This window comes from Enoplosus armatus, chromosome 13 (assembly GCF_043641665.1).
Source record: "Enoplosus armatus isolate fEnoArm2 chromosome 13, fEnoArm2.hap1, whole genome shotgun sequence".
Lineage (NCBI taxonomy): Eukaryota > Metazoa > Chordata > Actinopteri > Centrarchiformes > Enoplosidae > Enoplosus > Enoplosus armatus.
In genome coordinates, this window is record NC_092192.1 from 21,941,322 (window position 1) to 22,013,410 (window position 72,089).

Sequence of the window (72,089 nt, forward strand, 5' to 3'; positions counted from 1 at the left end):
ACAAGTACAGTACTGTCTCTTTGCATTGTGTTGTAAATACATTGTGTGGAGCCCGGGAAGAGTAGCCACAGCTGCTGCTGCTGTTGTTGTTGTTCCAGCAGCTAATGGCGACCTAAATAAACAAAAGTAAATGTACTCTGTTTACCCCACTGCTGAATTCAACCTCAGCTCCAGTTTGTGAGAATCATCCAGCTTGAGTGTTTGGTTTTTTGTGTCACCCTTTGTAATGTTCGCGATTAATGTTTGCTAATAGCACAATAGCAACTTTTATTACTGTAACCTGCTACTGCTAGCATCATGTGTCACGTCAGCCTTGGACTTTTACCTGTAAACTACTTCGACGACAAACTTTATATAACGTATAACGTATAATATATATATATGTATATATATATTATATACAGTGGTTCTAATTTGACAGGAGAGCCCAGCGTTTTAAAAAAAAACAAGGGTCAAAGGTCAGTGACACAGCTAGCCAATGGCTGGTGTGTCAGCTGACGTTAGCTTGCACCCGCGTCTGTCACGAGACTTGACACTTCAAACGGACACTTGTTACGACGGCGCGGTGGGTCCGTCGCGGGCCGGTGTCAAGTTTGTGCGTTTCACACGTTACCGACTGAGCTACATTTAATAAACCACACCGTGTGAGCGTTCAGTGGTGTGTTCAGCCTGTAGCTAGCTCCCCAACACCCCCCTGTCATACTTTCGCTACTTCTCTCAGCGGGCTCAGTGTGGAAGCGCAGGCCTGCCGGTCGCTCACCTATCTGGCCGATAAACTCAACCTTGATGCCGTTGTGCTCCAGTCTCTTCCCCGGGTACTTGAGCGTCACGTTGACTTTCCCCGACACCGTCTCCCCGTCGTAGAAGAGGAAATATTTGTCCTTCCTGCCGTCTTCTGTCTTGTGCTCAGCTTTCTTTCTCGTTTCGGCGTCACTCAGAACTATGTCGATGTCCGCACTTTGACCAAAACCAAAGAAGCTCATGGCTGCTCGTCAGTCAGGCTCTGTCCCCGGATCCCGCTGACAAAGACGCCCCCCCTGTTCTACAAACACGGCACACTGGAGTTTCTCCTCGTTTTGCAGTGAGACGGCCAGTCAGTGCAAACAGCTTCCCAGATTATTGAATACTTCGAGTTACAACCGGTTGACTGCGCATGCGTTGACAGTCATGTGAAGGAAAGCTGTGTATATCAAACGGGTTTTTGTTGTTCGTTTTTTCCTTTTAGTTTTGATATAAACTATACTCCCAACGACAAACTAACACAACAATATATGGTTGAATATGACCATTTTTAAATGCGTATATATTTTTTCTCGTTACAATATGTCTGCACTTTTTTGGCGCAGTATCAACAGGCGGAAGAGGCAACAAACCGTAGTGTGACGGAGACTTTGCTGCCCGGAGTTCAGCCTTCCAGGTTACCCTTCATTATCCGCTCATGTAGACATCATTGGCCGCAGTGGTTCCCAACCGTGTGCCCTTAATATGAGCAGTTTTTCTTTCTCAGATTCTTTTTTTTTTTTTTTTTTAGACACCTGAAGAGGTTAAAGTGTCAAGTATCTCACAAGAGAAAAAAAACAGAGACAATGTAAGAAATGAACATTTATAATAAAATAAGAAAAATCTGTCTCAAACCTTTCATTATGTTGTGACGCCTCGAATGTATGTGGAGAACTCATGGGGACCCCAATGCAGCTTTCACTCAGAGTGTTTCCAATGAGTGGGGGGGCGGGGAGATGGACACAGCGCTGTGATGGCAGCGCCGCACCACTAGAGGGCGCAGTTAAACAGCATCAGGAGACGGATCACCCCCCCCCCAGTGGCCTCCTCAGCTCAACTTCACTGAAGGTTTTTTTTTGCATCCCTGATATTTTGTGCCATTATTCAGTGTTTTAACATTTCCATGCCATGCCAAATAAATCCTCCCCCATCTTATAAGCACTGCATTTTTTTTGTTTTCTTTCCATATTTTAATTCTTGACAGGACGGAAAAAAACCCCTGAAACTTTCCACTGACAACACCGATTGGTCAGTATCACATATATATTTAGTCAGAGACATCAACACTATTCAGAAACAGGTGGAGTTCCACCACCACACATCAACAACAGTAGATAAATAGTAGTAAATATTATGAGTACAGAGGAAGAAACAGTTATTAACGGTGTGTTTTGTCTTTCACTTTAGCTCATTATGAGGCTCCTCTGGGGGCCGAGAGACTCCCTTTAACTGCATAATTAGTTCTGGTGACTTGTGAAAAAAAAAAAAAGATGATAACGATCCTCCTTTTTTGAATAGTTTTGTGATCAAACTTGACAACGGTTAAATGACTCCCCCTGGGGGCTTTTATGTTGCATGAACCGAGACGTAACAATGTTCTTTCATAACCATGACTCATTTTATGAGACAGTACAAAAAAACAAAAACAAAACAAAAAAAACAACAACCCTGCAACAGCCTGCTGGGACATCCGAGCATCACATGGTGCAATTCTACAACTCCTTCCCATGTTTGGACAAATTACTTCAAAACTTGTAACAAGCCTTGCCCTCCTAGCCGTCTTGAAAAGGCCAAACACCAATTATTCATGTCGGGCTGAGAGCGGTAGGTGCAGCTGCGGCCCTGCTCTGACGCAGACAGATGTCTTGTCAGCGTGTCAGTTCATCACACCGTGCTGCGAGATTTTCTAAATAGGCAGAGCAGCTTTCTGTCAAGTACGGTTCTCTGTCGTGTGTGTGTGTGTTTTTCTCCTCACTTTTGCGGCCCCTCTGCTCGGCCTGCATTCGGCCACTGCAGCCAAACTGGAGTGCGTCTTTAACGTCTACTGGTGTTAGAATTAGACCTAGATCTGGATCAGCTAATGTCGATAGCTCGATAGGGGCACCCAGCGATTTTAGTCAGTTGTGAAACATAAGAAACCAGCAGCTTCACGGCAACAACGTCGTGTGTCAGAGTGTCAGAATCGATCCATCCGTACCAGTCAAATGTTATGTAGGACACTGTGGCAGTTTGAGAAGTAGCACCAAAGTCCCTCAAAGTGATCTGTAACACGTTTGTTTGCTTTCGTTTAATATTATGAATGAAATTGTTGAATTATCTTGTACAGATAAAAAAAACAAAAAAAAACAACAACCCTGAATGTGTGTATTTATGTGGTTGGAATTTCCTTTTTTTTGTAAATATCCTGAAGATCATCATCAAGTGGTGCAGTTTCAAAAACTTTATGATTTAAGGAGCCAACAATAAAACAACGACATCCCTGGTTCAAGTCTGGCCGGGGACCTTTGTGTCTAATCTCTCTCCCTGGTCATGTCCTGTCATCTCTGGTAGAAAAATGAAAAGCACAAAGAAATGCCTTTAAAAAGAAAGTTCCAAGTGTCAAAAAATCAAGTTGCTCATATTCGATTGGTTAAATTTCAAAATGAACTTGAACAAGCCCAATCAGCTGAGCCCAAATGGAACCAACAGGCTTCTCATCCGCTCTGACTAAAACACGAGAGGAACAAGTGTTCCTGCCAGCACGGATGTCAAAGTGTGAATTTTTCCATCAGGAATTTTGGCCTCTGGAAGTCGACCTTTGGGAAATTTAGAGAAAGAGAGAAACTTCCATCACAACCACCCGGAAAGACGCTAGATTTTCAAAGTAAAACATTTCCATGATATCACTTCAGTGGTATTTACATATCAACATTAAAGGCACCCTGTGGCGTTTCAAATGTACGTTTACATTCGGCGTTTCCCATCAAAATACTTTGTGTGTGTTCTTGAAGCCTGACAAACAATGATGAATGGATTTCCTTTCTCATAAAAGTCTTGCGAAGCTGCAACACGGGCACCCACTTTGAGAATTTACTGATGCTGACAGTAAAGGTGTTTTTTCACCCCACCCTGAACCAAATGGTGACCCAGGCTTGGATGGATTTTTCTGTGAATTAAATAAAAGTGTCCACTGGCTGCGCCGCAAACTACAATATACTGTCCCTGCTGAGCTCATTGATCGTAATGCTCTTCACCCAGGAACTTGCTGCCAGTTGGCACAGAGAGGAACAAGAAAGCAGTTTTTTTCCAGTGTAGAAAGTGAAAATGGCTTAACTCCCGCTAATAGATTACGGCTTTCGATCAACAAAGATGCTGTCAGCGGGATATTTGATGGGACTTTCATACTGAATAGGATTTGCGCGGACAGCGGGAGGCTCTGGAGTAGTCGAGGAGGATTGGGGGTAGCAGAGAAATGATGAAATGACAGGATCTTGACTTCACACACACACACACACACATGCCAGAAAAAGAAAAAGAAAAAGAAACCCCACAAATGTCTCCAGTAATATTAGAAGTGAGTTTTATTAATCACAAATAGAGTGGTTGTAAAATGAACAAAAACAACCCCAGCAGGCCCCAAAATGGACATTCTACTGTATGTTGAGTTTGGTTCGTACCAGTCCTCAGTCGGTAACAGTTTAACAGTGCTGGATCAGTGGAGCGCTGCCGTCCTTGAGTTGAAAGACAATGGCGAGTAAGCAGTGGTTTGACTTTTCCTCCTGATACAGAACGCACACTGGAGACAATCTCTTATCGCCGCTGCCTCGCAACGCCTGCCCAGGTGACAAGGCAGACTTGTTCGGGGCTGCCTGCGGGCTAAATGCGGGCCAAACGTGGGCCTACATGTAGTCTGTCGTCTGAGGCTGACACTTTGCTGCTCACGCTGCCTGAACGAGTCGAGCTCCATTACAGCCGCACGACACTTTGATGAGTGCTGAGTCAGCTCTCGGGTTTGAGCCCTGTGCCGGTCTCTGAAAAGCAGTTGCGTGGCTGTCGGTGTCACAAATGAAAACATATCCATCGGTTAACCAGGACAATGTGTCTTTTCTAAACCAGAGCGAATATGTAAATGTCCCTGCTTTGGGCATCCATCCTTTTTTCCTTTTGCCTAATAGTGCTGTGTCTTTACCAAAAATAATTCCCACTATATTTAGGCACTAATATATTTCTATTTCTACTTCAACATGTCTACACCTTCAAATCTATGAAAAAAAAAACAACAACAAAAAAAAAAACAAGGCTATTTACAAATTTGCAAGATACGTATGTAAAGAAGGGGGAGGGAGGACATTTGCGGCGGTGTCATTCCTCTCAAACGCCGTGCTCGTGGTTGGACGAACGCAGGGCGCGAGGCCTCCGTCAGTATCGCGGAAATGCGCGGGTGGGAGAGAGCATGGCCGTAGAGAAACGGGACTACTGCAAAGGCAGAAGGCACTTAAGAGGAATGAAAATTTGTACAAATGAGAAGGGGGGGGGGGAGGAAATGTTTGAGCCTGGGTGCTGCGTGACTTGTATCTCACCATGTGCCTGTGACAGGATTCATTTTGGGAACCTAATTGGGTTAACAGTACACTTAGAAGTTTGTTTTTTCTTCTTCTCTTGGTTCCTTACTGCAACGCGTTAAAAGACCGAGCAGCGTTGACGACTTCCTATGTGCAAATGTCGGGCAGATCGTCTCTACCACGACTGATACTCGGGATAACATTTCACCACACCGGCAGGTTAGAAACACAGTCCTGACAGCCCAGCTTAGAGACTCCTCTGTTTTTCCTGGTTGGAGCTCGCAAAGGTGGCTTGGTAAAATGTTACCTTTTCTCAGTCTTACAAATGGAAAGAGTTTCATGTCGCCTCAAATAGGAAATCTTGTACATTGTTCACCACTTTTACATAATCTTGAGAGAGAGAGAGAGAGAGAGAAAAGAAATATCTATATACAATCAGTACAACTGTTAACCCTCCAGACCCCAGCTGTGTGCTGCTGTAACACTGAAGAGTAGCCTCGCTCAGAGGAATGAGCACAATATGAGCTTCAGTCACAACTGAGGTGATCCTTTTTCTGTCCGCCTACAAAACATTTTAGCCACGACGAAAGGTTAGAAGTGTTAGGCGAGGTCTACTCTCTAATTAGCACGAGTGTTAGCAAAAAAAAAAAAAAAAGAGGTCAAAGAGGTCGTGTACTTGTGTGATTGATGTGGTCTATCCGCCTGCAGGAGTCTGTGTGTGTGTGTGTGTGTGTGTGTGGACTACAGAGTCTGCTGCTGGTGGTACCTTTTGTAATTGCAGCTTAAAAATAGCCGACTCGGTGGTTAAAATGTCACTCACGGGAACAGTAAAGGTCTTTGTTCTCTGTGTCAGGTCATCCTGTTCGGGGTTTTTTTGTTGTTGTGTACAAATAGAGGCTTTAACGCAGTAAAACGTCAAAGTGCCACGTCTGGTATTACAACTTATGATGATTTTTCCTTGACATTTGTTTGGGTCTGGAAGGTTAACTCATGATCCCTGTCTTAATATTATTATTATTATTATTATTAATATCATCATTATTATAGTGTAATACTGAACATACGTATGACAGCAAAACTCTATCCTGGACAGTAAATTCAATATATACAAGATCAACAGCAAGCATAGAAGGACACTTAAAATCAAGAAAATGCAGCACTGATTGTGTACAGTGTTTCACAGCATATGACTGGCACTCTTCAAAGCCTCTTACAAAGACTATCTACAAAACGTCGACAGGAGCCGGGCCTCCCCAGCGGAGAAAATTAAATATGTAAGACCGCCGGTCAGGAGCCACATCTTGATATGCTTAATACGACTCCTTTCTTTCTTCCCATTGCAAAAGGTGTAAAAAAAGCTTACATCTTGATGCAAAGTGGTTAAAGTGTTACATATTTTGTTTTTATCCACAACCAAATAAAAAAAACAAAAACAAAAGAAAAACAAAAACAAAAACACATGTTAGTACTTTACAAATATTTAAAAAAGTAAACCTTTATCTATAGGCATTTTAAAATATATTCCATCAAAAATAGTCTGACAAATTTCAACAGTAGAAAAGAAATGTTATACAAATGACAAAAAAGGTTTGAAGCTAAATGTTTACAGTAGAAAGGTGTCATGAAGGAGACCCCCTCTGGCTTTCTCGACCTGGCAGAACAAAGAAAGGTTTCAATTTTCTCCCCCTCCGCCGGTGTTTAGAACCATGCAATGACTGTAAAGTAAGAACTCCGTAATTTCGCAAAAGAATTCAGTTGGTGGTGATTAAAAAGTTGACGGATGAATCTCAGTCCCTACGCGCGTGTGTGTGTGTGTGTGTGTGTGTGACACTTTGTAGATATTGTTGTCCTGTGGAATCTGGTCACCTTTGGCAAACTTGAGCAGTCGGATTTCATGTCATGCTGAGCTCAGAGCATGAGCTGCGGCGGCTCCGTGGTCAGACAGCGTGGAGTGCAGTCCCACATGTCATGTCTTTCACTCAGCACAATGCCCCCCCCCCACACCCCCCACACACCCCCACACCCCGACCCCACCGACATCCTCTCCTTTTTCAGATCACGAATGACGACTTGTGTCGGAAATCCCCCTGCAGAGAGCACACGGGAGCAATATTGAAGAATTGGTCGTATCGCAGAAGTGCGTCCACGGTAACGCGGATTTCATGGTATATACACACAATCTACGCAGCCAAGTAGGTGATGACTGTGGTTATTCATAGCACCCATTCATTCATCACATGTACCTGTAATATAGTACCTAGAATATATACACACAAGGAAATAACATTACGCCTCCAATAATAAAATAATGATGAAATACACATCATTTATCCATCTGGCCCCCCCGGGTGTCTGGTGGATGCAGACCAGGTGTGGCTCAGCCCATTAACCCTCATTCCTGCTGACTGTAGTTTCGACAGCACCAACTTGCAACTTCTACGGGCATCTAGATCTAACTGCTATGTACAAACCTCATCCTCCGTCCTGACGTAGTCCACCCCGTCTCCTTTAGCTGGGACTTTGTAACTAAAAGACACAAAGCACGTTGTTGGTGTTATGGATGCTGGTTAGAGAGGACTGCGTGTATTTGTCGATCGCGAGGATGTCGCGAGGCGTCTTACTTGTTCCCCGTCTGTTTTTGGCTGGAGAAGAAGCCTCGCTTGTATGCACAGCAGATCCCCGCTGTTATACATAAGAGCACCACGGCCACCACCAGCACTCCCAGTACGATCCCAACGACGTCAATGTCATCTGTGGAGTGGGAGTAAGAACGGAGAAATGAAACACGGACGTCTGGTTTGACCTGATCTCAGAAAGTGTGGTCTCAGGACGTGTGTATTTGCATCCGCGACACACTTACAGACTTCCATCTGCTGGGGTGAACACTCGGAGTATCCGGCGTCGTTCTTCGCTCGACAGAAGTACTCGCCTGCGTCTTCTTTCCGGACCGCGATGAACTTCTGCGTTTGGGAGAAATCACAGATTAATGCTGAAGTCCTGATCTTGTATGATCATATTTGAGGACGCACTGACGTTTTATAAAGTCAGTAGAAAGTCACAGAGGCAGCATGTGGGGAAATAACAGCACTGGCGGTTGCCGTGTGCAGAGAGGGAGTGACATTCACACCACATTTACATTCTCTTTGATGAGAGACGGAACACCGGGGGATGTTAAATATGAAAATTACAACAGAACTGGAGTCAACCGCCGTCTGCTTCTGATGAGAGGGTGAGCAAATGAACCGGCTCAGAAGGTCAGAGGTGTTCTTCGCCGCGACCACGTGGAATCCTCCGGGATTCGGCGAAGGAAGGGAAGTACATGTACCGCTTAGCTTAACGCAGGACATAAAAATGAACCCCCGGTGTCCCCCAGCGTCAGTCTTCAAGGCAACATACCGGGGAAGCTTGTGGTGCTGCATTACATTACGACACTCTGACTCACTGCACTCACTATTGTGTTCAGAGGACATTAAGTCTAACTCTGGCTTTAAAAGAAGATTTGAAAACGTATTATTGTTGTTTCTTTTCCCCTTTTTTATTGTGTGTTTACTTTCCCTCACTCCTTTGTTGGAGTGAGGGAAAGTTGAGCTTTTCTACAAGTTTTTCACGTTCAAGAAGAAGCTGATACTTTTCCTGGCCAAATAATGTGATCTGACAATCCACATCGGTTGGTGGGCGCTATTTCCTCACATGGGAGTGGAAGAGGGGAGCGGCGACTGTGTTTCTGTGAAGAGTGCGGCAGGACGACCCTCCAAACCTCCTTCATTTATGAGCGTGGACTCCATTACGGCTTCACATGGAGACAAACACCGCAGCGTGCTCTGGTGTGTCTCGTCTTAGAGGCCAGCACGAAAGGTTGACAGGCGAGCGTTGGAGGCGAGCCGCTGAGCCGATCGAGCCGCGCTGGGAAGCCAGAGAGAACTGAGGAATGTGCAAACGAGGACGGCAGATTCCCCTCGTGGCTCGAGCCCTCTCGCACCATCAACTGTCTCCCCAAAATATCTGCCCCCACCCCTGGGCGTCAGGCCACCGTCTCTCCCCACCCCCCGCTGCCCCGCCCGTGCCGCTCATGCGTGCCCTTGTCCAAACACATGCGCGCGGGTACTAACCAGAGTTCCCGTCTCTGCGTTGAGCGTGTATGAGGAGTTGAAGAACTTGAGGCTGGTCTTTGGGTCGTCGGGGATCTCCTCCCTGTTCTTGAACCACTGGTACTGAGACTTGGGGAAGCCCTCCTCCTCCACACAGCTCAGCTCGGCTGACTTCCCAAAAGGCACTGATTTTGGGACACTGCATTTCGGCACCACCGGCTTTACTGCGGTGACATAAAACATGAGAACTTAGTCACGGTCAGTGGTACATTTACTCAAGTACTGTACTGAAGTACACACTTGAGGTACTTCCATCTTTTCTGCCACATCTCAGAGGCTAATTTTACCCCTTACACTCCACTACATTTGTCTGACACCTTTACTTTACAGGTTTCAGTTTGTCATACCCTTCCTGTCCATTGAAGTTCAGAAAAATCACCCCCTTCTTCAGCTAAATAAACTGTTTAAACCCCTCTTGGATCAGCTGGACGTTGGTGGTATGATGACCTTATAGAACATAATGCATAATGCTGTCGATGAAACTACCCAACAGTGTGTAAAGTAGTTCAAATGAGCTCAGCCTGAAACATCTACAATGCAGCAGACACATCACATGTAATAGTAAAAGTGTACTCTTGATACTTGAAGTACATTTTGATGATAATACTTCTTTCATTTCTTTGAACCCAGTACTTCTACTTGTGGTATTGCTACTGCATAGCATCCCTGTGATAAAACAAACATGATGCTGCCGGGTCTATGATTGACTCGCTTTGATGCTTTAAAAAAAAAACAAAAAAACAATGTCACCCTGACCCCCGTGTGGTTCACCGGACCGACATCATTGACAGGACCGGACGGGCTAACACGGGTTTTGGCCCGTGCCAAAAAACGCCACCGAAACACGCAGCGCTGGCTTTCTTTAGCACTGCGATTCAGAGCAGATGCAGTTTCAGAGGTTTCCTCTTATAGCCCAGAACACGCCTTTGCAGCTGGGCAGGTCTGGTCATAACACATCCTCGCATGTATGCCAAGGGGTTGGTGCGACCTACAACGCGGTTTCATCTTACAGCATCTAAAGTGTGAATCACTAAGCGAGGCCTCTCTTTAAGGGCATAATAACGGCTTGTTTTCTCCTTTTAGAAGAATCATGTCTCATATCTTGGACTCTGCATGCAATATAGGACTAAAACACAGACAGAGATGAACCAGCGATGCAGGTGAGACCAAAGTACCTCTTACAACGAGGTCAATCACAATCTCATCAAATGACTTCTGGTCGTCAGCGGCAGTGACCTCGCAGCGGTATTTCGCTGTGTCCAATCTCGTGGCATTGGTTATCAGCAACGTGGCAGGCTCTCTGATCACCGCTCTGTTCTCCAGGTCACCTGTCAGAAGACAAACGACGTTCAGCAAAGCCAGAAACCAATGTGGAAACTGTAGAAAAGGGAGGGGGAGATTGAAATTTGACTCGTTACCTGAGATCTTCTTGTCAAAGTACACATAACTTGGTCCTTCATTTGTGATCTTCTTCCATTCAATTCTGGGGTTGGTTGTCGAAATGGACTCAATCAAACATGATAACTCAATTTCTGCAGGACAGAGAAGAAGGGAGTGATGAGACAGGGACAAAAAAAACAGAAAGAAAGACAAACTGTTTTTGCATTTGTATTTGTTCCTGAGCTCTTACTGTCGAACTCATCGGTCCACGGCGAGTCGTTGCTCGTTCTCAGGACCACCGCTAGCACGCTGAAGTAGCCTGCAAAACACGAGAGAGAGGAGGCCCCCGCAACATGAGACTCTCCAGAGCATGAACTTTCATGATACAGTGGCGATCTCATGCGAGATGCACAATACCAGCTGACGTCCACTGATGCGCTGTGCTGTATTTTAACACTCTCCCTGGGGGGTGTTTGGAACACGTTCGCTCCTTTTCAATTCCACAAACACAATTAAAGTGAAGATAAACGTCAATCCCGCATCAGTGTGGTGATCTTAACATCCTGGTGCTCGATCTTCCATTTTTAGTAGCGTTGGTCAAACCTTTGTGTGTGTGTGTGTGTGTGTGTGTGTGTGTGTGTGTGTATTGAGGGTGGGGGTGCTGTTTCTATGCACAGTGGATAATTGCGCAGGGAGGCATGTGCCCTTTTCAGGGCAAGCTCACCATGCCAGTAGTTCAACCGCCTGCCGAGCCCCCCCCCCCCCCCCCCCTCCCTCTCTCCCTCTCTCCCTCCCTCTCTCCCACTCTCTGAGCCTGACGCTGTTGCCCATGTGGGACTAATGGTGCAAAAGCACCCCGGAAAGATCTGTGTTGGTATGTGGTGGAGAGGGCTAGGGCCTTGGGAGGGGGCACTGCTGAATCATCCTGACAGCCTATGGTCCACAAACAAACCCACACAAAGTCACTTCCACATGGCTGTTAACTGAGGAACTCGCTCACGAACACTTCCAGAGACACAGAATGATGGTCTGGCTCTTGGTTGCAGGGCCACTTGTGCAGATTGTACTGTCACTGAAAATCTACGGAAGGCCTCGTCTCCATTTGTTGAACCTCTCTTGCTGCCAACTTCTGGCTGAATCTTAAAAAGAGAAAAAGTTCATTGTAATGATTTACAAGTCCCCTCGTGGATCCTTTTTACTGAACATACACATCAGCAAGCAGCGTCCATTATATCGGAATGGATTATACCGTCAAGGTGACCTGCGTTATGATAAAGTGTAACATACATTTTCAGTAGCTGTCCAACGTTGGAGCATGTTCTTGTGGACTAAGCATCAAACGCTTAAATGGTGCCCCCAATACCTGACTACAAACAGACACAAAACGACTACAGAGACAAGCCACAAAGGGAATGGACTCCATACAGTACGTAGTGCAGTCTGTGCTACTAATTAGCGGTGCAAATGCTCATGGGCCTCTGATTAAAAAAAAACAAAACTGCTCAAACGGGGATAACCTGACCTCCACCAACTGTCGTGTGGACACACAGCAGTGTCTAGGGTCACCTGCTAAAGCAGACAGGGTAAGCTGATTAGCCCGCGGTCTCTCTGGAGATCATGACAAGACGGCAGCTTGTTTTCGGCCACTGCTGACTATCCGTGTAATAACGCGGATGGAGGTCAAAATTAGGCCACGCCTACGTTTGACAATAAGAGATCTACCCCCGGGAAGCTGTTTGGATCGTTTAAGTTCGGAGCTCCCGCTGGGACTTTATTGATACGATGCAGTGTGGGTATAAACATTGTAAAACCCCCTTTCACAGGCCTCATGTGAAAGGGGGCCTCATCGGGATCAAGATTTTTTCTTTCTATCAAGTATACTGGTCACAAATAATAAATATGATTAGAAAACTTGGTTCCAAGCAGCCTTCTACACTAACATCTTCCCTGATGAAGAGTCCGGCAGCAAAACTCTGAATCCAGACCAGTCGAAAGCATCCTCATTTGAAGCTACCTATAGGGCAACAGTACAATAATGAAACTTCATTTCTACTGACTGCGTTAACGTTCATTTCAATAAATATTTGATTTGGCTTTGCGTGTATTCTGTACTGTGCTACGGCGGCGAAGACATCACAGTTCGGTCCCAAGTGGAATAAGTTCAGCTCTATAGCACTGAACGGAAAAGTTCTCTACAACCAACAAAAGTGTTGTTTTCTGACTGAGAACTTGAACAAAGAATAGCGAAGCAGCAAGGATGAGACTGTGCACTCTTTTTCAGAAATGTGGCAGTCAAAACACCACCAATCCAGTCAAAGCCTGCCGCCTATTTAGCTTCCTACTCCACCGCGCCACATGCAGAAAAGCACACACAGAACTGTGCGCAGAGCGGAGTTGCTTTTCAACTCCCAGCGTTTCTGAGGACTCCTTGCACTGTAGCCGCATTCTTGTTCAAATGTAAACCGTCTTCTGATGAACAGTGACTGAAGGGTAATCTTTTCTTTACGCTGAATCCATGTTTACGCAATGGTGCAGATACCTGCTTCTATCTTCGCCTGACGCAAATATGCTATTTTTACTGTTTCTGACAAAAGCTGGTGTATGTGAGGCATGCCGGTGCTCACTTCTGGGTTTAAGTTTCAAATGTACTGCATGTACTTGTGTAACTTAATACCGAATCTAACTAGGCCAAGTATGCCAAGAGTCCAAAATATCAGAATATGCCACGTGAAATAGAATCCAAAGTTGACAATAAATTAATCCAGGTGATTTGTTTAGTATTTACAGTAAATGCAGCACTCAGTTTCACCCACTGCCCACAACCCCCCCCCCCCCCCCCCCCACCCTCGTCCCTGTGTTCCTCCTTAATTCGGAGAGTATTAGTGAAGATTAGGTGCCTAAGTGAGCTTGACGTGGAGATAAAAAGCTTGAGAGGTCTGCCATGGAAACAGCTGTCCAGGAAAACATACGAAACCCCCCGCTCACAAAGGCCGAAGCACTGGAGTCCATCTACGTTATAACTCAAGCTAGAGCACTGGGAGAACTAACCAGCTACGACGTCTACGGTTCACACAGAGACCCTTTCGTTTGGAAAGAAGCATTCAGGTTTCAAATGTTACTGTCACATAGATGAACTGAGTATTTTGAAAAGGTCAATTTTGGTCAACTGTTTTGTCTCGCATGTGAACATTTGCCATCTGTTATGGTATTCTATGATAATAAAATGATTATCTTTGGGTTTTGGACTCTTTGACTGAAACTGTCACCTGTGCTTTTCATCATTTTCTATCATTTTCTAAAGAAAACAATCTCTATTGAATTGGCAGAAGAATAGATTCATGAAAATGACTGTTAGTTGCAGTCCTGGTGATTTGCAAAGTCTTTCAGGCAAGAGCGCTGAATTCCTAATCCTGTACTGGTGTGGATGAACAAATGAAGTGACAGTGTATTGGAAGAAATCTCGCAACGTGTTAAGTCCTCAAAACGATGTGTTTATTCATGAAGCGGATGGCAGTGAAAGTGACATTTTCTTCCCTGTCCTGTTCGCTTCTTAAAAAAATGCTTCCAAAATGCACAGCTACAAAACAAACAAAGGTTCAACTTTAGGGCTGGCTTTAAGTAACCCTCCTCTTAAATATTTGAGTAATCAATGAAGCAACGGCCTCCTTCTGGGTGTCCTTTCAGCAGAGGTTGCGATCTTTTTTTTCTGACTGGGCCACGGCAAGAAACAGCTGGACTGTCCAGTAAAGTATCAGGAAGTGCTGACTGGGTGTTATGAGAGTGGCGTTTCCCATCTCTCCCCCAGTCTGTCTGCCACATCCTTCCCTGATCATGTCACGTCTCAGCTCTCGTACCCATGGAGCCCGTGGTAACCGCATATTCTTCTTTTTGTTTTTTTTTTTGAAGAGACGCAGCGCTTGCTGTCTGACACACCAGGCCAAGCAGTACATGACCTGGTCTGATGTGTTAGATGTGTAGATGTAGATGATTAGTTTTTAAACCATGCAGGTGCTCAGTGACCTACATATGCCATGCATTTCATCCCTCTGCTTCCCCTTCTCTATTTTTTCCTTCTTGGTTGGACGCAGCTGTGTGAGATCCGCAAATCTGCATCAAAGTTTTTTTTTTTTTTTTTAATCTTCCTTGCCGCCCCCATTCTGGGCCCAGGGTTTTCTCTGTAATCTTAGTGTAATGCCCTCATAAACCCCCCAGGTTTTACATCACTGAATAATACAATAGGCAGGGAGAAGCTGGGTATTTCCTGATGCCTGCACTGTGTAATGAATCCCTCCTTTTTTTTCCCCAGTTGCTCCCCCTGGGAAGCTGTGCTTGTTTCCTGCAACCGCTGCTCGGTGATTCCAGAGAGGTGAGGCCGCTATCATAAATAGAAAGATTCAATTAAGCAACCTGGTGATATTCCCTGTGGAACACCTCCGCCTCGTGCCTGTGGAGAATATTCCCACGCCCCCCCCTTGGAAGACATCAAAGTCCACACACACAGTTTCACTTACTGTCAACCAGTTGCTGTTTGGAAACTTCCTCACGTAGTTGAGCGCTGCTTGGAGCCTCTCAGCCGTGTCTGGCTTTCCGTGAGTTCACCAACCATGAGGCTGTTAATATTGGTTTATTATGTTGTTATTAACTGTTCCATTTGTTCCGGATTGCTGGATTCAATTGATTCAATTGAGGAAGAGGGCTGCCTGTTCAATCAGTGCAGATTGAGCAATTCATTTCTTCCCTAGTCCGACAGGAATGACCGGCCATCTCAATAAAACACTCTCCTGCTCACTCGCCAGCCTGTCACACCAACCTCTGACATCTCCAAGGCTGCGTCCTCCACATGATATACACTTTTTTACACTTTATAAAAATGACAACAGGAGAGAATATACTGTACGTGTTGCACATTTTCTCACCTTATATAAGCGAGGTAGAACGAGCATGTGCCTCCACACGCACGTGCAGAGCCAGGTGCATGGATATGAGAACATACATGCTACATATTCACTGCACGTAGCTAATGTTACATGAATAACATGGCCTAGATACCCATGATACGTATTCAGCGCCATGTTTCCAATTTAAACACGAGTAAACAGGCACACCGAGGAAGCAAACAACAACGTGGTGTGGAGCGAAAGCATGCTCCACCGCTGTGGTGGAGGAATGAAGAATGTAAATGCTGGGGGAGACTCAACTGGGAGTGCTGGTTCATGATTCGTAAACACATCTCCCTGTGCTGCTCGCTCTCTCCACAACCTCTGAATAAAAGGAACTTGACTACAAGAACAAAAAAAAAAAAAAAAGGCCCGAAATGTGTTCATCATCACATCAAAAGCTAACCAAAGTCGACAAGAAAACACCAAGCAAGCAAACAAGCAGGTAATTAGCAATGTAAATCTGTGCGTTGCAAGTTTTGAGACTTACGAAAAGTCCATGAAAAGTCCATAACAAGGTCTACATCAATGTCAAATTGTGAACCTGTAAATGTTTTCAGATACAGGTTATTATAAAAATGCTCTGCTTTTAGACACAATCCATTTACATCTATTGCTGGGCATTTTACAAACAGTAAATGTGCTGCTACACAGCCACTTTTCACCAGTTATGTCTGCACAACATCAAAATATAGATGTGCTTTTAAGCGCATGACCTTCAGTTTAATATAGGGCTGCCACTAACGATTATTGATTCATCTGCCGTTGTTTTCTCAATTAATCAATGCATCACTTAGTCCGTTGATGTTCAACTTACAATGACTGGATCACTCATGTGACTGAAGTCTCTAAGAATGACTAGATGACTTGGTCCTTTAAGGAAACCCCAGACAGATGGATAAAGACCTGCCCTTCACAATGCGTGCTGTGTTAAGAGGTTGCCAGGTGTCCTGTGGGGCTTCTCTTGTGCATCCCTTCAAGGCGTCTCTGTTGGAATGTCTCTACTGAAAGCACACGGAACATCTTTCCAAGTGCGTAAATGTTTATGTTAGTCCAACAAACTAGGTTAGAGTCTTTTTTGGCGCGGCACACATGGCCGCTACGTTTCTGGCCACAGTGCTCAAAAGTTCAATGTTAGCCCCGAGCACAACATAGCCAAGCCAGGAAGGAGTCATTCCCAAAGTGTTCCAAAGGAAGAGAAACGAAGGGAATGAGAAACACAACTATGCCAATTCTGGTGTGAGATATAGAAATGATGCCGCGATGAATGCCATGGTGAGGACAACTGAATTAAAAGTCACTGATAATTGTTGTTATACACACACACACACACACGTATTACAATCGAGTAGTCCCTTTCTAAAGTCTTTCAGTGGAATATTATGTTATGCCAAGTCATCAACAAAATGATATCATTAGTGAAATGGCCCTTTAATTAGAGATGTTTAAACCATGCACTGTAACACTGGGGCACTGACTGGAGGTTGAACAGCGTATTGCTGAAACACTCTCATGTCTTGCCTGCTTTACCCCGAGGAGACGCTAATTTCCATTGGATAAAAGTCTATGATGTCAGCTGGGACACAAAGCCTGACAAATTAATTCATAAGAGCATCACATATTACCATAAGCTTCTTTCTGAGAGACGATTACAGCTAGATCCTAGACAAAGCGTGCTCTGCTGCTCCAGTTCCCATAGCAATATTGCTGATATTTCCATAGTAACTGGGTTCTGTCTTTCTTGCCGTTTCCCCTCCCTTGACCGGCACTAGACAGGATCCCACCTGTTTTAGTAGCTGCGGGAGAAAGTGACTAAACAGACCTCACAAGTCTTCTCCCATGAAAACAGTAACATTGTGACATAATGAGGGACAGGTTTTAGGGCTGAGCCGGCAGGGAGACCAGACCCCAGGTTGTATTGTCGCAGCTGTGGTCTTCCACCAGTGTCGGACTCTTCCCATCCCCAAAGTGCACGTTCAACTTCCCCCCCCCCCCCACTCGCACCTACTTTTACCTCCCTGTGTGTTGTGATAGCTCTGCAGGAACTCATGGACACACAGAAGAACTATTCATGAGATCAAATAGAACATGGTAAGATTTCAGTCTGAGTAATCTCCTTGTTTGATCGGCTGGGGAAATCGCCTTCTATTGGTTAGAGAAAAACTATTTTGTTCTTTTTTTCATTACATCCTGAAGCTTTTGACAACAGACTTCTGCTTCTCTAAGCTTGAGCTGAACTACAAAATGATCTGGGGCACAAGCATGGGCGCCCCCCCCCCCCCTCCCCTTTTTTTTTCTGGTGTTGCCATGTTAGGAGTCTATATTCACTCAGAGAGCCTCTGGGAAGAACTGACAATCTTTGTGAAAATGTGTCAAAAGGATAAAGTCTAGGAAAATGCACATGTAGGGTGGGTAAAACAAAGACAAGGCAAACTCTACCACAGAAGAGCGTCTGATGCTCCTTCAGCTGCTCGGCAAATGTCACCACGGTTTAGCGCGTAAATGGATGGACCCAAAGCAGCTCGTCACTGTTGGAGCAGCACACTCCAAGTGCATGTAAAATATGCAGCTATATTAAACCTACATGTAAATGCATCACATGCTGAACGGGGGCGGAGTGGTACAGCACGTCCGCATTTGCGTCACAGTTCGGTAGGTTTTCCTGTAATCCTTACCATTTCTGTCTTTGATGTGACGGGTCAACATCAACCACTATGTGAAAGAAATTGATCATTTAATAGGAAATTACATTTTGGGGGGGGGGAAAATGCATAATGGCACTTCAGCAACTAAAAGTCACCCTGTTCACATGTTTATCCTGAACTCAGGGTGATGTCCCAGACAGGCTTTTATTTACCCCTGGTGGATAAACTCATTCTGTCTAACTAAAAGTACTATCCTGGTATCAGGAGTTCATTCAAATGCATCCTATCTTTCCCAGGTGTGCTCAAACACGGCTCAGCTTTCCCCACAAGGGCTCCTTGTGTATTCATTTATTCCGCATTTACATATGAGGCCGCTGCAGGCCCTGATCTGTGAGCCCGGCAAGGCTGGGGCAACCCATGTGCCTTGCTGCTGGTGAGCCCTCTGATCTAGGCAGGGTCAAAGACTAGGCCTGAGCCAATGAGGGGGTGGAGGGGTGGGGGTGGGGGTGGGGGAGGAGCCGATGGTGTCACTGAATGCCTGGGAACCTGTCACTTTGTGTCAGTGTTAGCGTCTACATCTGGCCTGCTCTCACTTTAACCTCAAGCTAAGTACGACTAGCTCACAGGACTGGACCACAGAGTAGCGAAAGCAACTTTTACTCTTCCACCTTACACGCAGGGGCCTTTCACTTGCCACGATGCCGGTCACTGCGCTGAGCCGTCGCTTCGCAGACTCACAGATTCCACACTCATTACTGAGTCTGTTTAGGAAACATACACGTCTAAAAATACTTACTCACTAAAAAAAACTTTAAACTGTTCTCACAAGACACGTCCTTATCTCCTGAATGAGTAAGTGTGACTATTTCCCACTTAGGCCTTTTGTTCCTAATCAAATTACGACAGGAAATCGAAACAATATCTTCAAAACTTGTTATGTTGTTCAGAGAGAAAAGGTCTACATATATATATATATATATATATATATATATATATATATTTTCCTGTCCTGTTCATTTTCATTGATTTTGTTTTTTTATTTGTTGCTGGTAAATACAGCAAAGCATACATGCCATGTCAGCACTAATGGGCATTGTTTACTTCCTATACAAGCCCTACAAACCCAGATGGATCACAGTCTATAGAATACATTGAAATGATTGCATAATTTTTTGTATTATATGCTGTTATATATTTATAATTTATATATAATATAATTTTAACCCATCTATTATTATACCACGTGCTGCAACACTACTGACAAACTCCGACTGCTGATCCACATTATAAAGAAATGTTGTGCTTTTCAAAACAAACATGAGGCCCCCCCCCGTTCTTTAGCCACGTATCCTCTCATGCTGCCAAAGCTGTTCCCGACAATAAGGCATTTAGAAGGGACTGATATTCACTGATCTTCAATGACAATATTACTCATTCATTAAGTCATGTGAAACATCTTGGCCCTGAGATAATCAGATCCTGGGTTCTGTATAAAAATAGTACTGTTGTTTGGTGTCACACTGCCTCTTCACATGGTCCCAGCAGCCATGCATGCCAATGGAGACCTTTGTTTTGTGACACAGTTTCAGGCAGTAGGAGTGAATGAATGCTTAATTAAGCGGAACAATGGTCGATGGGTATTGTGGCTGAAGACACAATAACCAGCGACCACATACATTGTGGAAGTGTAGACCTGAATCTATTGACCAAAAGTCCGGTCCTGGGATCCTCATGGACAACATGATACTCTGTGGAGTTATATTTGAGATGCAGTGTAATTCCAGTATTGCACTCTCTGCTGAAACACTGTGCCCCCCTCCTCCGGCTGTCTGAGAGTGCATTATTAGCAACATGGCCGCCTCTGTCACCTGTGCAATGCTATTAATTCTGTTTTATGGATTCAGAATTTAAGAATTTAAACACCTCTAGAAAATGTAACCCCTTCCCAACCCTTTTTTACTGTGTAAGATTTCAATATTAAACTTGTAAAAGAACAAATACTGTGTGTTCACTGTATCATGACAGTGTCAATACAAAATCTAAAACAAGAGGGAGATAACAAGCCCAGTGTTTCCCATATATGCCACTGTTAAATGTTTAGCGCTGCTGCTATATCTATCTATATATAACAATCTCTGCATACGCACTGAACTCGCTATCTCAACTATCCCAACCTCTTTTTAATCCACTCTCTAGAGTCCGATATTCTAACGTTTGGTCCACTTAATTAGTCCACTTAATGTCACCAGTGTGCTTATTTTACAGTAATTTCACAGCTGATGCGACACCAGCTCAAGGCGGGATAGTAAACATTGGCCTAACTGCACAGTGGGAGAGATAGAAAATATATATCAAAACAGATGAGATATCTTAAGGACCACTAAACTCTATTAATCTGAAAATAATAAAATCCTAAACTAAGCATTTTATTAAACATAATTCGGCACATCCACGACTGCGCACAAATGTGTGTCTGAAGCCCTTCTCGTGTCAGCGGACGCGCTAAATATCTTATGACGGCGTGAAATAAAAATCCTGGGGAAACACTGAAGCCTGTAAGCGGTGCCACATGACAGATTTCAATGTCAGTCCTGAAACTCTGCGGTTTAATGATGATGTGGACAATCACGAGGTGTTCCTCACTCCAGTGAGAACAGGTTAACAATCAAATGCCCAGACACTATTTATAGAGGCTGTCAGCACCAGCCAAAGCCCCCGCAGTCTGCTAATTGGGATCCCTCCCAGGTAAGAAGTGTAAGCAGCGGTAGCTCTCCCTGCCTTTCACGGGAACCCAAAGAAACCACGAGCATACTTCACGCTGAAATAATTGGCCACTCGTCTTTCTAACCCAGGTCAGCCTCTTGAGGGAGACAGTGAGAACGCCTTGTCAAAACAGATCGAAGCATAAGGCCAAGAGGGTGAGCGGGCCTCCCCTGGCGCAGCATCTCTGTTATGCGAACAATCTGACATGCCACACATGTTGGATGTCCAAATGAATCGGGGAGCTCCATGGCGTCGGCTTAAAGACGAACTAACAGGAGGAAGTGCAACTCACTGCAACAGTTTTTTGGGCTGTGGTTGGGAGTCAAATCCCATGCTTGAATTGAAGCTTCTATCACAAAAAAAAAATCTGTGTTAAATCGCGCCACACTCAGTGCCAGAATTAGCTCCTCACCACACTCTGCACAGATGGCATCAGCGGCGCTCATTGCAAATGCTTCACATTCTAGTCCGGGATGCCTGACCCCTTCCTTAATCCTAATTAGGAATGCAATTTCCACACAGGCATTTTTCAAGCGTGATGAAAATAAACGTTTGTAAGGCGACGGCAGTGGCTTATGGGTGGTATCATTTCATGATTCCACGAGTTCACTGATTGTGACGCCATTTTAAACCGATCACCAGGGCAGGGCTTCACAAAGGACTATTGCTACTGTGCACTAACCTATATCCCCTCTGCGAGTCGACAATAAACTGGTCTGGATAATAATACATGGTGGTAAATCCCTGGATGACATTCTGCTGCCTGTCCCGTCAACCTCCCCCACACAGACACACTAAACACACACATTCGATCCTCAACAGAAATATTCGCCCTTTTCTAAAGCTTTCCATCAGCACGCCACAAAGGATTAACCAATAATTCCTCTACAGCATATAAAGATCTGGAAACACTCATATCTGCAGATATCAGGCTAATCTGGATGCTGGGATATTAATGTGGGTTAGGGTTAGGGTCTTTTTTTTTTTTTTTTTGTTAATTTTTTTTGACCAGCCAGCAGTTCCTTTACCTAATAATGCTCTTTTGGCCGGCACGCTGACAGAGAGATGGGGGACAGCTGAGCCACTCTGCCACAGCCTGCAGAGATAAGCGCTCATTGTTGAGTGCGTGGACGGTGAGCGTAGCCGACCGCGATGAGCTAAGGCTCCACTGACAACTGAACAATAATACAACACCACACAGCAGAGACATGTTGACTTAGCGGGTCCAAAAGGTTTAATCTGCCTCACTTCCTGCGCGCTCCAAGGATGCCCGCTGTGGGCTGAAAAGAGCTGAACTGAAAGGGTGCTTTTTTGCGATTGCAGCCTTTAGGGGTGCGTTAACTTTTCATACGACTCTGCTGACTTTTACTCCGAGCTGTTTCCGTGAGTTGCGTGCTCTCTCTCAACCTGCACATCTCTACAGAGTTCAGTGGGGTTTTTTTTAATGCCGCTGCATCGGGAGTCATCTCATCTAGGGCCATCGTAACTAAATTACACTAAGCAGCTAAGCATGAATGCCAGCAGACAAGTGGAACGCACAGCAAGAGTGTAGCCAAATGCATTCATGTCTTGAACTACTATGCTGCACGTTTGTGGCACTCGGGAGCATAATGTGTGAGATGGCAGCAGGAAGCTTATAAAGTCTTCATAATAGGGCCTCCCAGCAGCATTCAGCTCAGTCATCAAGATGCTATCAGCTCTGCAACAGCAGGCCCAGGACAAATCCCAGTATTTTCTCTTATAACGGTGGCTTCCCACAACCCAGCCTATTAAGTGGCCTTTGGAACAAAAGCCATCTTGTGTAGTGGAAGTCTGATTTTCTGGGAAAGCATGGCGGTTAGATGGAGACAATCATTTCAGAAAGCCTCTCTGTCCCAGGTTAACTGGCAATGAAATGTGTTCTTAGTTCTTTTTTCAACAGATGACTCGTAACTCTTCCACTCACCTGTTTATGTTTGAGTTGACACAAAGATACAGTCTCCAGCACAAAAAGCTGATGTACTGTAACTACAGTAAAGGCTATCAATACCAACTAACAGACTCCTGACGCTGTTTAGGGAAATAAACTATAAAGGGGGGGTTTAGAGAAGTGTACTCAACATCTGATTGTTGCTTACATTTTAGTATCTACAATATCAAACAGAAGCCAATACCTGCTGACTTTGTGAGAAACCCCCCCCCCCCCCAGCTCAAGTCAATCAGCGTGGTCAAGGAAAGAGTCAAGGGTCAAAGACGCTACGGCTGCAAAGATTTACTCTTTGACAGAGATTTCCTTTAAAGCAGCCCCTCGCAAACTGTGGCAACTGGCCTGCATGTTGTATAATGCTGTGGGAAGCAATTCAGTGTTTCATTGTTCCTTAGTAAGCACTAACGTGGAGTACATGAGGAGGAGTGCAGAATGTAAGGTCGCCAAAAGTGTGTGACTGTGTGGGGATGACTGGTCACAGGTGAAAGGAGCTCTGACAGGCAGGCGTAGGGGAGGGGACTGGGGTCACTCAGTGCCCCCGCATTTTTAACACGAGACTCGAAATGGAGAAAGTAATGGCACAGGGGCGTGATCAGTTCGAAAAAGAGACACAACTTTCTCTTCTTGCTGCTCTTTTCGGTTGGTGTGCAAACTTACATCACATTTCTTTTATTGTCTTAGGTATTTAAACCATGAGGAAGCTTGAATTTGAGGGAGCTGCAATTAAATATTCAATATTTACCAAAACTACATGGCTTCGCACAGAATTCAAACAATATAAACATACAACGTTGTGTTTCGCTAAGTGTTTATTTCAATCTCGGAAATAACTCCTAATTAAAAGGGTGGGGACGCCTGCTCTCATGAGCCACATACTGAAAACAGACTCCCAAATTCCATTTTGCAAGACACATAACTGGGAATAAATCATGACTGTTACTCATTTCAACAGACAGTTGTTTATGAACATTATGTGCCTAGCATGTGGAAAAAAACAAAATAAATATTGAGACATCAAAGTGTCCGATTTCCAAGCAAGAATTTGCCCCCTCAGACAACAAATGTGCATAAAGGCATACTCTAGACTCAAATGGTTTGCTCAGGCTGGCTGAGCTGTGGGACAGGGAATGTTGCTTAAACAACAGCTGGGGAGGGAAACCATCTGAGACTCCTGCTGCTGACCCCCCCCCCCACGCTGGAGCCGCAACTTCCATCACCTGCTCAGGGAGGAATCCTTGATGGGTTTCCGTGGGAAATACCAGACAAAGGCATCAGACAGCCGAACAACCGAACATTTCATGCCCCCCATTCTGTTCCCAGCCTCTAAAGTCAACTATGCCACCATGCTTACAGTCACACAGGAAGTAAAGGTGTGCTGCACACAGTTACAGTGCGACCTACTGGTCCGGGAAACAATGGCTAAGTTCCAAAGTGCTTTCATGGTAAGAATAGAGGACAGCTGGCGACCTCAGTCACCTGCTGTCTCTGCCTGCGTCAAACATAAATGCTCTGTGGCGCTCTGCATGCGGAGCATGGCATACATGCGCTGCCCAGTTCAATATTTTGTTGGTTACGCCGAAAAATGTATTTGCGACAATCAAAACAAAGATCAAATAATGAGGAGAAAAAACATTTTTCAATTCAACAAGAATGCAAGAATACTTTACTAAGCAGCTTATAATGCACTTTCTGGTGTTTACATGCAAATACAAAAAACGAAACCTAAACCTGCACACATCTGGCACTTGATCCAGTAAGGATCTCTGTGTACCTCTGCCTTACTTTGGCTGCCCAAATCATACTGATTTTGCTGCTTTACATGCATAGACGTGGAATGATTCAGCAGTGAGTCGGAAAAAAAGAACTCACTAACTAATTACAAGTGAACATTAGTCACAGTGAGCAGAATATTCCATCAATTAGAAACTCGAGTCTGCCTGTTGCCCCCAGTAAGGAATATGGAGACTGCACTGAATTCCGTGGAAGTGTGCTCAGCAGGCCCAGGCCTGATAAGCCATGACTACCACTGACTGGCAAAACGCCAGGCTCAATCTGCTTAAATGCATCCATCTCAACACTGAAAGGACAACAGTATATAATACAGCAGGCATAAATGGTGAAGTCCAGTTCATAAGGATCATCGTACTCGGATCTGACGGGGACCTTTAGGTTGGATACCAGCACACCACAGCAGTCCTTCAGAGCTCATCCCCCAATGCAGAGCTGAGCTTCTCCCTGAATAACGTTAGCACGCTAGCAATCGCCCCAAAGGAAGCCGCCCACAGATGTGAACGCTGATGATCTTGAGTGTTGATGATCTGAGATAAAACTGTACAGTCGCTCAGTTCTGCATGAGTGATCCTTGGCGAGGGAAGGGAAGGATGGAGGGGTGGGGGGGGGGGGTTGGGGGTTGTAAGCGGGGGATTCATTACACCGAGCACTGGCTGGACGGAGGCAGTTGAGACGGAGGCACGGAGATGCAGATTCCCTCTGAAAGTGGGGTGGAGAGCTCACCATCGAAGATCATTGTTGTAGCTCAAACCAGATGGGGCCAGAATCAAGGAGCTCCGGGTTCAACTTTAGGATGGAGCGCGGTGGCCTGTTGTATGTTTCCCCTCTTGTTCACCACCCACACACATATTCTGAGGCCTCGCTGTGCGCGCCGTAAACTGCACCCCTGCTGACTAAATGGCTTTTGTTCTCTTGCTTTCTGCTGTTGTTTTTTATTTTTTCAATAAATTATTTGTTGGCTCTTTGCTTTTGTGTGTTGAATATTTTAGGAACCGCACATCTGCGCTCTCTGTATTCTTGGGTTCAAGAGCATAACTTTGAGATGTGGCTCTGTTTTTAAAGATGAGCAAGACAAGAAGCAGACTGCGACTCATCAAGAAACGAGTCAAGCACCTGAAGAACCAGGCATAATTTTGTCTTAGCGAGGTCTACCGATTTTGAAGCTCATTCCGAGTTGTTTTCAAGTTTCAACCGAGATCACATAGATCTTTTTCATATTCTTAAAGGCAGAATGAGTAGGATTCGTCGGTTGCGGTTTGCAAATACAGCATTCAAAGCCGGCTCGTGGCTTCCTCTAGGATGCATGCTTACGATTTGGCACCTGGTCGCTACAAAATTCACAAGGACGAACAATGCAAAAGAATGTGGGCATATTACTGTCAGCCTACAGTATATATTAGTCCTTGTTTAAGCTAAAATATACAGTTGTTAACCCCTGTCCATTAAAATATCTCTAACTTAGTGGCTTGATATTTTTTCCATTAGTTTTGGGATCTTTCCACACATAGAGGATAGTTTTAAGTCTTGGAAAAATCCCATCTAATTGTGGCTCTGTGAAGAATCTGCACGTTCCACATGGGTTCTGTTAAGGTTACCTTTTAAGCTCTGATAACGACCGTTGTATAAATATATTAATCTGACTTTGGTGGAAGTGGAGCAGTCTTGTGAAAGGAAATGGCAGAGCAGATAACAGGGTCATTTTGGGAATGACTCTGCTCTCTTACCGGATATGAGGTTTAATTTTGAGAAACTGACAATTTAGTTTAATTACACAAAAAAAATCAGGAAATCCGTTAACACAGACGGGCAGTTTCTTCCCCTTTGCCCAGGTCAACACAGAGCACAGTATTTGAAAATACATTTAACATACTATGCTCCTCTAAGCTCTGCTGTTTGGTGGACAGCCTCGTTGATGTCAACAGTTCACTTAAGTCTCCATGAAGGTTTTGTAGCTAAAATTATAGGACAGTCACAACTTAATGCTTAAGTCTCTGATCAGCTCTGGGGCCGCAGCCTGGCCATTTTGGGTGACCGGTTACAACGATGACAAATGCCTGACAAACCACTGAGTCACGGTGAAATCCACCTAAACTGCTTTCTCCTCTATTGCTTTCTATGACACAGAAACCAAGCAGACCCACATGCAAACCCCCCTCCACTGGAGCTCAGACAGGGGCCAGCAACCATGTTACAAACTCGTCGCCTATGTCTGGCATCCTGACAAATATCCCAGGCACTTACTTACCCCACAGTATGCCCTCACACACATGTGGCAACGGCGCTGTGTGCGCAGAGCTCCTGCTCTAGCATGATTCACAGCAAAGCCTAAAAAGCATGGAGGATCCAGGCACTCGTGATCTTTTCTGACAGAATCAAGAAATTCCATTAATGCTCCTAGATATCAAGCTTTCCAACTCTCTTTAAGTATTTATTCCTGTTCCATCCAAGCGACACTCTGAACGAGGGCAGTTCTTCACACAGCTGATGAGGAAGTTTTAGTGGACGCGGGGGGAGAGCCCTCAGCTGAAGGTCCTCATGATCATCTTGTTGACTTTTTCACCATTTAAGAGCCACTAGTGAAAGATATATTTTTTTTGTGAGCTCTAAAACAGCGTAACAGTGCTATCAATTCCAGTTCAACCTCAACATATTTACCACTAAGTGGCCCAGAAGGGATAGCCCTCACACCATATGGTCTGGTTACAGTCTGCCAGCTCTGTCTGTCCAGTCAGCCGAATGCACACTGTATTTCTGACAGTACTGGTTGGCTATTGATCATAGCTACGATACAGCTTTTGGAATTTGCATGAAAAAAGAAATCTTAATTGTGTGTTTAATCTATATTTTACAGGCGGTTGTGTGCTGAGCTATTTCTTGGCTCTGAGCGCTTACCAGGCGGCCAGCGGCTGTAGCTTCCAGGAAGTTTGTGCTCCCAGACAAGAAATAGTGCATCAAACAGTAAAATGGAGTTTTGGTACGGATTAATCAAACAAGATGTAACATGTTAATTAGTGAGCTTAGTTTAGAGGTGCTATTTTGGCCAGAGCCAGGCTAGCTGTGTCCTCCTGTTTCCAGTCTTTGTGCTAAGCTAAGCTAACTGGCTGCTATGTAGACAGTAATCAGAGTGGCATCAATCTTCTCATCTAACTCTTTGCTGGAAAGTGAATATTTCCAAAAATGTTGAACTGTCCCTGTAATATTAAAAGTGTTTTGGGTGAAATAGGAAAAGCTTCCTTTGCTCTTAAGTGTTATGTCTTGTGACTTGCCACAAATAGTCACAGTGACATTTGAATTCCGTTAGGTTGGAACCACCCAAGTGTGTTTAGGATGGCAGTTGCCGCAAACTAATTTGAACCAAAATCTAATCAGTGATTTATTTTCACAGTCAGCGGTGTCCTATATTATTTTGAGATGAACTTGAGATGGTGTTAAGAATGACTGCAGATGATCTGATGCTGAGCTTTTACCTCATTGTACCTCAATGGAGAATGTCTCTCTGAACTGATGAGGCTACAAAGCCGATGTAGGGACCAGCAAGAAACATTTTACAGAGACCCACTGCATCACTATTATTACTCTTGCACACACACACACAAATTAATCAGCACTAATAACTCATTTGGATGAGCACCAAGATTTCTGTGTCATGTCTTACCCCGAGCACTCTGAAATCCCCTCTCTGCAGACAGTCCTGCCAAGTATGGAGCTACTGACTCCCTCTTTTAAGAGATGAAGACTGAGATCAATCTGTGACATGGATTTCTAACCACTAAGAAAATGATTCATTGTCCTTTTTCAATCAGACGTTTGTTTTTAGATTTGAGAACTTGCTTGTCATCCCTAAGCGACAGTCGGTGCTCGCTGAGTCTGAAAATGCCAGGCTTGCCACAGTGTAATAAATAATTTCCTCATTTTATTTATTTTTTAGTTGAGAGCATCAAGGTCTAGGTCTCGCTCACTGACCAAGCCCCATCCATCATTTCTATGCTGTGCTGTTTTGAACCCGTTTTGCGCTGCCTCCCAGAGGGTGCCAGTAACTCACATGAAGCCCTCCATGTGACATTTAGTGTCTCTGCTAAACTGGCTAGATTTACCCCAAATCCATTAGCATGACCTCCTGTCAAACAGCCTTGTTTCAAACATCATAGCATGCGCCTGGAATTATCTAACAAACTAGATGTTCCATGCCTTCTATTTTGATAGCCACATGTGTGACAGGTGCATCCACGCCGCCTCCTGCCTCCACAGTAGCATATTGCGGGCTTGACGTGAACCTGGAGGTGGTGGATGGAGGTGTGGAAACCACCTAATTACAGGCTACCAGATATAAGACGAGGAAACGAGCTTCAAGCACAACTGCTCCTGATTAACAGGGGAAGTTCTTGTGGTAATAATAACGAGTGGTGTACCAATCTTATTTGCAGTATTGCTGTGGATCACAGGCCAGGACATCTCTGGGAGCTGTTGGTGGAGGGCTGGGTTCTTGCCTCCCAGATAACAAATACACAGTTGTGCGCCATCAGTCCTTCCCTATGTTAATTGACATCGTCGGGCTGAGCTGTAATGTTATTGTTGTTATTATCATTTGAATTCAAATGCATTTAAAAAGTTTCCTGGAACTGAAAAGTAATAAAACAAAAAAAAAAAAAGAAAAAACGGAGGAAGTTGTTTGAGATATTGTTGAGCTACTATATAGACGTTTTGTCCACAATCGCTACCACAGTAGATGTTTTTAATGATGGCCCCAATGGTTCAGAATGGACTGGGATCAAACACCTGAATTTGTCAGACGACTCTGCCTTGTGGCTATTTTTAGACAGTAATTGCCCTTTTGTTACAGCCTGGTAAACAAAAGATGAATCCAGAGCGATTATCTGGTTATGACTCTCAGTGGGAGCGCAGCCTCGAGCTTTTTCCTTTCAGAGCGACAGCGGCTCAGCCACATGTAGTTCATTGCCTCTGCCATGTCATTAATGAAGCCCCTAATTATTTCACTAAGCTGACAGCATCCCAATGTTTGATCGATGGCGGTCTCTTTTGACCTATTGATGTACTCCGTCAGTATCCAGTGAACACACGGGCAGGAGAACCGCCATGGCGCTTCCTCCCTCCGGGGACCATGTGACCGCAGATAAAGATCATCAAACAGGAAGCCTCTCTTGTGCTGCCCTAAGCTCAGGCAGCCAGCACAGAGGCATCTTGGAGATTATCCTGTTGATCTAGAGTAGCCTAAACATCGAATAATAATGTCTTGTCAAAACAAACAACCACTTTGAGGAAGAGCCATCATTTCCAAAAGCTCATTACCCTAAACAGGACGACAATTAGTGTCTTTTCCTCATGAGTCCCTCTCTTGTCCGAGCCTCTGAATGTAAATCTGGCCAAGCGTATCGACAAAACCTTACGAGACACATTCCTTTTCCACACCAAGACCACTATAATATTTCCATACAGAGTTTTCGGCCAGCATATACTGCCTGGAGGCTGGTTCTAGTTTATGACCGATGGTTCTTTCACATGGTAGTCTTATTGACATTTGAAGCACGCACATGCCACTGCCATTTCTGGAACGTGAGCACGTTAGCGTTTGCCTTTCAACCTCAGCATCTGCTGTAGCTTACTGCGAGTGAAAAAAAAAATGACAAAAGTGGGACAGGGAGCTGAATCCTTCTCTGTGTCAAGTTAAAATGTATTTCAGTCTCAGGAGACGTACCGTCACACCCAGCTTGTTTTCCGAACGCCTTCAACTAGCAACACTGCTGAGCTTTCTTCCCCCTTTCTGCTCTGACCTCAGCCAACTCATCAACAGGGGTCCCTTTTATCTCTCAGGAAAACAGGTGGTTATGATTGTTAGTCAGCGCACATATGACGAGAGGGTTTCTGCCTCCATGTGTTTCCCATTTGGAATGCTGCATTTGCTAACACGCACACTCAGGTTTGGGAGGGACGCGGCAGATATTTCTGGTTACGCCTGCGACGCTGCTCAAAACACCACCACCCACGCCTGCTCAGCTGTTTCGGGTCATTCCACAGTGAGGACCATGTGCCACTTTGACTTTATCCCATGGAGGGACTGTTGTTGCACAGATATCCACATGGTTGAGTGCAGTGATTTAAAAAGACAAAAAAAAAAGAAAAAAAAGAGAGAGAGACGATTACAAAATTGTGCGATTTTGTAAAAGTAATTACACAACTCTCAGTTAGGCGATAAGCACAGACGAGCCCATGGTAACTGCAGAATCCCTTTCTGCTGTTACATCTGAGCTGAGACCAAAATGACAACTGTGATAAATGTATTATGCCACTGACACTTCTCACTTAGGGGTGTCTGGAGAGAACTCCTGACTTGTAACAAACAAATGCTCGGCGGCAAGGGGCTCCTTTCGGTCTGTCTGTCCCTGTTTTACTCTGCCATTTACTGTCTCTGCAGTAAAATGTCAGACTGTATGTGACTTGCCCACAGGGGCCGTACATGCCATTCGGAGAGTGCTCCAAACATTTGCTCACAAGCTTTGGGTGGGTAGGGAAACATCTGACAACATGCACCTCCGAGGGGAGCCACTATCTGCAGTTATCTTGGGCCGCACCGGCTCCTGCCATGCCAAACGGCTATGCCGCACATGCCAGACAGTGAGAAAAGCGAAAGACACTTGGCTCTCATTTAGACAAATGTTTTGAAGAGAGCGCTGGGTAACATCACCAGATGAGCACCCCGGTTATGTGTGGGTTAGCGGATGTTCAAAGCTCTCTGGGGTGATGCAATGACTTATCAGCGGAGAACACGGGGAGGCTCAACAGCAATCTAGTGGGCAGCTCCCTCCCTTATCTTATCCATTCGGATAAAGAGCGGGCTCGGATTGGATTAGGCTGACAGCCATGAGTGAAAACAAAGATACTGTCAAGTCATAAAAACGTAAATTGTCCAGGAGGAGAAATCAATTTAGCAAGTGTGGAAGCTGATTAGTTGAGTCAGAAGCAATATGTGCATCCCTTGAGTTTCCTTTTCAGTCTTTAATTAAGAATGATCAGGTTTTCACAATGATACCTTCTGTGAAGTTTAGGTGAAGTTTGCTGTTGTTGATCCACACACTTCCAAAAATGCAGCATTAAAGTCTGAAATGCACAGACGTCTACAGGTGTTTCTCATAAGAGTCACAGCGGTGATCTCAAAGTTTATATTTGCTCAGTACTAATCCACTTTGAGCATCTTCCAAGCTCCCACATATCTTGGCCATGCTCTTGGCAGGAGGGTTCTGGCAGATGTCCTCTTAAAGTAGCGTACCTTTTTCTTTGGAATATTTCATGTGAAATGGCTCAGGTGGAGCCAACAATGGAAAATGTCAATGCATTCCATTAGATCAGAGCGGAAAGTCTGCTTTAAGCATGTGTACTTAAAATAACAAAGGCCCTCGTCTTTCGCTCCCCTGACAGATGACGGGGCAGATATTTGCAGCTATGTTCAGCCGCGCTGGGTTTAGCCTTCACTCGGAATGGCCGTGGCTGCGCGGCCATTAAGATGATGGCAACCCGAAGAATGTCATGAATTGAAAATAACAAGCGCATCTCACAGACACGGAAATAACACAGAGTGTGACCTACAAGAACAAGAAGCGAGGCAAACCGACACACTCACTCCTCTCTGAATTTCTTTCCTCGCTTTGTGAAACATCCAAAACTGAATTTAGAGCAGAAGCATTCTAATTACAGTCAGTACCTATTAGGAATCATTGCCCATCAGCACCAAGTAGTAATTCATAGCGCGGCTCGCGGCCAGCTTTAGTCTCACCAGATTTGTCCTGTTTCTAAAGACAGTGGCGATGCTGGCTGGGAGCCAGTCGGCCACATGGTTAAGCCCTGTCCTGGCAAGACAAAAGAAATTCTTAAATCTTCAGCTCACTGCCCCCTCCCTGAAAATGTCAATTGTGCTGCTACCATGCCCTGTCACAGATTTACTCAGGGGAACATCATTAAGAGTACTGACTTTGAAATGTACCGTTTGAAAAAAAAAAAAACACAGTCGGCACGCAGCCTCGAGGTGTGTCAAGAGAGACAGTGTTGATAGTACAGCAACAGATTTCCAACAAGCTCCACCGCTACTCCTAATTAAAGCAAAGAGAATAAGCCAATTCACACACATGAGAGATCACAGGAGGTTCTTATGTCTGTACTCCCCTTTGATCTGTACGTCTGTCCTCTCACACCTCGCTTAATCTATGTCCAGTGGGTGGTAGTAGGGGGCAGGGGGGGGGCGGGGGGGCGAGAGAACAACCGAGCACCACATTTCATGCCAAAACTGTTGTGGTGAACTTATTACCAAAAGCACAGCTGCTTATGCGTGAGCAGAAAAATATGTGTTACATTTCAAATAAAACAACAATTTCTTCTTACATTTTACAGCCGGGGCCAAATCAACGACATCCCATTCCCCCAATTATGATGTTACGATCCAAACCCAAGTTTTTACAACAATTTCCTAAATGACAGCAGGACATCAGACCATTAAAGCTATGCCCCAGGCACAAGGCAGATTGTCTGTATCAGGGATGCAATGGAGGGCAAATCGCTTCATATGATGAACAATTCCCATTCTTTCTTTTTTTTTTTTTTTTTTTAACCTGAAGCAAATGTACTTCAATTTACAGTAGCATTTTTAATTCAACTTCCTCTAACAGTTTGGGAGCAGCGGCGAAGCAAAGAGGGGTAAAACCATCTTGATTTCTCAGCACAGCAACAGGTGTGTCTTATCCCTTCTCCTCCAACACATTAAAACAGGCGGAGAAAACAGGCCATTTGATTCTTAATCGCACGTAGTCGCGTACGAGTGACGATTTTAACTTTGCCGACTGAAGCTACTCCTCCAAACGCGACTGCAACTTAATGTCCGAAAGCGGGCTTCGAGCGTCAGTGTTTCAATGAGCTGCCGCGCTCTCGCAGGTGTGCGCCTCTCGCTTCCAACTGTCGGACGGACAATATACTACTAGCGCCGGGGGGTGGGGGGGGCTCTGAATCGATTTTCCGACCAGCTCAGCTCTGGTGGGGTTTGAAAGGGTCCAGCAGCAGTGGCAGCGGGAGGAGGGGGAGGGGGAGGGGAGGAGGGCAGAGGACACTCGCTGGCCTGGCTGGCTCCTCCCGCGGACAGCCTGCTTTTATTCCGCCGCTGGAAAAAAAAAAACCGTTATCTCGCATCACTACTCCCAACATCTCTGCCACCACTACGGCTCCCCAAAAAAAAAAAACAACAACCCCACGCTAAATAGTTAACGGCAGGAGCTACGACGCCGTCTTGATACATATTTAATCCACAAAACGAAGTGTCCCTCTCCAAACTTGAGAGGCTGAAACTTTTACAGAGTGAGGAGACACACACACACACACACACAAAACACAACAACAGCGTGGCGGCTTGAACCAGACTCTGATATGTGCCGCTAATTGAACTGATGCGGTCAGTTCGTCCTGCTATGCTAATGTGTGGCTACATCCAGTCTTGTTTTTGTCTCTTTTTTTTTTTCTCCCCCAGTTTTTTTTTTTTTTTTTTTTTTTTACATCCAGCTGCATTACTCCGATTAAAACAGTGAGGGAGAGCAACGCTAAGCGATGAATCCGAGACACAATAGCTGCTTAAAACCACCGCTCGACCCGAACATTTGCGAGTCGCGGTGATAAGTTGCCTCAAAAACGGCGACGACATTTGCCATTCCGTTAACAGAATGAATAACTATGTTTACTTTCACGTCGGGGAGGCTGCTCTTGCTGTCAGTCTGGGTTGAGTTTAACGTTAGTTGCGTCCAGATAGGGTTACTTCTGAGGCAGAGTCTATTTTTTGCCTAACGCTGGTGGAAAATCTCCACCAAACTGACGCAGAAGTAAATAGCATTTGACGGCTACGCTCCTCGTGGAGAGAAGTGGGGAAATAAAGGCCAGTTACCATGGTTTTTGTACTTACAGTGAGTTGAGAGGAGAGTCAGGAGGCAAGCCAGACGTGCTTTCGCCATCTTGGAGTCGATGCAATGCTAGGTCTGACTGGCCGTACATGCGCAAAGTAGCCTAAAGAGCTTTGGTGTGGACGGAGAGGGGGAGAGAGACATAAGCAGAGAGAGAGAGAGAGAGAGAGAGGGCGACAGAGAGAGAGAGAGAGAGAGAGAGAGAGAGAGAGAGAGAGGGAGGGCATTATATTAGGTTTCCATAGCTACCGAAAGCATCACTCACACGGACAAGAATTTATAGTTGACGCGATGTGGGAGGCTTTTACTACTGCTGCCCTATACTGTAGGTAGGCAGCAGCTGGGGGCTCAGATAGGAAACCACCAGCCCTGCACTCCTCTACGTGTTGTGAGACGGGAGAGGGATGAGCAGCAAAGTATATTTAACAGACCGCATCCCCGGTGTGCCTTATTGAAATGAAAGGAAAGGAAAAGTGTCACGGTTATTAGTTATGTATAGGCGATAAAAAAAAGCTATTAGCAGCTATTAACAGTAATCAGATTCCTTACTTGAATTAAAGTATTAATACCACGCTGTAAAGATACTCTGTTACAAGTAAAAGCCCTGCATTGACATTTTTACTTCAGTAAAAGTATGTACAATCGGGATAATGTGACTGTTTTATTATTATGTATTATATCATCAGATTATCATTACTCATGCATTCATGTAAAAGCAGGGTTTTACTGTTGTAGCCGGTTGAGTTCATTTTGAACTATTTTGTATAGGACTGCAAATAAGGATTGTTGTCATTATGGGATTAATATGATGATTATTTCCTCCATTAATTGGTTTGTAAAAAAAAAAAATAAATAGTGAGAAATGCTGTCACAATTACCCAGAGCCCAAAGTGGCACCTTCACAATGCTTTGTGCTGTCAGTCCAAACTTCAGTATTATTGAATAGTATAATACATGAAATAATTAAAAAGAAAATCACCTAATTGTTTCAGCCTTACTTGTTTGGTAACTACATTTATAACAGAACATCATATTTTACAAGCTCTTAATATGTTTCATATGTAAAAATGTTCATTTGAATGTAACTCGTAAACTAAAGCCGTCAAATGATTGTAGTGGAGTAAAAAAGGACAGTATTCCCCTCTGAGATATAGTGGAATAGAAGTAGGAAGTGGCATAAAAGGAAAAGACTGAAGTAACGCACAAGTACCTCATATTTGTACTTACAGTAAGTACTTGAGTAAATGTACTTAGTTACATTCCACCGCTGGCTATTAGGTATAACAGCTTCACAGTAAAGCCTCTGTATGAATGAATGATAATTGCAGGAGTGGTTTTGGGTTCTTGCACAGGGAATAAAAACATTCATGTGTAATTATTACCCTTGTCAAGCATGTTAGGCTATTTGAACTTCCATAGAAATACATGATATGTTAAAAGCTGAGCTCTGGCAGCCTGTCGCCACTGTGACCAATTGCATACGGCAGCCTTTCAATAAAATATTCACTCACCATTTTTCACTGGCTGTAAATCATAGCCCTGTCGAGGACTGTGGGCTCGCTCATATGTCGGAAACCCAGTGACAGGCACTACACAGCCACGTCAGCCCAGAGCTCTCCAACCATGATAGAACAACCCCAATCTTGTAAAGTCCTGTTTTTGTCATAGTGGATACGGCCTGGCCTCCAGTTCCAGTGACATGCATTGTTTACTTCAAGCCGTTTTCTCCCGCTGAGCCCCTGTTATAACCCTGCGATGACAGCTGATGCAGCCGGGAATATAAATGCTACTCAAGCCATGCCCGTGACACACTGCTCAACCTCTTCAGACAGTGCCACAAAAGGCAAAATAAGGCTATAAGGCACCTGCACCCGTGTGGTGCCGAAACACCTCATATCCACGAGTGTTTGACGTGACCAGGAAGTGTGTATCAATACTGCATCACCACTGCATTTATAAAAGTAAAATCGGAGATGACAGCAATACTCACTGCATACTTCATTACTACGGTAATTATGTCTAAATATAGAACTATGTCTAATTATGCCAGCATGCATATGAATTGTATTACATAACACATAAATCTGTAATTCAAGCGAGATTCTAACATGAATCAGGTGTAGTTAATTTCACCACACTGTTGTCTCGAGGCTCTGCTCTCTAGGTTTGTATTATAAGTCAGTGTGTGGCAGTCTTGTGTGTTACGTTCAAAGTGCTGTTTTGGCCCTGAAACAAAGGGGATATTATTAATTAATCTTCATTAACTCAGTCTGCTCATGGAATATGAAGTTTACTGAGGCAAATGTGAAAGGCCGATTCCAACACTGTGATCACAAAGAATACAATCTGAAATCTGCGAAATGTCATCTTCACGCATAGCAATTGATTGGGTGTGTCATAGACGCACACATTGCGTAGGAGTAGATACTGTGGGTATGGGCAGGTGAGAGAAAAACAAGGCTTGGATAGAATGAGTTACGAAGGTTCAAGAGGAAAACTTTGCCTCATCGAGCGACGAAATGATTGTGCCGTGGCAACGCTGGGGTTTAGTCCGGGCTGCTCCACCTTCCCCAGCATTCAGTTTATTTTTACTTTTTTATCATTTATTCATTTATTTGAGAGCTTAATCCTGTCACTTTTAAAATGATCTTAGAACACCTTGGTAAAGAATTCATGTCAGCTGTTACTACAACATTACCTTTTCTTTTCTTTTTTTTTGTCATTATACAGTTATTACAGGCACACCACTGCTTTAATGTAAACACAATTCATGACACAAAATCCACCTACAGCATGGAAATATCACTTTATTATGTCAGCATGATGAAGTTATGATCCTAGAGCATTCTGTGCGTTGTGGTGGCCTAAGCAGAGGCAGTATGCACTATGCGAGGTGATCCACGCTATTAATGACTCCTGTGCTTTTTCTGCTGTGACGTGTTCAAATCTTTATTGCTTAAAAGGCGTATCAAAAGCAACGTGATTAAAACTGTTAAAAACACAAACACTGAAGACGGAACGGTAGTTAAACTTCAGCGGACATGTTTTTTTGTTTTGCTTTTTGGACTCAGGAAAGACCTTTTGGGCTGTGCTTTATTAAAACATTGCTTCATATACTTCCTCCCAGTGTGTGTGTGTGTGTGTGTGTGTGTGTGTGACACTGACACTCGGAGCACTGAGGTTTACTACCAACACTGAACATTTCAACTGTCGTTTTACCTTATAAACGTGTCCGCTGGAACTCGTCCCTCCGTGAGGCTGGGCCCGCCTGTTTACTTTCGGTGCACTTGTCTGGAAAACCTGGTGGAAAATAACTGTGTATGATAACAGGAAGTGTTTTTCTCTCTCTCTCTCTCTCTCTCTCGTCGTCTTGTCGAAGCAAACAGAATTAGACCAAAGGGCTTTCATGTACTCTGCTCTACTCAGCCCATGGGGAAATGATGTAAAACTGAAAGTGCTGGTCTCTCTGTGTGAGTTTAAAATGATTATGAAGGATTTCAAGGCAGATTCAATAAGAAACAGATTATTCTTTGTTTAGCTTCAATCCATTTCAGCTCGTTTCCTGTTCCTGCTCTTTAACTACTGCTCGCTTAATGACTTCTGACTTAGCATTTACCTGTGTGTGACTTTAATTGTGTTTTTTTTTTTTTTTTGCTCATGAATATTTATGTCATTATGCTAAATGTTCAGAGCTGCTGCGTTTGTCGTGATGCTCATTTCTTGGCCAAGTCTTTCTCAAACACAGGTATTTTTATCCCAATGAGGCTATCTGGTGAAATAAAACACAGAAGAGGGCGTTTGTATTTCAGTGACACATCGAAACAAAAACGTCCAAATTGAAAATCTGGCTCTTCGGACAGCTGTGCAGCTGCAAGATGGGCCTTCGGTGGTCATGGCTCCTGCATGGTTGGTGCATCTCTTTGCACAAAGACAGTCATCCATGGATCAACCGGCCAGATGGTAATATCTAAAGGCATCCCAATGGACCTGAAATTCCAGCCCTATCTTTAATTGCTGTCGTGCCAAGTTAATCCTGCGCTACGAACGAGACATGGCGGTGTACCTTCAGTAACAATAACAATTCAGTGTACAATAAATGCACAGAGCTGGTGGTAGAATTACAGTTACATTGCATTGCACAGGTCAATCAGATTTCCCCCCCCCCCCCGCCTATAAAAAAACAATCGATTTCTGAAAAAGATCCGCTCGAAGCATGAACTCCCACAGGTTACTGTTATGCAAGTGAAAGATGCCTTAAAGTCAAGAGAGTCAGAATGGCTGCTATCGCTGCTGCCAGATGCACACATCGCTGCCGTCGGGTCAGGCGTTTCCAGGGCTGAGCATGCCCTTGAAGAACGTTTTTTTTCTTTCAATGAGTAATGACGAAAACGGCTTCGGTGGGGAGATCTTGTTTTATACATGCATCAGGAATTAGATAACCATGCAGCGAAATAATTAAAACATAAGCTTCACAAAATGAGGCGACAATGAGGTGACGACAACATGTAGTTGTGCTCATCAGCAGCTTTCCCCACTCAAATATTTAAGAGGTTAAAAACATTCAGCGCTTGACATTTTCCAAAATTCAGTGAAATAAAACAGTGACTCCTCGCACATCAGTAGACACTAGAGTTTTTTTTATATGGCGCCTGTGTGTTGTGCTTCTCACACCCTCTTCAATACATCTTAATTGGATTGTAGCACGCTACAGCCTGCAGCAGTGTCACATGTGCCTGCCATGCACTCCAACCTGGAATTGTGCAAAAGTGCGGACGTACAACAGTAAACACTTAACATCTTCCACTCTAATTAAGACGACCCGGAATGAAACTCTCAACAATAACAATGACTTATTAGTAAGTCATACACTTAGTCAATCAAAGCATCACAATCCCGTGTCACTTTGGTTGCTACTGTCTTGGATGAGCTGTTGATGCATGATGAAGAGGTGTGGTGCTCTTTTCTTTGTCTGTCCTGACTGGTGGCAGTCACTGCTCGTGTTGACCATTCCTCGGTCCTCAGCTCAGTTGATACTCTGCCTTGTTTAGTTGCCTCATATTCTGTATGGAAGAAATGCATTTCATCAAAGACAACCCTGCGGAATCACAGGGGTCTCTTGGATTCAAGCAACCTTGTAGTTGAAGTTCGATGAGCCGGCTTTGTCTTTGCAATCCGGAGAAATGTTTCAGGGCTCGTACAAAGTCTTGAAAGTTTGGAAAATGCTTCATCTTCAAACCGTTATGTTTTCAAGTTTAGGAATATGCGGATGAATTTGAATATACTCCTTGACACATGTTAACCAAACATCTTTGAATATTTGAAATGAAACAATCCTGTCATCATGTTTGTTTGTTTGTTTGTTTGTCTCCTGGCATCTCAGCAAGCATTAAATAATCATGATCAAAGCATACAATCCAAGTTAATATGAACAGCAGGCAAAATAACAAAGCCAACAATGTACACTGTTTAATGTGGGTATAAAGGAATTAAACTAAACTTTATTGTAATTGCATTTATAATAACAATATAGAAGTGATGATAAACGCTCTGAGGGTCTGGACATTTTTGGTTTAGGTACCTTGAAAGTGCTTTTATAGTGAAGCACAGCGTTCCTTTGAGCTACTGTAAGTGCTAACCTTAGCATGCTAACATGCTCAAAATGACAAAGCTAGCATGCTGATGTTTTCAGTAGCAAGGTGTGAGGTTTGCCATGTTCAACCTCACGGAAAAGGCAGAGGGATCACAAAAGTTGTTACAGTTCATCCTGAATGTGTGATTTCATGGCATTTCACTCAAAACCACAAATGTGGACCTCATGGTGGCGCTAGAGGGAAAAGTCAAGGGGATCACCGAAGTTCGTAGGATTCATCCGCTGGGGAACATGAATGTCTGTACCTAATTTTATAGCAATCCATCCAATAGTTATTAAGATATTTCAGTCTGGACCAGGATCTGCAGGATCCTCTGATCAACAAACAAGCATCTATTGAGCTAACTTTACGGTAAAACAAAGCACGGCAAAAAGTTCCGGGGGGGGGGGGGGGGGGGACCGTACTTTAACAGCCCGTGTACTCGTGGGAACAGGTAGACCATGAGACATCCACCCAGCAAGTAACATGACTGCACATGTACTTCTTACAGTTCAGTTACCTCCATAGAACAGTGATGTCACGTCCCAGAGTGTAGACAGATACAACACAGCTGAATTATGCACCAAGCGCATCAAGCTTTCCAGTGCGACGTGGATATGAAGAAGTAGAGCCCCGCAACACGTACACGCATCCACATGCACCGCCGCGCACACACGGCATCGCCTCTTTTTGTTTTCATTGTGTTCCTCGTGTCTTTTGAATAATAGAAGTGGCTAGAGACTTATTGAATTCTCAGATTTACTTCCAGCACTTAGGACAACACTCCCCCCCTTTCTCCATTCACTCAACACTCAAGCTGCTGGCACTAAGCCCGCATTGTATTCGCTTACTTAGCCGAGCCTACACTTTCACCGAGGCTCCGCGAGAATCGGACGGACAGGGGGAGCAAGAGATGTCGAGCAATGCATTAACCCGGGATTGAACAACACAGCAGCGAGGGGTTCTTGAGGACCATCTCTTCAGCAAAGCATACAGTAACGACATGCCGCGTTAATGACATGCAGCGTTAATGACACGCGGTGTCGGAACATTTCAAAATGAATGATATTCAAGTATAATATAATGAATAGTTCTCTTATTTTCTCTGCTTTATATATATATATTTTACTTAAAATGTTGATTTCCTGATGCTTTACCATTTAGACAACCAATTTGAAAATAGAAATAATTTGTCCGCCGTCTTGCCGTTTTGCTGTTGACTTAAAACACGTAATTGAGGAGCAGCACGCGCTAAAATGGCAGTGAGAAATATCATTGATTCATGCATTGTAGAAGTGATATGTGATAGCAGAGAGCTGTATAAAAAACCTGCTGCAATTGTCAGGTAGCAAATCGCGTGACTGATGTCATTGTAGCTTGTAGCATTGGTAATTCTGCCCTAGGTAGAGGGAAAGATCAATACGTTACCTAACTAATCACTGTTGTAACCATTGGCCACTTAACGCCAGGAAGTACGCTTCAATTTGTCCAATGCAATCCCATCAGCCTCAGCTGTATTTTAGCAAAGGTGCGTAATTAGTGGGAATTAACCAATGCCGCCGTGCTAACGCGCTGTTTTAAGACGGTGAGCGAGGCGGACATTACACCTGCTTCACAACAGCACGTTAGCCATGTTGTCGTGAGCGTGTTGGCATTCTAACGTCTTAGCATTTAGCTCAAAGCAACCACCGTGGCTAAGTGCAGCCTCACAGAGCTGCCAGCATGGCCGTAGAGGAAGCAAATTTGGACTTAGGGGGGCATGGTAATGGTCACAGCAGTCATCTAAAACTACAAGCCCATCTTCACCGATACGTAAATGTGAGAAGATAGAGACAAGATAAGTGTTTCTGACTGAGCTTCCAGTCGGCTTTAGCTCTCAGAGACCTTGAGATGCACCAGGCTCTGTAAACACCACAAACTGTGACGCTGCGGTGTCCTCATTACAGCCGAACCCAAGACATGTGCACCACCAGACTGCACACAAGCAAAGCCTTCTGCTGCTCTCTCACCCCTAGGCGAGCCATTTGTTTCTCCTCTCACACTAGCCTACATCTCGCATCCCCACTTGGAAGTTCCCCCAGCAATCAAACACACTGCAATATTATGATTGGACGCGGTTGGCTCGGATGTGCAGCTTTTCAAATACCAGCTGGACACGCTGGCCCGCGCGCAGGGAGAAAGAGAGATCCCGTCGGCTTGTTTGGCTTGAGTAAGAGTCAACATTCACCAGCCCTGTTAGGATCTGCGGGAAAATATATTCGTGTTTCCCGAAGATCAGCGAGTTTAGAGCGCTCCTCAGGCCGCGGCGGCGAGAGCCTATCACGAGCACATTTTATCATTTTTTTTTTTTTTACCAAACAAAAGCTGAAATACGTAAAACATTCACTCAGCTCGAAAAGTCTGTGGGCACGCAAATTGTTCAAAATGTGGCCTTCACATCAGCAGCATATACGTTCATTCAATACAAATGACAGGCACTATAACAAGCCTCTCATGTCTATGGACTCAAGAACTGCACTGGTGTGTACATTGACCAAGAGGGACAGACAGAACCGTTTTCAAATGGTTTACCATGAATTCATGTGTGAATCTGGCTTCTGCACTTTCGTCCCACAGGCGAACATGATGAGGCTGACGGGACTGTCTTTTGTTTTGGAGGTATTTGGTCATAAAATGAAAGTACTGGAAAAAGTGAAACAGGGACTTAATGATGGCGCTCGATGAAAAGTCAAGGGATCACCAAATTTATTACCATTCATTTGGGGGGGGGGGGGGGGGGCATAAATGTCTGTTTTTGTGCCAATCGAACCTCTGAATGTTGAGATATTTCGCAGGATAATTGACTGGGCCACATGCAGACTTGTCGCTGAGCCTGCCAGAATCTACTGCTCAGCGGTCCAGAGGATACCAACGCAGTCAGTCAGCTACACCTCCGCGCCCCAGCATGACACTGAGCTGGTTTCAGTGGAGGCAGAGGCACTCACACCAGCATCTGCTCCGACATGTGTAGGGAAGGTGGCGCTCAGTCCACGGCAGTAAATCTCAAGCCTTACTTTCATCTGGAATGCTTTTGGCACTGAGAATACATTTTTGTCTTAACGCTCTTACTTACCGGACCCCGCGTTCGTATCAAAGAAATCCAGCAGGAGTGTCTAAAGTAATTGTTGGCAGCTGAAAACCTGGATTATGTTCAGAGGCAATATGTTTTTTTTGAGTGAACGAGGCACCGCATTCGTGCGCTACACCGCAGTGACAGGGAGGTGGTTGGAGTTAATGGTGGGTGTACAAAGGGCAGGACCAGGGCTTGAGCAGAGATTGTCTTTTAAGAGTCGATATTTTGGAAATGAGATGATATACAGTGAACACTTTTCTCACACGTTCAGCAACATTTCCTCATTATGTTTCCTTCAAAATGTATTCGCTGTTAGCAATAGTTGTATGTTGCATCTACGCATACACAATAGACCCTTGAACACTGACAATGGCTCCATTCCATTAAGTGTACCGGTCAGCCAGGTCAGTCATCGAGCATGCACAACACCAGAGCCCTGCAACTGGCTCACCTAAATGGAATGCAGACATCATTAATGTTATTAATCCCACCTGTGCTTTTCCTGCCTTGACAAGTCAGATAACTGCGGGTAAAAAAAGGTAATCGGTCGTGGTATCGGTAATCTCTCAGTGGTAAACGACACAGAAAGGTCTCAGGAAAGCAACCCGATTCATTCAGTCGTCTTCGTCCGACGTCTAGTGTGTGTGTCACCGTTAACTTTTCTCCCGTTTCTACTCACTCCTCAGGTGTGCGCTCGCGTCCATTTAGCGGTCTTTGTAAAAAGTCGCTCCAGCGTCTTTGTAGAAGCAATGTGAAAGAAATGCATGAAGGAAATGGTATCTCCACAGATATGAGCAAACTTGAGCATCAACGGGGCGACGCTGAGGAGGAGGCAGAGGCAGTAATGCATGCCTCTAAAGTTGAGCTATTATTGATCGGTGCTGCTGCAAAGCCATTTCAGTGCTAATAAAGGAGCGGACAGCAGCGTCGGCTGTCAAAGCCCCGTGGACTCTGCTGATCCAGCTCCAGCCCCCCTCACCCCCCCACCCCCTGATTGATAAAGATTCAGCAGCTGAGTGATTCAGTCATATGTTAACTCAGGCTGACATGGCTCTTTTTTTTTCTTTTTTTTTTTCTCACATGATGCAGCCACGCTCAACATCTCCCCTGTCCTCGGAGGGAGAGTTGTGTGCGACGTGCGTACACCAAAATGTGCCGGTCAATGAGCTCGATGGCCCGATTCATTAAGTAAACGTTTGGCTTATTGCTCCGACTCACACATTAATACTTGAGGACTTTTTTTTTGCACTCCGCAAGCATATTTGTGTGGAAAATGAAACCTCGTCTCTAGGTTTATGCCTGAGGGAGTGAAGTTGTCGGTTATCCAGGCGTGTGTCTGCCAGATCTCGATTTCATTTAATTTATTGCTTCTCTTGTGGTTTGCTGGGGCTCGTGTTGCAAGGTGTATTGAAAAATTGATAGCTTTACATATCATAATGTGTCTCTTTTTCCTCCTTGTATTGTGTCATGATGTTTTGAAGTAATTTGACTAAGGCAGGGCACAGACACTGGCACATAATGCAACAAAAGGGAGCCACTTGAGTGGTTTCTGCTCACAAGGCAGCAGAGGGTGAGCCACAGCAAGTGAAAACATTTAGCTCCGTGGATGAAATAAGCTCCGGTGGCCAGGTGTGGTTACACTTAACCTGCCCCGTGGATCAGGGTGACACGACAGAAAGCATGAAACATTGAATGAAGCTGTCGAGTCATGCATGCAGAGCAAGCACCCCCAAGAACTCTGGTAACACCCCATCCCTCACAGTGGGACAACCCTGAAGTGGCTGTGGCAACTGTTTGCAAAAAAGAATTTGACAGATTTCTTAGCATGCTAACGTGCGCTAATTAGCACTAAACACAAAGTAGTGATGTCACTGTCATCATCAGCCTCAGCTTCAGCCCCATTAGACTTGGCAGGTGTTTTTCTTGAACCAAATTATTGGACAAATTTAGTACATTTAGTGGTCATAGCCTGCATGGAAGCATCTGCATCGTCCACTCATTTTCTTGTTTGTTTTTTTTCATCTGTATATTCTCTATTTTTTTGTGATTTACATGAAGTAAACACACATTGCTGCTTTAGATTTAAGGATTGGCTTATGTGTGCTGATTTTCTCTGTATAGCTGTATGGGTTAACGGGAGTCACACATCCCACCTCAGACATGCATACGCCTACAGTCAGCTTTGCATTTTTATAATACACCACAGTCACCCGTTGTGGGGTTTGTTTGTTTTTTAATTCACCTCCTTTTACCTGAAAAATAGAACATAGGAAACGACTGGCACAGACGGCCTTCACTTAAAAAGTTGCTGACGATTGTGTAGCGAGTGAGTTACAAAAACATATATTATTCATTATCATTCATTATTCACTATATAAGAAAAGTCGGCCAGTGACGGCAGGTGACAGTGATAATCAGGAAAAGTCATCAAAATTTGTGCCTGCTCAAAATATATGGCCAAAATCATTTGCAATAACTCCACATTTAAACACACTTCACGCAGAAAATATAAAAAAAAAATGCAGCAAATACAACAAGAATTGCCAGTGCTACTTTGAAAAAACGAGTAATTGCATAGACGAAAAAAATCCCCCAGCTCTAATACGAAAATGTAAAAATGTCAGTATATAATATCTTTACCCCACTCTTGATAGAAGAGGTGTTTTTGTTTTTTTGTGCGCAGTGTTTTCCTCTTTGGCCCCAGGTGGTTGATCTGGGTCACTGCGTCGGTGTGTGCAGCTCAGCTTGTCTGTCGACGCAGCAAAGACATTTGTTTGACCAGCAAACTAGACGTGGACGCTGAGACTGAGCGGAGCAACCCCGCGCCCCGCAAGGTCACGTCTGTGCTGAAAGGTATAATTCTTATAACCAATCAAATGAACCTGCCGGTACGTCCCCCCCCCCCCTGGCCTGCCGCTTTTACAGATTCGTCATGTTGTCTCAGCGTACATCCCCCTCACAGAAACGGAGACAAACCTAATGCAATAAAAGCGCTGGATCTGTCCCGTCGGTGGTTTTGCTCATTACATTGCAGTGGTTGGCCAATTTTGCTATTTTGAGGTCCTTATCGCAGTCATAGAGGGCGAAGCACTCCCAGCACTCAGACGGACCTCCAGCCTCCGTGAGGGGCCATGGGAGGCGGGCGGCGTGCAATCAGAGAGACCACGTGAGAGGAGATTGGTGAAGGATGGGGACAAGGGTATCTAGGCAGTGTATTTATATCCCTCATGTCTCACGTCTTACAAAGTGATAGACAGGCAAACTGAAAGCTTCTGTCACACAAAATTCTCCATGGCAGCATCTTGCCCCGTGCCCCCCCCCCCACCCCCCACCCCCAAAGTAAAAACAGAAAAATAATCTGCAGCATAGAGGGGAACTCTCTGATTCCTATGGGTTAATAATAGTTTTTCTCCAGTTTTAGTAAGTCCCACTCAGGCCTGTAATGTCAGGCTTGGGGGAATCAAAAGCCTGGGCCAGGAAGATAAATAGAAAGTATAAAATAAATTCAGATCAAAGAAATAGGACAGTTTTTCTCAGGGGGACATAATATGTCTCAAGTAATCATTTCTCATGCTTAGCAAATCTGTCATGGAAACATCCAAGTATAATGCAGCCATGCTGTTATTCTGTAGTAGCTAAAATACTGTATTTAGCACTATTTATACGACCATCACCCCAAGGCAAAACCTTATTCCTCAAGGGGGAAAAAGCAAGTCAGGGCTAAAATTAGATGGGCAAACTGAGTGTGAAGTAGACCTTAACACAACAACCATGCCTGTATTGTGTAAAGGTTATTTTCATGCTGGATTGGAACTACGCCCACAAACCAAAGCACATCAGGGGTGATTAGCGCTTGAAATATTTATTGCGACACAAACATAGCTGGGAATTTTTCTCATTTATCATCAAGGAGTGATCCTAGATAATCACCAGTGAATATTTATAGGCCTATGAAAGATTCAAAAACACACATCTGTGTGAGTGACTTGATTACATGGCAAACAAATGGAAACACTGCTTCCGTGGGAGTGGAGGCTCGCCCGCATTTGTTTACCTGTCAAAATAAACCAAGAAATGAATAAATAAAAGGGGGCGAAAACACGCACACCCTGGATCGCTGGAGTGTCCAGGTTGCGCCGAGTGATAAAAGGTGAGATCAATAAATCACGGCATAGCAGTGTTTACATGTATAATACTGGGGGACTGCTGCTCGGTTCAGTGCACACACAGGCAGAGTCACGCATTCACACACACTCACTCGAATAAACAAGCGAGTGGATAGAGAGAGTGTAGGCCTCCGTCATCTGAAAGAGGGTGCCAGATGGCTCTGTGGGAGATGGTCAGCAAGGATGAAGCGGGTGAGGCCCCCTCGGTGAGCTTACGTGAGATCATCCATGTGCACACACATTTAGCCTCTCGCACAAGACAAGTCATTAGGAGGGAAAAAAAGAAGAAGAAGGAGCTTGTTAAAGTGAGGCACAGCTGCCTTTTCAGGAAACGCTGGGTGTTTCAATCTTTAAGTCTTTAATCAGGTTTTAGTTTGTAAGACCTACATACAAGACATGTTCACGCAGCGGTCCCAATTGTTTGAAACGTGCAATTGTTGAACCACTACGGATAAAACCTATTCTGGATCCTTTGCTACTCAGTTATTTCGGACCAATCTCTAAATTATCATTTCGATCTAAAGATATGAACAATAATATTCTTAATAATTTTCAGTGCTCACCATAGCACAGATACAGCCCTTGTGAAGGTTTTGATTAACTGGCTTTCAACATCAGATAGAGGAGAGAACCCTTTGAGAACGCTTTTAGATTTGAGTGCCGCTTTACTCTCTTGTCTTTCTCTGTTCTCCTGCATCGTCTAGAAACTTGTGTTGGTGTTAAAGGAACTGCTCCACACCTGCTTCATTCATCCCTGTCCAGTGGAACCTTTCTGTTCTCATAAAAAATGCCACTTCCTCTGTTGCTCATTTTAACGGTGGTGTTCCTCAAGGGTCCATTCTTGGCCCACAGCTGTTCTCGATGTATACGCTTCCTCGCAGCCGGATCCAAAACCATGGTGTTTCCCAACACTGTTATGCGGATGACACGTGACTATATGTTCCTCTCCAATCTAGTAACTCCAGCAATTTAGATCATCTACATGCCAACACATTCTACCAGCCTGCTTCACAGTCAGCTCGGTTCACTGGCCAAAAATATTGAACAAGCAGCTAGAAATCTTGGTGTCATTTTCAATGCAGATCTCTGTTATGGGGGTTGTGTTAAGAGTCTTGTCCAGTCTTGCTTCTTTCAGCTCAGGAAAATGTCCAAAATAAGATAATGTTTGTCCTGTATTGATTTACATAAGGTTATTCATGTATTTATTTTTCCCTGCCTGGACTACTGTAATCAGTCAGCGCTCCCTTCAATAAGAGCACCTTACTCTTGTGCTAGCCAACTTACTCTGGCTGCCCCGTTACACTCCGTATCCATTTTAAGATTTTATTGGTAGTCTTTAAGGTTCAAGGTGGACAGACAGTGTAGAAGTAAAAAATACTGTAGATTACACTGGCTTTGATTTACCATGTAACTCCTAACTCTTTTATCACCCTTGTTACGTCCACAGTGAGACACCTCTAAAACAACCAAATCCACGGGCTTTATTAAGATAAAGACATACCCAACCAAAACACTAAATAAAGACAACCAAAAGGAACACAACAATCCCAGATCTGAGAGGCAGCAAAACCGCTGGTGAGGATCTTTTAAGTACTTCCATCTCAGCTGCCAGATGCACCTCGTTGAGGAATTAGATGTACTACACCTGGGCAGAGCAAGGGAGGGTAGAAGAGGAAACGGGGACAAACACAGGGAAACGCATACAGCCATAACACCCTGCATACGCCTTCCCTACTCACCATACTCATAAAACACCTCAGGAACACCATGGTAACGTGTACAGGAAATGGAATTTGTCTCATACAAAACTGTTTGGACAGATTGAAAGTAATACATTTTCTACTTGCCATTTCACAGAATCACTTGCAGTATCACAAGCAAGCTTAAGGTTATAAAGTGTGCCAACACACTGAGTCTACATTAATCCAACGAGTGTTTCAGGCAGAGTGATGCTGCTACTTTCACCCCAAACTAAAATGCACCAAAGGGGGGGGGTTAATTCTCTGTAAATCTTGTACAGTGCTCACAGTAATTGAGTCAGGCATCAGGTAATGATGCGCTGTCGCTGCTGTCCACAGACACCCAACAGTCCACATTACAGTGATAGCCAGTGAGAAAATGGAAACTTAGGCCTGGCCTCTGGATAAATGGATTTGTCTGACAGAAACCAGAGGTGGAGACAGTCCCAAAATAACCTGCCCAAGTTGAAGCACTCTGACGTTTAACTCACTCACTTTCCTCAACCGTTCTTTTTTTAATAAACCTACTTACATGAAATGAAAAAGGTTAGAATGTAACTATTCGAAAAAGTCCCCCAAGTACTTTTATATATAAAAATGCGATACAAAGGATGGCAGTTCACAGAGTTGATGCTGTTACTCTTTCTATATACAAAGCACGTCTAAACAAAGCACACTGACAAAGAAAACACGAGTCAGAAGAACAATTCAACGATGTATTAAGCTAACTATGTAAACTAAGTAGTTAAACCTAACCACACACTGGGCTCAGATTCTGTAGTCCTGCGCTTCATAGACCGCCTCCTGAAGACTAACGCGTGGCGCATAAATATAGCTCTTCCTACAACTAGAACAAACACAACCTGTGAACCCGTGAACAAGCCAGGAAGCAACTACATTTCCCACTACAACCACTAAATTGGGAAAACAAATTGGTCTCATATAAACTTTCTAGAAGACATGGTTGTCGATTCACAATGCAATTTTTCTTTTTGCTTGGAAAGCAGACTGGATCGTGTCCCCCATCTCACAGCAACCGCACCGGGAAGGGAGGTCTTCACTGCAAGTAGGAATGATTATAGCAAGCAATAACTCCCTCAGCAGCCTGCATACTGTTCGCTAATACTTTTCCAGCGAAACCAGGTAACCGGGATGCCACAATACATTTTAGAATTATTGAATCGAATAGAACAAAATATTTTTTTTTATACAGTTTTGAATTGATACCAAAGTATGTGGTCATCGTATTAAACAGTGGCAAGCTGTGACATTAAGACAAACGGTTCTAACGGATGTCCTTTAAATATTAAAGTCGTTCATTTATTTCTGAGGTGGCTGTCAGTTTCCCCCCTATGGCTTCTTCTGGACGTGTTCATTAATTGCTCCACCCAAGGGTTCCACCCTTTTCCTTTGTACATCGTCTGTGGGGAAATCTGCTTTACACGGCCCCCTTTTCATACGCTATTATTAAAGAAGGACAGAAACAACTAAACATTTCATTTGCGCAAGAGATTCCAAACTTATCAAAAATTGGTCATTTTCAAATCGTTTGGTCCTGTGATGTCTGTCAGTGTCTCAGTCCAGCTTCAATGTGTATTATCTCGGCAGATTAGTCCCAAAATCATGCCGCTGCCGCTGCGAACTGGGAAACATTCAGCTTTTCTAAGGGCCTGACTGAATGCCATTCAGCCTTTTGTGTCGGATAAATTACGTCGGCCTTTTGGTCCTCATCACAGAAGGGCTACGCGTTTGTTCTAAGTGAAAATGAAAGTCAAATATCTGCTATCACCCTCTGCTCCTTCAACACATCACTCTCAGGACTGAGGACCTTTCAGTATTCTCGGCGAGGCTGTAAATCTCACTAAAGCTGGCTGCATTAAGCTCGTTCATTGTGAAACTATTTCAGGCTCCCTCGTGTTAAGAGGAATGGCTAAAACCACTACCTCAGGGATGTGGAGAAATCCAACCGTCTGCTTCTGCACGACCTCTACTGCGACCAGACAGACCTGCATCGTTTCTAAAGTAACAAGACTTGAAGCCGACAAATAATTTCCTTTCGCGCAGAATAATAAAAGCAGGAGTGCACTGAATATGAGGGACAAGCTGAAGAGTGCAACAAAGTTATCTCACAATTAACACTCTCCCTTTTGTTTCGGAGCTCTCATTTTCTCACAAAAGCCGTCCTCAAACACTTTCAAATTTGGGTCATTTGCCAGTAGTTTCTCGGCTAAGTTAATGGATATTAATGAGCTATAATCCATTTGATGTGACAGGCTACTTATATTTCCCCCCCACGGAATTCTTCCTAGGCTATGGGCGAGGAGAAAAAAAAAAAAAAAAAAAAATCACTATATCAATAATGTGATTCAAGCCTTTTTTCACGCCCGGCGACGTGGCACATCCAGCTTCATGATGCTCAATGCCGTGTGGATGTAAACGCGGCTGCAGATATGTCATCATGGATCTCGGACCTGGAGACGCAAGGTCACTGATCCTGACAGATGAAGAGTTTGAAGTGCAGAAGCTGCTGTGCATTTTTTTTCAGGGAAGATGAAGCCACTGTAGCATGACAGATCTCATGAATTAAACAGTGCTCTTATTAACTGTAGTGAACCACAGGAGTTGCCTTCCTGCAGTCGGCTGTGATCTGCTCTGTGCCACCCCCCCCCCCCCCCCCCCCCCTCGATTTTTTTTTTTGGCCATGTAAACGACTGTTTGACCACACATCAGGGGAAAGTAAGCTTCTCCCAGCGGGAAGGCATAAATAGGAGTCTTCGTGTGTGTGTGTGTGTGTGTGTGTGTGTGTGTGTCTCCGCCAGGAGTGCAGTTCAGACAAAAACGCAGGCCAGATGCATCTCAATTCCAATTAGGTAATGGGAGCTGACAGCAGGCATGAGCGAGCCACACGTGGACTCGGAGCCAGAGTGGAGGGCTGGATGGATCTTTACAAGCTGCATTTCAGGGACTCCTTGACCCAGGGTCTCTGGGAGATGAAGGCAGGCGTTTACAATGCAATCCAAATGTAATAGTGGCGGATAGAGTCGGGAGAGGTGTGTAAGTGGGAGCGCGGAGGGAAGAAATGGAAAAGAGACGCGTCTCGAGAGGCAGGGAAAAGATGGTGCTGATATGAATGAAAGTTTGCGACAATCGTGGTGTGTGTAGAATGAGGAATTGTCGATTGTTAGTGCGAGGCACCCCCCCCCCCCATCTTTTATTCAACAAAGTTTCAGCAAAAAAAAAAAAAAAAGGGCACCAAAGTTCCACTCAGGTCTAGTTGAGGCTTCAATTTATAAAGGTGACAATACAAGAGCGGCTGTAAACAGGCTGTTATATGTTTCAAATTCAGTGTCATAGATAAAATGTCAGTCATCCTGCACAACCAGCCTGTCCAGCACACCCCCCCCCCCCCCTCTCTCTCTCTCTCTCTCTCGCACACACACACACACACATAACCCTGGACTGACACACTGAATGAACCCTGCTAATCTGCTCATAATTTAAGTCATTCAGGCTAGCCGAATTTTGCACATCTGTCATCTCTGCATCTTGTCCAATCTGTTTGCATGATTCCGGTGTCATTGTAACAATTCCTCTGTTCTACGGCACTAAGACTGTCACGGTCACGGTACATCCTGTCATCCCCACATGTCAAGTCCTTTTATAGTTTGTCCTGCAGTGACAGTAACGTATTACCCCTGACTTGTTACTGTGCTCAATTGTGTTGTCATCATTATAGGCAAGGCTGAAGCCTGTGGAGGTCACTGTAAAATATTTGCTGGTAGTAAATTAATTATGCTGAATTTTTTAAAAATCCAATCACGGTTTCCCCCTGTAAAACAAAATATGACGTGTGCTTACATGCAGCTCGATGTCAACCACCACATTCAACACAGATATCAGATTAAAAAGACCATATTTAAGGAGAGGCGCTGAGGGCTTCGGGGGTGGAAGTGTTCCCTGGTGTGATCCAAGTCTCGGAGAGAGCAGGAGAAGCCCAGAGACCGCAAGGAGGTCTAGTATCTACGAGAAGAGTGGTGTATAGGAATCTTCATTTGATTTTTTTTTTTTTTTTTGTGAAATCTACAAGTACCCGAAAAAGTAGGCTCTGTTGAATTAGAGTCAAAACGCTTAATTAAAGGAGGCGCCGGAAAGACATTAAAAGGCTAATTGTTTCTCAACCTTTCTGAAGATGAAACCTGGCACCCAGAGGGTTTAGTGGAATGAAAACGGATGAATTAAATACTTTTGATGCACCGCCCAAGGTCAGAATTAATCAGATGTTCAGCACGTTTGAATAGAAATACATCTGCCGTGTACTTTGTACATTTAAGTGAATTGAGTCTGGTGAAAGTGGTTTAGTGCTTATGAGGTAATAATATGTTTTTTTTCTGAAAGGACATCTACTGAGGTCCATACATGTTCTTTCCTAATTAGTGAACAATGGAACTCTTGTATCTCTTCGTGAAATCCTTGGTCACAGCTTTATTTGTCTTATCTATGTACCTTTTTCAGCTTTTGTTTTGCAGCTCTTCCTTTCAAATAAGAGATGCTCGCGGGCCGGGCTCAACAGTAAACTGTGTCATGTCATGTATCCTCGTCGGTCAGTGTTTTTCCAGTGCGTTTACTCTTTTCAGGCATCAGCATGCAGCCCTGATAGGGGTCATGTACTGGATTTCTGCATTATGATGATAATATGAGGCTTTGGCTGACTCAACCCCCTCACGCATGCAAGACTCAATCGGATGAGCTCCGCTCCACCTGTCCCTCCTTTCCAGTTGCCAAGACTGACCGAATGTCTCTACTCTCTGCCCACAGCTGTCACAAATCCCAGCATGCCTGGCATGCACGGTACACAGCACACTCAGGCCAACACATTGCCCGGTCGGTTGGGTCTGAGGGAGCACGTCTCAGCAACGGCGTACTCCCTTGCCACCTCCGAAGTGGCCGGAGGCCAGAATGAGGACCGATTTGGTCTCCTCCTTCTGCCTGTTGACCTCACTTGTGTGTTTCTCTAATGTGCCAACATCTGTACAAGAACCTGAGTCAGCTTCAGACACGGGTGGAAAAGAGAAAGACGGACTGGCCCGGTGCCATCCTTCCAGATGCTTTGCCACAGCGCGCTGGGCTCAGTATCACCCCGATGTGCCCCACTACTTCAGCTCTGCCCACCCCCACCCCCCCGTTCACCCCTGACGAGGCCAGGCGCTCACTGAGCTAATGCTAATTAACATGGATTGGGACTGGATTGCATCTGGCTCGTGCTGCTGATCTTGATTTCATCAAGCGAGCTCACCTTCGCCCGCCAAAGTGACGGAAACAGATAGGGCTTCGAGGTATCGCGCCGCTTTGGTGAGAAATCAGATGAGATGCGCTGACACGGGAGCTGTTTTGAGGGCAAAGTGTCTGATCTCTGTCTGTCTGTCTGTCTCTCAGTACTTTCTGTCGGACATCACGAGACTCTCAGACAGACTTTGACTTAAAAAAGATTTGTGACCTTCTGTGATTCCGAATTTTCAATTTCAGTTCAATTTACAATTTCGCGACGCGTTTAAACAGCATTAAAGCAAAGTACATTGTATTTAAGAGTGATTTCAAATGCAAATGTATTAATGGAGGTACCTTTAGACATTATAAGTACATTTACTCACATACTGTTCTTAAGTGCAATTCTGAGGTTCTGGTACTTTATTTATTTCAGGTGAAAATACTGTACTTTTTACTTCACCGCATTTGTTTGTCAGCTACAGTTGGTAGATACTCTGCAGAGAAGGGTATTGCATAAGGTATGATCATGAAAATATAATGTTGCACTGTCACAGCTTTGCCTCGACGACATTAAAATGCTGCTTGCACGTTAACGCAGAAAGAGTGTTTTTCTATTGCGGGTATTGCTTCTTTTACTTCAGTAAATCTCATGACTTCTTCCACCACGGGGAAACACAGTTTTGGAGTTGTTAATGAAGCAGATATTTTGACACAGCGTCTCTGTCTGCTGGGTTCTTGGCGAGCTCTCTCCCTGCAAATGCCAGTATGATGAATCGGAACATTCCATTAGATAAAAGCAGAGCAGAGAGGGTTTTTTTTTTCTCCCCCCCCCCCCCCCCATCCCCTTTCCCCAAGACAGTGACCACATTAATGTTAACAATAATGAGGCATGGGATGCCACTTCCACAAAGCCCGCCGAGCTCGCCACTTGTTACGTGTTTACTGAAGAAATGGAAATGATATAAATAAATAAGACAAAAACCAAGCAGCATTCGCAGCAGCCTAATTAAAGGCCACAGGCACATCTGCAATGCTGCAGGTGAAAGCAGACGCTCTCTCTCTTTCTGTCGCCGTGCGTTCAAATGTCATTAATTCTTAAGGCCAGGACGACTCTGCGCCGCGTGTCTCACACGGAGACGAACCGTCATGAAAGCGCATATTTAATGAGCTTACTTAGGACCACGAGCCATTTCAGTGGCATACAACTTTACATTTTACCGTGCTGCACGTGTGCAGCAAATGCATGTACACAAAACCCACTCAAGTGCTTTTTGGCCAACGAAAAGCGACTCTGTTGCTGGTAACGGTAACCTTTCTGCAGGGATTTGTTTTATTTTCATGTATTCTGCACGCCGTCTGTTGGGTGTTTAATCACTTTGAGCCGCATCTGATGACACAGAAATGTCACATTTGCACCACAGTAAAAGTAAGCCTTCTTTAGTAGAGCATCTCTTATGATTCTTGTGACACCCCCCCCCCCCCCAAGTCCCTCATCCACCTGTGCACGTGGAGCCGATGAAAAGAAAACCACTCATTCTGAATTCTAATTAAAACTGCTGGTTACGTAAGCGGACTCATTACTACTGCTCCCCGATCCTGCTTTGAGAGGCGAGCACGTTCAGTCTGCCTTGGAAACAACATCTCCACCGGGAGGGCGTCCTCTGTCCAAACAGGCGTACGTCTCTGCAATCCGACATGCAACACAAACACACCTCAGCAGAGGACCTGAACAGTTGGCGTCCCCTCAAGCTCATCTGAATGCTAATTGCAGGCCGAGAGACGCTGATACATTTAGCTTCAGAACGCTGTCTTGTAGGGTTAGCCGGTCCAGTCCACCTTAAAGGCTGACCGGCCCACATCTTCGTGCTGCCCTATCACACTAAAAAGAGTAATGCAAAGTGATCTTTCTCGACCTGGACTCCAGGATTTCAAACTCAGGCAGTTAAGACTGCGTTTTCGAGGACCTGTAGGACATTTCCACGGTGAGCATCACTTCATTTACAAATAAATTCGACTAAAGCAATGAATTTGGGCAAACATTCTCGATTGAGGTACGACAAATAGTCGACTCGTGTAAGGAGGTGAGGCTACACCTGCTAATATGTTGCACTGTGCTACGTAGCTAACGTTAGTCAAATATCGTATGTTCAAATACACAACTGCAGTTCTATATATATATATATATAAAAAAAAGTTAATTTCCTAACAATTTCGTTGTTGAATGGATTCATTTCTTGAAAGCTAACTTGCTGGAACAACTTCATTTTTACGACTAATCAACCTAAAAACGTGTGTGTTCATGCTACAATTGTCAAGCCCGCGGTAATTAAACAATACCTTTGCTTGCAGAGGGAGAGCTGATTCCCCAAACTCAGTGTAGCTCATTAGGCAACATTAGGCCCTTTATTTTTTTCCTCCTTTTCTTGCAGTGCTGCCTGCTGTTTTTTTTTGATTTGATCCGTACCAGCTCTCCTTGTCAGAAGATTAAAACTTGTGCTGGAGGCCCCCCCGAGCAGCAAAACAGGAAAATGGAACTCATCTGTGGTGGAGAGGATCACGTAAACATCAGTTAAAATCGGTGCATCATTGATTTTCCGGCCAAGTAGCTCCAGAGAACGCCCCGTGATGCTTGACTTTGAGTCGTACAAACTGACAACAACAATGTGAAGTCTGTTTTAAAGGCTGTTACCGTCCTATTCCAGTCCTCTTCATTGGTATCGTATCCTCTTCCTGAAAGTTTGGACGTCCCTGAAGGCCTTTTGCCTTTAAACACCAACCTCCCCCATCCCTTTCTATTCCTGTCCGCAGACATCCGCCCTCTCCACGCTGACAGCCCAAAACTCTTCCTTGCTGGGGTTTTTTTTTTTTTTTTTTTTTCTTCGGAAAAATCTATCACAACGCATAACGTCTTTGAAAGGAGCAGTCACCTAAAGCAGAAACCTAAAGTGGCCGGCCTTTGTTTTTACTGAATATCGCTGGAGAGGACGGTGAGGTCAGAGACGTGCGACGGGGACAAGAAAGGAAGAGTGAATGTGAACAAATGTTGAGGGTGTGTGAGGGTCGAGATTATGGAGGAATGCCGGCGGTCGGGGGCCAGTCTCCATTGTGGATCTTGAGAGGATTTTCCGCACAATTTTTAGCTCCAGATGATTTCGAACGGAGGCTCCATGATGACCAACATGCAACTAGACATTCCCCTGTGTTTTCTTCTGTATGAAGCTGTGTCCAACAGGTACCACAAACTGCATTTCATACTCTTGTGTTCTTCTTTTTCAATATGGCTTATAGACAGCACAAACACTGTATTCTCCTCGTATAAGTCATTCAGATTCTACTTTAATACAGAGTGCGGTTACTATAAAAAAACATTTTGTTTTAACAGAGACATGTAACATATAACATTTCCACGCTCAAACAGCTGCTACAGTCAACCATCAGACATTTTGGTGGATTCAACATTTTTAAATACAAGTTTAAAAAAAAAGTGTATATAAACATTATTAAGAAATTCTAAATACAAGCAAAACTTTTAAAAGTAAAAGTCCTGCATTAAAGATGTTACTTAAGTAACAGTAAAGAAGTAAAAAAATTGGCAAAATGTAAAAGTACGCCATGTTCACAATAGTCAGTGTTAGGCGATTATATACTATTATAATGGATGGAAGTAAAAGAAAACATTCCTTACACGGAACGGCCCCATTCCCAGGCAGATGTTTATCAGATATGTGACTGGAATATTACTTTTGACGCACGAATTTGTAAGTGGCATTTTAAAGTTAAAGTCAAGGACGGAGCTGATTTTAACTACTACACGTCCTGTTGGGCAGTTTGGCAGCGGAACGCTTTTTATTTCGTTTGTATGCAATGTCCTTCTCTTCACTACAGCTGTCAGATAGATGCAGCGCAGTAAAAGGCCAAGAATCTCCCTTTGAAATGCAGTGATGTAGACGCATGAGGTGCCATGAAACGGAACGGCCCAATAAAGTACCTCCAAACTTTACCTAAGTAAAAGGACGTGGTCGCATTCCACCACTGCCATTTTCACCCCAAATATTGAAACTGAACTCGCCGCACAGTTCAGCTCCCTGACGTCTGTGTCAATCAAAATCTGTACATGACGTGAGGAGAAGTCACACAAAGAGAGTTCTGCCGGCTTCCTCGCAGTTTCCATGCGAACACAACGCATCTATAGGATCCATGGATTATCCGCAGGCTGTGGATCCGGAGGTGAAGGGGTGTGACCCTAAGCTTAGTTTACCCCTCCTTTATCGACGGGTCAAGTTCAGGCACCCTTTTTTTAGGGCTGTCTTAAAGCTCTGTGGCCCAAATGGTGTTAGGAAACTGGAGATTTAAGGGCTGTTCTGAAAGTAGGATTGATTTTTGTTGACACACACACACACACACACACACACACACACACACACAGAAAGACTCATTATCACTCCCACTCCCAGTAGTTATGTCATTTTCTGCTCTGGAGACATTTTAATTTTTTGTTTTATTTCCCATGCCATCATTTCTGCCCTGATTTCTCTGCCGTTATTCAGATTTTGTTACTCTGGGATCCATTTTGGTTTGATTTGTAATCTTGATTTTTTTATTTTTTTATTATTATTATTATTATTGTTCAACCGAGACCTGGCAAAGACCCAAACACACGAGGAGCTCTGGTGGAACAGAGGAAGCGTCTCTTTACGAGCGGCTTTTAATGTGTTTCAAACAGTGCCTTCCTCCACAGTTAATAATGCACACATGATGTCAAACATTATTTATATATTTCAGGGGAAAACACTGCTGTGGGCCATGGCTATATTTTCAGAAAAATCCCATCAGCAAGGCCGTGACCCTTCCCTTAATCCACTGTTTTCAGCCACTCGCAGCCTGAACGCCAGAGAGCAAAACCATGCCACCGCTCCCCCCCCCCTCCCCTCTCTCAGTAGAGAATACACACTCTCCTTTTTGCTAAATGCTCAAATGACAGTCTTAGCCCGCGGGGTGCATGCGGCAAACCCCGTGAAAGTGATTTAATTGCTCTGTCAGGTCAGTGGAAGCTCACAGGCTACCTGTTAGTGCAATACACCTGCCCACAGCCAAATCACTGGCAGTCAGTCCTCTATGAAATGAAACGGGGGCACCGGGGTCCGTGTAAATTGGCCCTGACAAGGGGGGGGGGGGGGGGGGGAAGAATCATCCAAGAAAAGAGCCAGGCTGCACTTTACTGGCAGCCAGCAGTTGACACCGTATTATATCCCTCCAGATTTACTGCCTCTCTCTCCTCTCTCTCTTTTTTTTTTTTTTTTTTTTTGCCTCTTTAGTGTTATTGCTGCTGGTCCTACAAAGCAGTGCCTCACTTTAAAGCTGCAGGTGTTTGTATAGAAAACCCTCTTTTCTTTATGAAGACAGCACAGGCTGCACACATGTTCTGAATTCCAACACGTTGTTGTCATCACGTCATCTTCACCATGTTCCTTCAAAGAGCAGCAGAGATGAACTTCTCTGAGATGCCTCGTTCAACTCATGCAGCGTGTTTCCACCTGACCACAGGATGCAGACCCCCCCTTCTTTTTTTTCTTTTTTTTAAAATCCTGTTTGTGGTGAAATGCTGCTCTCTTGTGGTCAGTCAGTCGTCTGCAACTGAACCAGTTCACTTCACACTCACTCTACGACCCGCAGCAGTGATGCTGTGTCCTTAAAATTGCTCATAAATGACATTCTGTCCACATTTGGTGCCTTGTTTGTGAACCGAAGGGTGAAGCCTCAGAATTGGTGTACACGGTAAGTGAAAACAATGTAATGCGTGTGCACTCAGCATGTGTCAGATCTTGTTGTCTTAAACTCTGTATACTCATTCTTGCGGGTATTAACAAAAATACGTTTGTTTGTTTTTTCAATATACATCTGCTCTACGGGTTCTTTTCTGAAATCTACAATCGTTTCAAGGTGACTCCCACTTCAGACCGCCACAGATTCAGGAACAGTGAAAGGGTCGTCCAACAGAATGAAGCATGGCTGTTGAATGACGTGAACCAATGATCACTGGCCCAAGAGCTTGTGCACCAAGTAGGAGGAAACTGGAATGAGCAAATGAAGTTAATGACATTTTTTTATCATGCACACTGTGATGGAGAGTAACTAAGTACGTTTACTCAACAATGAGGCCCTGCCCTTAAACATTTCCAGTTTATACTTCTACTCCACTACATTTGAGAGGGAAATATTGCACTTTTTACTCAACATTTGTTTTACACTCAAAACACATAAAACATGTAACATATAGACTAAACTACTACATTTTCTTTACTTTGACCAGCCACAATATGAATTTACTGCTTACACATGAAAATAATAGAATAATAAACATATAACAAACCCAAACTGTGGAAGCTAGCTCTTGGAGAGTTGAAAGCAGATGAAAACAAAATCTACTGGACAACGGATCTTGATGCGAAACAAAACCTGTGGATCGTAGAGCCACTGCGGACGACCAAAAAGTAGACCGCCGCTCAACGAGAAACACCTTCTGATTGGACTCGTCCATGAGTCGGGCGATGACCGTCCAGTTAAGAATCCCAAAAGTCCTTCCAAGCTCTCTCAGTGTGAAAATGTATGCAACTTTTTGAATTCAAAGAAAAAGCAATTTTAAGGAATTTGTTTTAACTAGGTGCACATAATAAACTGGCTCCCGAGTGTATGTCAAAGCATACTACGTTTGATAAACAGCTGATACTGTACTGCACACCCCGTTAGATTTCTTATTGAGGCCCGGAAAACCCCCCAACTTCAACTTCAGATTCCCCTCACTTTAATTTGGACAAAGTAACCAAAAGAATCGCGAGTAAATCAAGTCTAATTGCTGGTAATGTCAGATGACATCATCAAAACAGCCTCAAGGCAATTAAAACCAAAAGTTAACGGCATGTAGACTTTTCATCTACTGTTATTAGTCCTAATTAACATCAAGCCAGGATGATAAAGGTATATTTGATGGATCTTCTGATTTGACAAATTCATCAGATTGACATGTTCAGTTCAAATGAATTAAAACATGATGAATGCAGGAGCTTCTAAACATGAAAAGTTTCGATGTAATTAAAACAATATTTCAGCATGTCATATTAGTACTTGAAACACACGCACACGCGGAAACACGAAATTGTGCACTTTCTCTACATGTCTATGAAGTTATCTGCGACCTCTATCGACCTCTGTTGGTGACCAGTAGGAACTGCATCACTTCTGACAGCTTGTTATAAAAAAAAAAAATCTATTCATCTGCATCCCATTCGACTGCATGTATGCACACATGATGTGGTGTGAAAAATATAAAGCAGTTCACAACCACCCACCACGGTCACGTCAACCCACAGCGCCTTTGCTCAGCCGTCCTCGTCAGTGCGACGCCATGTTATCGGAAAGGTCTCGTCCTAAACTGGGTTTTAATCGACTGCCAGAAGAGACAAATAATCACTCCTCACCTACATGAATTTGTCACACTTAACAGTAACGCTAAAGTTAAGACAAACTTAATGGCTTGTTATCTGTCATGGACTAGTCACGGGACATCTTTGACATAAAATACTCGATTCCTTCATCTGCATGCTCTCCAGAACTTCAAGATCCCATCGCAGTCTCCCTTCATCTCACTCACAGCTTTGGCCTAATGAGCCAAAGTGAGGCTGCGGCGCCCCCTTGTGACAGATCTCAAGTAAAACTGCAATGACTTTGACTGAACGGTGGACATGTTTCAAAGTCACAATTTGTTCCCAGACGGCCATTTTTAAATTGTTACAAATGTCTGTCTGCGCAGCTTAAACAGGACAGATTAGATAGTTTCATTTTGAGACTGCGTGAGGGTTTTACAGATAAGTTGCGGACCAGACTTACCTTGATAAACGATCGGTGCATGACGGGCCTGAGGCGGCGAGCACTGTGGTAGGTTCAGGAGATTCAAAAATGGAATTATAATCTCCCAGTCATACTTTCTGTGTTCGTCTTTGTGCTGTGCTGCTGATTCAATTTCTATTCCCCTCGCCTTGGGCGGCCGCCAGTGCTTTGTGGTTGTTTGTTGGAGTGTATGTATGAGCTCAGTTTATACAGGCTCGATATTCCAAAGTGTAAATTTGCATGTGTTTGTCTGATCCGCTTAATAAGAACAACAAAGCTGCGAGAAGATGCACGCAAACCTCATCTGGATGAGTTTGGACGGTTTGCAAAATAAAATAAAAAAAACCGTCCCTCTCTGACTTACTCAACATCCAATATGGATTGTTTGAATAAATTATTTTGCAGCACTGAGTTAGTCATGAGACTGCTGATAGAAACTTAATGAAATAAGTATTTCCAAAGCAGACTATCTTAAATATTAATAGGTAAGAGCCAGACAGTTTAGTTTATTCATGTTGTAGAGGAAAAACTTTAGTACGAAGAACGGTGATGAAACTAGAGTTTTTTTTCCCCCTCTTTCACTCATTTGCTTTCCTTTGCTGAGGAGACATTTTGCATCAAGACAGCGAAACCCACAACGGCTCCGTCCGCTCTTCCCATAGCCCCAGACAGCTCGGCCTTTCACTCAACATAATATACAGTAAATCCTTATCACATGTAAATGGTCTAGCTCATTAAAGTGTCCTATCATCAATATTTATATTAAAAAATGACTGCTTGGATGTGAAAGGGGTTGCTCGCAGGGCGTATTTTGTTTTAGCGTCCTTCAGCTCATTGTTTTGGTTTTGAGGCCCACAGCCTTGCTCCGTCAGGCACCATCATATCTTAAAGAGCTCGTAATACCTTATCACCCCACTAGAGCACTGCGCTCCCAGAATGCAGGGTCGCTTGTGGTTCCTAGGGTAATAACATTATAAAGAGTCAGTCTAGACCTGCTCTATTTGTAAAGTGTCATGAGATGGCTTTTGCTTTGATTTGGCGCTATATAAATAAAATTGAATTGAAAATTGAACCAACTGCTTTGGTCCACTCTAAACCAAACCTGTCAATCCTCCCATTTTTTCCCCCGGAATCGCTCGTATTTTACCCTTCTCTTCCTGCTGTCCTCCTGTTTAAATACAACTAGAAACGCTTCTGAGGCAGATCAAGTGACCAAAGCTGAGCTGAAAATGTCAATGCTTTGTGCCAAAACGTGGTCTGTGGACCGTGGGAGGCGTGGTGGGATGGCCCAGGGCGAGGCGCCGGAAAATGGCCCTTCATTTCAAATCCCAATGTTGACAGGTATGCTCTGAACACCGTCACCTGCATTGTGTTTTTGCAGCAAAGGAAGCCCTAAAAACACGCTGTACACGACCTGCTCGGCGCCAAGCAGCAGACGGACACAGTGAGAGACGAGCTGCTGGAAATCTAGCAGACAAAGAGCCAGATCAGATTTCTCAGGTTTCTGTCTGGTAGAGACCAAAAACGGAGCTAAAAGAGAGTGAATACCGGGCCTACATTCGCCAGATGGCCTTTAAAACGTGACTCCAAACGAATGATAATGTTGCTGTGTGTCTGCTGGATGTGTTAATAAGCATCTGTGTGCCATACCAGCTTTAAAGGTGCTTGTGTCCGCTGCCCCCAAGTCCGTTATTGCCGCTTTAATACAGTACTATACAGTTCCTATACTATAACGTTACAGAGGTGGATATTTGGGGGAAAATCTGTTGACGATATATCAACACAAAACATCTTGATATGGATCCTTAAGATTCGTTTTTTCCATCCATCCGTTTTCTTCCTGCTTATCCAGGGGCCGGGTCACGGAGGCAGCAGGCTAAGCAAGGTAGTCCAGACGTCCCTCTCCCCAGCAACGTTTTTCCTCGAGGTCCTCCTGGGGGATCCAGAGGCCTTCCCAGGCCAGATGAGATATGTAATCCCTCCAGCGTTTCCCCGGGGTCTCCTACCAGTCGGGCGTGCCTGAAAGACCTCCAGAGGAAGGCGCCCAGGGGGCATCCGGATCAGATTCCTGAACAGGAGCATCGGTCCAGCTCTATTACCAGCACGTACACCTTCAGTGTTCAGTCCCCCACCACCAGGTTGTATCTCAACCCACGAACCTCGCTCACTGGCAGCCCACAGCGGAACGCCTCGGGTCTGAGAACTTCACGGTGACTCCAGCCGCGTGAAAGCTCACACACTGAAAAGGACGTCAGACCAATTAGCCAAGCCGCGATTACGCGACAGAGTGAGCGCTCCCTGCATCATCTCTCGCCTCACATGAGCCAAAGTGCGTAGGTACTGGAGCTGTGAACACATGCTCGCACTGGCACAACCTCTGCCGTGGTGTCGAAGCACCGACCACGGCCACCTGGCAACCCGTGCTGATGCTCCACCGAAATAGCCGCAGTCTCTCCGCTCCTTCCCTAATTGCGAAGCGTTGAAAGCGAGCCCGAGCGTTCTTACAGCCTTTCCACTGCGAGTTCGTCTGTGCCTCTCGGGGCACGCAGAAGTCCTGCAGTCGGCGCCGCCAACAAGAACTAATGAATTAACATGAGGGGGGTCAATCCAAGCTCAGCTGGCTTGGTCCAGAATCGTATTACAACAACTAAATTATGCTCCACCGTCCAATTATTAACCAGTGAACTGTAAATTCATTCATTTAGATCTGATAATGAATAGGGGTCACATTTAAAAAAAACGAAACCCAAGGTGATTAACTCACTAATCTACACTTTTACACCAGTGTCTGGCCTGACTGCGGCAATCCTATACTCCAGACTTGGCTACAGTTACAGCCCACAGTGTGTCTCTTATCCCCTCCTGAAGTCTAATTAGTTAACCTCACTTAAAAAAACTTAAAGGGTCGGGGCTTATTTAGTGTAGTACACTTACTCTTGAGTTTAAGCAACTAAAAAAAAAAGCCTGTATAGAGTACTGGATAATTTACTTTAGATTAATGGAACAGGTTCCATTCTCCTAAAATCCCATTTACAATCACGCTGAAAGCAGGGTTGGCCCGCACGAGTTGGCATCGGTTTGTGTCGTTACGTCTGCAGACTGCAGCTATTGTCGTGGCAAATACTGGCTTCTGTACACCGCCATTTAAAATGAGAATAAAGAATAAGCCAAACCATTACTGAATTCTACCAACAGGTAGAATTTGGTCCAACGTCCAAATGTGATAATCACAGACACGTACTGGACGTTTTATGCAATATCTCACGACTTATCAGCGCTGCGCAGCCTTTTTTTTTGTTGTTGTTGTAGAATATGAAAACATTTATGCATTTTATTTCCATTACATTGACAATGTTGCCTGATCAAACAGCTCAGAAGGTTTGTTGCGCTACGCTCTTGGGCCCCCATCCGCTGTCGCTGCAGCTTTACAGAATTTGGGGAGTCCTTAACGTGATATATTAAAGGCAGGAAACCATAGCAACACCAGGCGACAAAAAAAGCATCATTCTTAAGGCATTACTCTTAGAGCACATTACAAAAATCGACTATTGTGTGGAATAAGAAAGCAAGAGCTCGTTGATGGGTTCATTTTTTTTTTTTAGGGACAAAAGGAAGGAATGTGGAAAAAACTGGGCACATTACGGAGGATCGTTTATGTGTTGTCCATAGATTATTGATGTCTGTATAGTTTTGATATTACATACTGTAATACAGCCAATAAATGAGCTGACTGACTGTGTTCCTGGGTGGTGGTGGGGGGGTGGGGGGCTGGGGGGGGCGGTCAGAACCTGGAGTTTCAGTGAGTCACCCAGAGAAAAACCCACCTCCCTTTCATTCACACTGTCAATGAAACATGACACAAAAAAACACAACAACACGTAAGAGCAGATGAGGGGGACAGAGAGGTGGGTGATTCATTCATGTTCTCCCCCCTTTTTTTTCCACACACACACACACACACACACACACACACACACACACACACACACACACACACGGCGACCGAGTGTCTTGATGACAATGCTTGAAGGACGACGCGGCGACAGGCCCGCTTCGCTTGCATCAGGTGTTGGTGGGTGGCTGCTGCTGACCAGATGATGTCAGAGGGAACAATGCCTGCACAGGCCGTATGGTACGTGGCGTTGGCTGGGCCCAGAAAGGTCATTAACGTTAGTCACGATTATTCATAGTCACAGCCCACACATGGAAATATCAGCCACTGAGTCATGATAAGTTTCACGCTGACTACGAGTCAGCATGGAGGCTGGACGTATGTGTCCTGGAGATTTTTTTCGGGCTTATATACTAAAAAGATGGAAGCACAAGAAGGTTTCAGAATATGCTGTACCTTTTTTTTTTTTTTTTTTTGTCAATCAAAGCTTTTGTTTAAAATTGTTTCAGTCTTGTACCTTTGAACCGATTAGGTTGTCGATGTCTGTTGGCTTGAATCTCACTTTGGAGAGTTAAGAATATTGATGGCACTTGGGATGAAGGACTTCTTAAATCCATTTTTTGTTGCCAGAGGGACTCAAAGGCCGCTGAGTTTCCTGAGAAGATAAAGTCGCTGTGAGCATCTCTTGGAAACATACTCTGTACCAGTTTCCCACAGCTTCAACGTGTTGGCCGGTGTGAGACTGGCCCTGTTGTCAGATCTTGTTTTGCACAGATAATTAATAATAAATGAATTCTCATGTCTTGATTTCGAGCTGGCTAATGTGACAGCATGTTTGAAGGGGCTCAGTGGGGGGGCCAGCCTCACCTGAAGGGTCTGTTTTCCGTCCAACTATGGCTAATCATCAGCTCACTTAAACCATCTGAAATGTTTCTCATTGATCATGAATTTGTTGGTGAAAAGAGAGAACAGCACGGGGGGAAAGAACACAGCCTTGTCCGGGGGTGGGGGGGGGGCGCGGGGAACTAACCCCATATTAATGTTGAGATCAATGAGCCTTTTCAGGAGAATATGTGTCTTCATTGAATTAAAAGCTGAGCTAAAATCCACGAATAAAAACCCTGGCATGTCCTTTAGGATGCATAAGCCCCTTCGTAACTGTGTTAAGCAGAGTCAGCACAGTGCCTCTGTCGCTCTCTTATGCGAACTGGAGAGGATCCAGCACGGTGGCCGCAGTGGTGGTCCAGTGAGTGGACAGGAAAGGAAATATTCCTCTTGGTCATTAATCAGTCCTGTATGTCTGTAGTGTGTCCCAGGTTCATTTATGACTTTATAAATCAGCAAAACGAAACCTTTAGATTCTATTCTATAGAGGCTAATTGCTTAAAAGCTATAAATGACAAAGGTGTATGCTACTTCAAGCTGCTATTATCAATATTCTAATATGAACAATATATCAAATGACAGCGTGCGATGTGAAAGGTGTCAAATGTAGTGATGAACCCACGGAGAATTATCATCAGAACATTTTAGCATCTTTCAGTCCATTGTTTTGGTTTTTCCGTCCTTCAACTGTTTTGGATCTAGACCAGTGGTTTCCAACCATTGCAAGAATTTTTATATGTATAAAATACAATATAGATGCATCTAATTAATTCCTGTGAAGAAGACAACGACATTTAAGTGATGTTAGTTAGTTAGTTCGTTTATCTTTGTTTATTTATCATAAAGCCAGGCTGCTATTAAAAAACGTATGTATGATAGTGAAATTAAAAGAAAATCATATAATGTATATAGAATTGTTTTCCTAAAAACGTAAGGAAACATCATCTGATACATTGCAACACCCACAGGAAATAGTCTGTTCAGAATTTTATACAAATTGCTAATTTTACACGAACTTCCTGCAGGTGTTAAGTTCACTATTTAGGTTCACTGTGTTGTTATTGTTTTTTATGCAGTGGTTATAATGAAATATACATAAAGATATCTCAAAAGAAGCAGGCTACTTTTTCCCCCTTTTTATGTGAATGGGGGGTCGTCAGCGTATATACAATGATAAAATAAGGGTCCCTTAAGAAAAAGAAAACCTGCCCAGCACCAAACAACTGGAGCACTTGCCAACTAAAGAGCCACATGTTCAGAATCAGAATCAGAATCAGAAATACTTAATTGATTCCCGGGGGGGGGTGGAATTACACAGTGTTGGTGAAGACCAAAAATGTATTTATTTTTTATTTTGTTTTGAAAAGTCCTTCAGGAGGTGGATTCATGTCCTGGTTCGGATTTGACAGGTACATGAACCCGCAGTACCACAGTACATACTGTACATACACGCGCTGCCCACTGATGAATTACAAGCTTCGTCCGAGCCAAGTCGATTTGCATACCGTGCTAAAATGAACCCAAAGGCTGCCAGGAAGGTTAAAAACGGGTAAATCTAGAAAATGGGCAGCAGGTTGAACATGGAAAAACCTTGATATGGTCTTTTAATGCAATAGTGTGTTCCATTTGGACAGATGATCTGATGCATTCATTTTACTGGTCCACGTCTCTATACCCAATATGTTCTGGACGTGTCATCAAGGCTAAATCTCGGTCAGGCGAAAGGGACTATGGCAGATTTATTTAGTACATTTATTATAAAAATCCAGGCATAATACTTTGGGGACTCTGTAAGTTTCTGTTAGCCTGATCAGCCTCAGTCAAGGTCGCTACTTGGAGCAGAGATCCAACACACAGTTAGTTTACAACATCTCACTATGACTGTGTTGTAATGTCACTATGATATAGCACCATCCGCCATGCTGAGCACTTTAAAATACATAAACAGCAGTATCATAATATAAGGCACCTGAAGCATCTCAGGATTTAAAGCTGAAAGTCTTACAGAAATCGTAACTCCACCTGTTCCGAGAGGTGTTTGAGCGTAACCGATGCCGTAAAATAAAACTCCCCAGCCTGCATCATAATCCGCCACTCGCCCACAGTGTTTATCACTCATGTTATCCCCTCCACTACTCAGCAAGGCATGAGGATGATGCTGAATGAGCTGCTCCCTCAGTCATAGAAGTGAGTCACGTTGCTGGGTGGTAGTGGGTCAGGTTGTACGTACCCAGCTCGCTGATCATCAGTGCCCTTCATGATCCAATTCCAGCTGGGCTCATCAGTATGCCGTGTGGGGGGGGGGGGGGGCAGGCGTGGGTAGTCGATAAATCAATGTTACTTACCTGAGATGCTGCTTGTGGTTGCATACAGTCGTAGTGTCAGTCTAGTGGTGTACCCTTACCCTTCTCGAATAGCATCTGCTTTTTCTAATCTAGAGGTACTTGTCCTTCACATGAGGCTTGCAAGCAAACTGAAATGGTAACGTGCTTCATTTGGTAGAGATACAAAAGAAAAGAGTTCAGAATGGTTCATCTATTGCAGCTGACAAGAATCCTGCTGAAGAGAAATCAGAGTTTGCAAGTATTTCATTTACTGCCACTGCAGCTGTAATCATTTTGATACCAGTGGTGGAGGAAGTTACTCAGATTAATACTATATTACAATATTATTAGACAAAATGTACTTAACATATCAAGAGTAAGTATTCACGAAGAATGGTCGATTTCATTGTGTTAAATTACAGAGCAGGCGTGGCTCTATGGATGGCTATGTCAGCCAGTTGGCCGGTCCACCACTTTGGTCCAGACTGAAATATCTCAGTAACTACTAGATGGATTATTAGATTTGAACAAGCAATCCTGGTCCTCAGAGGATGAATCCTACTTTTGGTGATACCCTGACTTTTCCTCCAGCGACACCTGCAGGTCAGTGTTTTCACTTATCCACATCTACAGGATTAATTGGCACCAAATTTTGTACTGACATTCGTGGTTACCTGAGGATGAATCGGACTCCCCTGGCTTTTCCTCTAGCGCCATCATGAGGTTCACATTTGGTGGCTCTGATTGACTTTTGGATGGATTGCTTTGAAATTTGGTTCACACGTTCACGCCCCGCTCAGGATGAATTGCAGTAACTTTGGTCAGTCTCTTTTTGACTTTTCATCTGCTGCCATCATCAGGTCAAAATCTTGATTCGTCCAATACTTTGGTTTATGGCCAAAAACCTGCAAAACTGATGACATTCCCATCAGCCTCGGCTGTACTTGCTAATTAGTAAATGTTAGCATGCTAACACACTCAACTAAGATGGTGAAAATGGCAGCATTATAGCATGTTAGCATGGTCAAAGCGCCACTGTGCCGAGGTACAGCCTCGCAGAGTCAGCCGGCTGTAGACTCTTAGTCTTGTTTTATCTCGTGTGCACTGTATTAAACATATTACATTAGTGGTTTATTGTTATCGTGGTGTAAAAATGTAGGCAGCATTTTAATGGAGCTGATCGAAGTGGAGCAAAGTGACTGTTTCATAAACTGCTGGGTAGTTTAAAGCTCCTGCAGACCCATGGTCCACCCCCACAGGTATTTTCACTTCTTTTGCCTGATTTGACCTTTTCTCAGGACTGAGTGGGTGCATACAGAGTGGGCTTGATTAACATCTCCCTCACTCTCCTGTTAGTTTTGTTGCAGAACAAGGCACCGCTTTATCATTCATGTTAGTGCGTGGAGTTGGGTGACCTCGCGTAAACCATGTGATGTGCACAGCATCATGGTCACTAGTAACAATAGCTATAGCTAATTAAATGCAGTGGAGTCATGTATAAAGTATAAAGCAGTACTTGAGCAAATGTACTTGGTTACTTTCCACCTGTTCCATATACTGTATATCGCTCTTTATTGTAAATGATAGCAAAAACACGGGCGGCGAGGAGGCCCAGAGCAGCGGCAGACTGACAGAGTCTCCCAGCTATAATCTGCTTTAAAATAGTAGAGGCCCCACCGAGAAATTTCCCCTGCAGATGAGACTTAAATTCAGATCTCCCAGCATGCAGTCTGGAAATACTGGCTTACACCTAAAAAAAACAAAAACAAAACACAATCCAGTGTTTGGGAAGATTATTTAGCAATTAACCAGCGGTTGCCATCTGGCTTCAGTGTACGCTGCACCCTGTGCTCAAGCTGCCGTGTTTTATGAGAGCGTATTCAGCTGACGTGTTCGCAGGTTTTGTCTGATACGTCTATGAGCAAATTCGTTTTATTGCCAATCGGCAAATGCAAATTCTCAGAAACCTCTCGGTTCATTTTCGATTTCCACGGGGGGCCTTATCAACGGGGGCAGACCAAAATGCCTCTGGACACTACAACCAAATCAGAGCAGCAAGACGTGTGATCTTTGGATCGCTTTGTGGACATGAAACGTGAAAACTTCCAAGCGGAGTGACTACGTTTTATAGGCACTCTATATTCAGCAGCGTCAATCCCCAGCAGAGTTCTGTCAAACTAAATGTTGAGTATATTAATAAAAGCAGGCCACAGCTCACATAATACGCTCCGCTGTTTAAACAGTGGTCTGTAGAGGCCACACCTTCCTAAGAAAACACAGGATGTGTCTCTTCACTC

The 72,089-nt window shown here is 44.3% G+C and overlaps 2 protein-coding genes across 2 annotated transcripts in view; both read right to left on the bottom strand.

The window, feature by feature from the left end:
- Nucleotides 1-1,022, bottom strand: part of vps26bl (vacuolar protein sorting 26 homolog B, like) — a 4,810-nt gene extending 3,788 nt beyond the window's left edge. The window contains exon 1 of the mRNA XM_070917321.1: nucleotides 761-1,022. Within this exon, the coding sequence (XP_070773422.1) occupies nucleotides 761-983 (223 nt within the window). The 5' untranslated portion in view covers nucleotides 984-1,022. The remainder of the gene's footprint in view (nucleotides 1-760) is intronic.
- A 6,329-nt stretch (nucleotides 1,023-7,351) lies between these two features.
- Nucleotides 7,352-34,950, bottom strand: LOC139295362 (junctional adhesion molecule 3B-like). Its single transcript, XM_070917546.1, has 9 exons — nucleotides 34,898-34,950; nucleotides 11,100-11,168; nucleotides 10,888-11,001; nucleotides 10,645-10,797; nucleotides 9,431-9,633; nucleotides 8,182-8,281; nucleotides 7,943-8,072; nucleotides 7,793-7,847; nucleotides 7,352-7,408 (listed from the first exon to the last, which is right to left on the bottom strand). The coding sequence occupies exons 1-9, from the start codon at nucleotides 34,944-34,946 to the stop codon at nucleotides 7,373-7,375; spliced, it is 909 nt and encodes a 302-aa protein (XP_070773647.1). The 5' UTR covers nucleotides 34,947-34,950; the 3' UTR covers nucleotides 7,352-7,372.
- Between the last annotated feature and the right edge of the window lie 37,139 nt (nucleotides 34,951-72,089).

Coding starts and splice junctions, on each gene's coding strand:
- LOC139295362 (XM_070917546.1), bottom strand. CDS start 34,946: ATGGCGAAAGCACGTCTGGCTTGCCTCCTGACTCTCCTCTCAACTCAC. Junction 11,169..34,897: donor GACTCTCCTCTCAACTCACT/GTAAGTACAAAA, acceptor CGTGTTTTGCAG/GCTACTTCAGCGTGCTAGCG. Junction 8,282..9,430: donor ACGCAGAGACGGGAACTCTG/GTTAGTACCCGC, acceptor TCCCAAACGCAG/AAGTTCATCGCGGTCCGGAA.